General features: G+C 44.4%; 3 protein-coding genes across 4 annotated transcripts in view; 1 reads left to right on the forward strand and 2 right to left on the reverse strand.

Annotated features, from left to right (window-relative positions):
- Positions 1-7,219, reverse strand: part of LOC143294974 (WASH complex subunit 5-like) — a 48,960-nt gene extending 41,741 nt beyond the window's left edge. For both annotated transcript variants that reach the window (XR_013056981.1, XM_076606501.1), the window contains exons 1-5: positions 6,664-7,219; positions 5,684-5,790; positions 4,548-4,632; positions 3,413-3,513; positions 186-308 (exon numbers count right to left, since the gene is read on the reverse strand). Coding sequence is in view for 1 of the 2 variants with exons in the window: in XM_076606501.1 (XP_076462616.1) it covers positions 186-308; positions 3,413-3,513; positions 4,548-4,632; positions 5,684-5,790; positions 6,664-6,888 (641 nt within the window). In the remaining variant the exon portion in view is untranslated. The remainder of the gene's footprint in view (positions 1-185; positions 309-3,412; positions 3,514-4,547; positions 4,633-5,683; positions 5,791-6,663) is intronic.
- Positions 7,220-14,128: 6,909 nt separating this feature from the next.
- On the forward strand, positions 14,129-47,200 carry LOC143294784 (cell cycle checkpoint protein RAD17-like). Its single transcript, XM_076606259.1, has 18 exons — positions 14,129-14,256; positions 14,745-14,910; positions 15,782-16,129; positions 16,721-16,798; positions 18,627-18,792; positions 21,039-21,187; positions 21,724-21,776; positions 22,156-22,281; positions 23,270-23,339; positions 23,729-23,834; positions 29,860-30,063; positions 33,316-33,404; positions 34,404-34,550; positions 36,793-36,942; positions 37,272-37,311; positions 42,655-42,735; positions 43,158-43,215; positions 46,048-47,200. Exons 2-18 carry the CDS (start codon positions 14,863-14,865, stop codon positions 46,298-46,300), a joined length of 2,166 nt encoding a protein of 721 aa, XP_076462374.1. The 5' UTR covers positions 14,129-14,256; positions 14,745-14,862; the 3' UTR covers positions 46,301-47,200.
- Positions 47,201-60,013: 12,813 nt separating this feature from the next.
- The window catches only part of LOC143295231 (tyrosine-protein kinase transmembrane receptor Ror2-like), a 170,756-nt gene continuing 158,680 nt past the window's right edge, over positions 60,014-72,089 (reverse strand). Inside the window, exons 7-9 of the mRNA XM_076606809.1 lie at positions 67,819-68,021; positions 64,404-64,646; positions 60,014-62,919 (exon numbers count right to left, since the gene is read on the reverse strand). Of these exons, the coding sequence (XP_076462924.1) occupies positions 61,631-62,919; positions 64,404-64,646; positions 67,819-68,021 (1,735 nt within the window). The 3' untranslated portion in view covers positions 60,014-61,630. The remainder of the gene's footprint in view (positions 62,920-64,403; positions 64,647-67,818; positions 68,022-72,089) is intronic.

A 72,089-nucleotide genomic window follows, 5' to 3' on the forward strand; every position in this document is an offset into this window, starting at 1 on the left:
AGAGAAATAGAGGTGGGGAGGGAGGGAGGTGCAGGTGGGTGAAGAGGAGGGGTTGGGAGGTAGGGAGGTGGCGAGGACATTTGGGCCACGAAAAATGTGCAAAACGCAGCATTCAGACATACAAGAAATAAGACTGTGGGTAGTTGGGCCACAAAAAATGTGCAAAATGCAGCATTCAGACTTACGAGAAATAAGACTCTGGGTAGTTGGGCGGCCTCTTGGCATTGGGTGCAGTGGAGTACCCAGTGCTACGTAGTAACTTGCAGACATCGTCAATGTTGGAATCGCCCGCTGACGCCTTCTGTGCACTGTAACAAACAGCACCTTACAATAAAAAAAAAAGAAGTTTTTCCCTAAAATGACATGATGTAATCTAACATACTCACCAAAACCAACTGGTGCAGAGTTGAACAGGGGTCTAGTTTCGGTCATGTGCAAATTCTTTTTTTTTTTTTTTTGGGGGGGGGGGGGGTGGGGGGTTCTGCCCCATCATCTGCACCGTTTCAGTGGCATTACTCCCAAGCCGCTCATTCAAATTCCCCCATACACGGCCACACCCGGGTTCATCTGTCACAGTTCCAGCGTCGGCAGTGTGCAGGAAGCCATCGATGTTAGGTTGCCAGTTGGCCTAACACCAGAGGAGACCCTGCACTGCTGCTGAGTCACTTTGGTATTGTTCAGTGGTGCCTGTTCTAATTTAACGTACTTATGACACCACCTACTAAGCCTCCTACTAATGAAAATAATGGCTTAGTCGCAGAGCCAGACTTAGTGAGCGTCCCTCCCAGAGTGGAGACTGCCACCACGTCCCTCAAACAACAGCCCCCCATGAATCTGCCAACACTGAAGACACTGACAGGACTCACCCCAAGCATGGAAGTGAAGGGGCATCGAAACTGAGGTCACCATGAGAGCAGGGCATGAAAGGCCACAGACTTTGAGACTGTTTTGTTTATATTGATGATGATGAAGGACGAGGATGACGATGATGATGACGATGTTGCTATGGAGATCCATTTTGGTTTGGGACTGCGTGACAAGGCTGTACTCTACACTTCCTGTCATAATGATATCTCAGCATTAACCAGGCCCGAGAGATACAGACACTTGCAGTGTTGATCAGTTAATTAGAGTAACACACCCAAAGACGCATCCTTGAAGAGGATGACACTCGACTGTGTGGTCCCAGTCTCCCCATTTAAGCCCATAAAACACTCAGCTCTGGGTAGGAACTGGCCACGGGCTGAAAAACCCACCTCCACTGGGATTCGAACCCGTGTCCTCCCAGCCATCAGTCCACAACGCTAACCACTTCACCATGGCAGCTGATCTGTGCAAAATATTTTACTAGCCAAGAGGAGAAACTGAAAATAGCTGTGGCTAGCAGTAGTAGCCTCCTGTGGCATATGACTTCCCTTAATGTTTACATGCAGTGCCCTCTTTGACACAGTATTTTATTTAAAACACTGAAATATCATCACTTTTAAATATGTACATATCTTTACAGTATTTAAAGAAACTGTGCAAACATTTTTAGAATACCTTACATCTGATCAGCATATACTCATCAGCTAAAATGAGAGAGCTGTTTGATCAATGGGTTCTCCATTGCAATATTGCAATGGGAAGTCATTTACAGCTTAGTCTTTTGTGAAGGACTATGACTCTCATACTAGGAGGCAAGATTGAACTGGCTCTTAATGCTGCAGCCTTGGAAGCTAGATGGTCATTGGGAACCATCCCAACACCAACTGTCCTAAAACCCTCTTGCCCGAGAGAATGGGGATGTAACTTTGTTTTTCTTGCTTATAGTCCAGCCAGCTGCACAGGGCCATATCAGGACTGTCAAACCATGCAAATACTTAACCGCGTCAACACAAAACTGTCACAGCTACAAAAAACCCACTAAGACAAACCCACAAAACACAGTTCATGACACAGTATCCCAACCATTTAGGTCCTTTGGGCAAATAAGACTAGGCCATGCTGAGGATGCCGGCCGTTCCACTTAATTGATCATTCCCAGATTACAAAAAAATGTAAATAAGGAAAAAAAAACAATACTTCAAAGCCAAACACAATTTTTTTTTTTTTTTTAAAGGCCATATACTGATATAGGCAAATAACACTGCAGAATGGGCAGCTAGTACCCATCCAAGTGTTTATATCTCACTACCAAATCGCCAGAGCAAATCAGATAATACATCATAGACTGCGGAAAAAGTGTCAAGGCTTGCTTCAAAAAAGAAAGGGGAATGGACTGGGAAGGCAGAAAAAGGAGACAACAGAGAAGAAAAAAAAAAAGGCAGAAACAAAGAGAGTGATAGAAAAGAGGGAATTTCTAGCACAGAATTTCCAGAAGGTGGGGATGCTATTTATACCAAAACACCCCCACCACTGAACACCACCGAAGTGACTCAGCAGCAGTGCAGGGTCTCCTCTGGTGTGTGGCCTCCTGGCGACCTAACATCGATGGTTCCCTGTGGACTGCCGACGCTGGAACTGCGACGGACGAACCCGGGTGTGGCTGTGTATGGGGGAATCTAAATGAGCGGCGTGGGAGTAATGCCACTGAAACGGTGCAGATGATGGGGCAGCAAAAAAAAAAAAAAAAAAAAAAAAGCAGCATCCCCACAGGGGTGGGGGGTGGTTGTGACTTCACCTTCCCACTATAATCAAATTCTATCCCAGACAGTTGGGACAACAGTTGCCTCCTCTACTGTTCTGATGATCACAGTTGGACAATACTGACCATCACATATACTATCCTACATACTATCCTACATACACATCAGCTAAAAAACAACAAAAGAACTGGAGCAGATGCCTGACCCATGCAGAAACCCAATGCACTGGTCAGGGCTGGAAAGCCTCCCCTACATTTGTGTAATACATTAACATACAGTGAAATGAAATAAACAAATTTCTTCTTCTTCATCACTGTTTGTGGTCTGCAACTCCCACGTTAACTTGTATATATATGAGTGGGCTTTTACATGTATGACCATTTTTAACCCCGCCATGTAGGCAGCCATACTCCATTTTCAGGGGTGTGCATGCTGGGTACGTTCTTGTTTCCATAACCCACCAAACACTTGCATGGATTACAGAATCTTTATCATGCGTATTTGATCTTCTGCTTGCGCATACACATGAAAAGGGTTCAGGCACTAGCAGGTCTGCAAATACGTTGACCTGGAAGATAGAAAAATCTCCACCCCTTACCCACCAGGTGCCATTACTGAGATTCGAACCCGGGATCCTCAGATTGAAAGTCCAATGCTTTAATCTACTCAGCTATTGCACCCATCAAATAAAAAACAAAAAAAATACACACAAAAGCAAATACATTATCATGTAATCAAAAGAAAGGTACGTGGACGGGAGATAATTGCAACAATTCAGTACCAACCTGTATCTGTAGTAAGAGACCAGCATTCTTTCCCTGACCACCCCTTCCACTTTGTTGTCAATCACAATCAGCATCACACCGTACAGGTACAGAGCTTCACACTGTTAATACAAAGATGATAATAAACAATTTTTGAAAAAAACATTATGATTACGATCACAACGGTTTGGGAGTTTCGCTTTTAAAAAGTGAAGGCAAACAACCATCACCAGATACATTTGTAAATGTGTGTGTGTGAGTGTGTGAGTGTGTGTGTGTGTGTGTGTGTGTGTGTGTGTGTGTGTGTGTGTGTGTGTGTGTGTGTGTTGTCTCTAAATTGTTGTCTGTGACATGATGTCTCATCTTCACTAGATTCTGATCTGGCCAACTCAGTGACAAAGAAAGTCAAAACCTTCATCATCATCTTTGTGCTCCATGAAATATAATCTTGTTGCTGTTTTTCATCCTTACTGTCATTTTTGTTATCTATCCGTGTGTAAACTTAAGTAAATCATGTAAATGTGACTATAAATAAAATAGATATATAATAAAAGAGAAGGTCAAAACCTTTCATCCTCATTTTATTGTCTGCCATGATGGAGAACCATTTACAAATAACCCATACCTGTTACTAACACCTGAAAGAGTTGAAAAATTACATTATTTTAAAAACATGGTTATCACCAGCAAAACACCTCCCCACCCCCTTTTAACAAGAACAACAATACACAAAAAAGAGTCCTATTTCCTTATTAACTCATTCTACCCCACAGCTACATGCCTGCTACAACTCCCCTGGACCAGCACTACATGAGACCACTGCAGAAAAAACAGGGTACTTTACTAAAACAGCAGAATCTGGTGGATAATTGTAGATTCAATCGGTCAAACAAAACTTCATTTTCTTGCTTCCAGAATCCATATACAGTTCAGTTTAGAATGCCAACTGTACCAAGCAAGAATAAACAAAATTAGAACAGCGTGTTGGTACGAGAATACTCATACCTGGTCCACAGGGGAAGTAATCATGGTACGAGTTAACTCGTATCTGATGTAGAAGGAGTTAAGATATATTTCAAACAAACATACATGCCCATGTTAAATGAACTAATTAAAATGTTGGTTTTTTTTTGGGGGGGGGGTTGTAACATCTTACCATGAGCTGCTTTCCATCTTCGTTCAGCAGGACCGATTCCACTGTCTGCTGAATGTAGACACCTTCCTCTAGGTCTTCCAGAAACCTAGTGGACACCGCACAACACCAGTCTGCTGGTTATTATCATTATTATTATTAATGATACTTATATAACTCATAACATCTGTCTGTTGGTTGCCATCATTATTGTTATCATTGATACTTATAAATACAATATTTATACTGGTTATTACCATTATTGTTATCACTGATGCTCATACAACACCAGTGTGCTGGTTATTACCTTAACTGTTATCATTGATACTTATACAACACCTATCTGCTGGTTATTTACCATTATTGTTATCAATGATACTTATAAATTTATTCAACATCTTCTGGTTATTACCATTATTGTTATCAGTGATGCTCATACAACACCAGTGTGCTGGTTATTACCTTAACTGTTATCATTGATACTTATACAACACCTATCTGCTGGTTATTTACCATTATTGTTATCAGTGATACTTATAAGTTTATAACATGTATATCTGGTGAGAGACCAAACTCAAAACAGTCAAAGCATTTTACAAACACATGGTCATTTTTGCAACAGGTTGCCTACCTCAGTACCTGGGTAGAGCCAACTGACAGGTGCCTTTAGGTGCTAGTCATTTATTTTCTGTCATTCAGTCAGGCTATTACTACTGTTCACTCAATCATAAAAATGGGCCTCAGCTACTCAAAGTAGCTCAGTTGTCATGGGTAATGAAATCAAAGAAAATGCGCTGAGTTACATAGTAAAGTAGCCTGAAAAAGTGTATGGTTGGAAAATTTAATTGAAGTGAAAGTCATGTCAGTCTAAGCCTATAAAATGCGACTTGGTGATTTTTTTTTTCTTTGTGAGCATATTCATGTTGTAACTGTCAACAGAATATTGAGTCAAATTTATTCCCGAGTTTTATCATTTATAGGATCTGATACTGAGTGTGCCGACAGTATTATGAATACAAATCAATAACATGTGTGCATCTATCTTGTTTATTATATGCCATGTTTCTGAACATCAGGGAGTGCTGTTAAAACCGAAGACTGCACATGATAATAATCCTGTCAAAACCAATAAAGTGATTCTCAGTCTCATGCAAGGTTACCTGTTCAAATCTGTGACGTATTTGTGGACGCTGGCAAATGCTTGGTAGAAGCGGGTCAAGATGTCGATGTGGTTTTCTCTGAACTCCTCATCAAGGTCCTGGAGCTCCTAGTCAATCAGGCACCAAAAGAAAACAGAAAACTCAGTAATTTGTCTCCAGTTTTACTTTTGCCTTCGGGTCTTTTTTCCAACTTTAAATCTAAACACTCTAAGCATACTCAAATTCAGTCAACAAAACATTCAAGATATATGTAATCCTAATTAGACAGTACTAACTACTATTCAAAATAAGTACAACAGGTAACCAAATAGTTAGTGACTGAAGCAATCATGAATACAATCACCATCATCATTATCATAAAAATAACAATTAAGAGTACCAAAATCTATCTATCTAGCACTAAATCTAATGCAGAGACAAATCAAAGGGGCACTAAATCTATTGAAGAGACAAATCAACGTGCTTGAATACCAGTCATTCACATACACACATTTATAACTCTGAATCAGATAATCTAAAAATATACTTTCAGTTTTGTTTTCATTGATACAGAATGAGAAGTTCAGAAAAAAGGTGATAAGATTCTTAACAATGGTACAAAATTCTGTAAGTCTGAATAATGTTTAGTATAAAATGTAGAAATGGAGTGAGAGTCTGCATGCATGCTTGAGTGTGTGTGTGATGTACAATACACTAATGTGTCAAGTCACACAGAGGACTGGAGTGGAAGAAATGTTGATATTAATTACCTCTGTGTGTGTGTGTGTGTGTGTGTGTGCGCGCGCGCACGCACACATGTGTATGAGTAAAAGAGCAAAAAGAAGAGGTCATACAGCAGCTAGATAATACAGTTGCTACATGTATACACTGTTATTAAATAAAATACATACCTCTGATATATATCTTATAATCTAGGTTGGTTAGGAACATTAATTTTTAAATTACAACAAAATGAAGTGGAGGGGGGTACGCAAACTTACCATACGCGATTCTATTCTGTTGTCGAAGTATTCTGCACTTTTGAAGTAACTGAAATCTGCCAGGATTTCGCCGTACTTCATCTGATCCATCCTGGTTTCTAGGCGAAACACTGACGGGATGAAATCTGCCAGTCTCAACACTTCGGCTATGATAGCGTTGCCTCTTGAAGTCAGCCGGAGCAAATTCTGCCCACACTGGTTGTTCTCTGCGAGAAAATCTGCCATGATTGTGTCTCTACACCTGTAACTGCACAGATCTATGAGAAACTGACTAAGTTCGTGGAGTTATGAGCGTAGACCACTATCCAAATTATCAGTTGTCATGTGATGCTTGTCGTCTGCTACAAATACATTGGCGCGAGTCAACGGCAGACTCAGGCAGCACTGTGTTATAGTTTACGGTTATTCAAACTGTTAACGAGAGGGCAAAACGTAGTTCAACGAACTGAAATTTGTGCACCTCGTTGACACAGGCTCGAGCTCTGTGCTTTGTGGATTTTTTGCTGAAAATCATCTGGGGCTTTGGGAACCTCCTACCTGAACGCCATGTTGCCATTAAAAAGTACACCCACTTCCGGTTTTGAAAAGAATATCACCCTTGAATGGCATTGATAATGATTATGTCTCGCCTAAAGTTATTTTGATTTATATTACCCTTTGATTAAATCACCTTTTCTATTTCTAAAGATTTGACAAATACTTAAAAAAATGAAATTGATGACTGTCAAGAATGATTACAGTTATGCACACACAAGTTTTGCTTTTTCATTCTTTTGTTTGCATGTTGAAAGGATCAACTGTCAGCTAGACTGGGAGACATCAAAACAAATTGGATTTACATAGATGAAAGTAAAACACCAAATTCATAGCATGTGTAATACAGAATATGAACTTCCAAATTATGACATGTTTCTGAATAAGAATGCAAAGAGACGTGTACCCCTTTATTTCTACAAACCAGATGCCAAAGTTTGTGAGAAACTAAAGTTGGTAAAGTCTGTATTCAGTTTTCGGATGACTTCAGTTTTCCTGATGTGCAATGAAATTCACCTACATGTGATAGTGTGTGCAGCATGTGCCTATACTTCAGTTAACGCAAATAACTGCATGTGCCAATGTCCATAATCAGTCTGTGCGTGTGCAGACGGTGCTGGTGCCGGCCGGAGTGCATCACATGATGTCAGTGACCAGGAAGGCCGTGCGTTATTTGGAAAGAGAATTACACGTGCAGGATTCACTTGTGGTTAGATGTCTTAATTGTAACGTGAGTATTTGGAAACTGATGTTGTGAATGCAGTACGATTCAGTGTAAGATGAGATCTGGCCATGATTCGGAACACGGTAACTGAAGAGACAGAAAGAAGTGAATATGCCTCGATCCCGCTGCATCTCATTGTGTGAACGCGAGAGAAGAAAGAGAAAGAACCATCGGAAAAACTCCAGTGTACAAGACATGCTGGAGACCCTTCAGTGGTCCCCCCTCATAGAGCGAAGGAGAAGGGCGCGGCTGAAGAACTACAAATCAGGTTCCACAACGGAAGCCTGACTCAGTCCGTCGAACACCGCTGACGGACTGACGTGCCACAAACCCTCCCAAAACCTCTCTGTACCCGACTGAGGAACCCGACGGTCGCATCTAGCAACGTATCATCAGCCCCAACTGCAGGACTCTACAGTACAGACAGAATCCTTCTTCCCCAGCCGAGGACAATATCCGATTGGAACAGCCTTCCTGCTGAGGTTGCCCTCAGCCCCACCCTTGACTCGGAAGGCTTCAAGTCCCAAATCTGATCCCCTTCCCCCCCCCCCTCCCCGGCCGCCCCCCCCTCCCCATCCCCATCTACCCCCAGCATCCCCGGACCCAGCAAACGGTACCACAAGTAACTCAAACAAAACTCGGAGGCAAACCCCCTTATAATCTACAGAATCTTCACTATGATGAAGGCGGTAGAGAAAGGAAAGAAGAAGAAGAACTTCAAAAAACCTAAGCAACGCACCATCAGCACCATCACAGTCTGCCGTCGCCGACGGACAGGATTTCGCCGTCGTCACAAAAGTGTGACGTCGTTGTGAGAATTTATTTTCTCAGTTCCACTGGCACAAGACTGAAGAACACCGTACCAAAAGACTGTCAACTTCACTACCGTTTATTGCAGAAAAATAAATCGTCGGCAAAAGATCGTCAACGCCGATACTTCAGTCGTTCCCGTTGTCAGTTCTGTTCTCAGCAGCAGCATTACAACAGCACAGAAAATCAACACAATACCGTCGCCGGCTGACGTCGATCGACATCTTTACAGGAGCGTCTAGAAAAATTTACATGAAACCGATGAAGTTCGTCGTACATGATCGCCATACTCACACATTTGCCGTGAAATATCCTCCCTTCCTCTCTCCCAATTTGTCACCCTGAGCAGCCATCTACATCGGTATCGGAGCTCCAAGAAAATCACTTGTGGAGGCCGTTGTTGCTGATTTAGCCAAAAGTCTTAACAAAAATAATAATAATAATAATAAATCAACAAGATGGTAAGCAAAGAAGACCTCTTGGCAGAGATTGAGAGACTTAAAGAACAGTTGCAGCAAAGACTGAACCAGCAACAGAAGGAAGTGTACAAGGAGATCTATCTCCATGCCTCTCTCACCCCTCTCTTGTGTGTGTGTGTGCGTGTGTGTGTGTGTGTGTGGCCGTGTGTTTGTGTGTGAGGAAGGAATGGAGAAAGATATATATGTATTTATTTGGTGTGTGTGTGTGTTTGAAAATGTTGTAAATTTGGGACACTAGTTTACCGTGTACCTTAACATTCAGCTTTGTGTTCCTTCAAAACCAATATACACATTGTTGGTCCTTATATTCGTGAATAGATTATCAAGTGGAGAAAATGTGAGCAGAGAGAGAGTGACAGACAGACAGACAGACAGACAAACAAAGTGAGGGAGGTAGAGAGGAAGAGGGATGTAGAGTTTCAAATGAATTGTGTTGTTAAATATCATGTAAATCAATTGGGGAAGGAGAGACAGAGACATGGAGTTGAATATATCATTGGACTGATGCGGATTTTAGTGAAGAAAGAGTGAGGTGAGTTGAAAGAGAGAACTAACGAGCGAACGAAAATGTTTTAATAAACTTTGGCCATGGACCACAATTCAAAACCAGGGGACTGGGGGTGGCACGGGAGGGGGTATAATGACACTTGAACAGCATCACACAATATTATTCTGTTCATGGACGTGACATTTTACTAAATTTTGTCTGAGTAGATTGATTGTTTCTCCTTTTGATCACATGGAAACAAAACTTTGATACTTGACAATTTCTCTGCTTGTTGTTTGATCGGAGAAGTGTATTTAAACATAAATTCATTCGCAAATCAATATACACATAACAAACAATAAATGGTATTCAGTTTCAGTTCATCCTGGCAAAAAGGACGCGCGCGCGCACACACACACACACACACACACAGAGATGGATAAACAGGCAGACAGATGGTGATGCTGGCATAGAGTTTCTAGTAAATAGTGCGACTGCATATCATGTACATTGATTGTATTTCCATTTTATTGTGTTTAATTTACTATATTCTTGACACATCACTTTCAGATTCAAATATTCATAAATCACTTCAAACACCCAATAATCAAGCTTCTTGAGTGTACACATGTGTACCATTAGTCTGTGATATAGTCCAACAAATAAGATAAGATAAGAATAACTTTATTATCTCCAACTGGAGAAATTTGGTCAGGTGCATTATCACAACATAGACAAGTAAACAACATGGGGACCATAACTGTAAAAGTCAACAACAGCTTTTACGAATATTACGAAGATACAAATGTAAAAAATATCACATATACCGTTTCATACATACATCCACACACTGCAGGTAATAACTAGTATTCTTAATGTAAAAACAGAAAGAATTAAGAAACATTATTTGAATATAATTATAAACATAGCCTGCGAAACTGCACATTGATTAAAATAGACAGATGAGATAAGAATAAAGATAAATTGCGGAAAACCGCAACCAGATAATCAGCACGCACCCGCACCAACCCACCCCGCACACGCGGATTACTTGATTAAACAAGAGTAATAAACATATGTTCTCAAATAAAAGCATTTCACATATTCGCTTTTAAAAACATTGCAATTAATTATTACATCGTAATTATTAACAGAAATATATTTAGAATATGGACGTTAGCATTAGACATATTCCATTGTACATTCTTCCTGCATATTGCACATTATTCCTCCTACATATTGCACATTCATTATAACCAATTGTCACGTTTTTAAGCTCAAGAAACACACACACACACACACACACACACACACACACACACACACACACCACAACTAGAACAAGGTACAACCTATCATGCACGGACTTTCACACGTCTCACATGAGAGTGCGCGCGCGCGCGAGCGAGCGCGCGCACACACACACACACACACACACACACACACACACACACACACACACACACAGTTCTCAAGAATTTAAAAGGTGGATTGAACGTGGAATAAAAGTCTTCAGAGCTCTGGATTTCAACTTAAAAGTTCTGTAGCGTCGTCCTGATGGCAATAGCTCATAATACTTTGCTAAAATATGGGTGTCGTCAGTTGCTATCTGCCTGCTTTTTTAACCACTCGACTTTCATACAGCTCTTGCATACTAGCTTGTTTCACTCCCACAATTTTACTGCACACACTCATGACATCGTTCAAAACACGCTTACTCCTCACTCCCAAACTTCCATACCAGCACATAAATGAAACTGTGAGCACGGACTCGATACAACATCGATAATAACTTTGAAGAATATTTGATTTTATACCAACATTTCTAAGCTTCTGTAAACAAAAAATTCTAGACTGACATTTCTTATGAATGGAATCAACATTTCTGTCAAAAGTCAGCTTATTGTCTAAGATGGTCCCTAAATATCTTTTTTCATTGACCCTCTCCACTGTTTGACCATCAGTAACAAGGTTAGCTACAGGCAAGGGGTCTTTCCGAAAATCTATTAACATTTCTTTTGTTTTCAATACGTTGAGATCCAGATAGTTTTTCTCACACCAAGAACAGAACTTTTTAATTTCACTGAAATAAATAGCATCAGAGTTGGACAGATCTTCAATTGCTGAATCATCAGAATATTTTATGACAGGAGTTTCCTCCGTGCCTCTGCAGTCATTTGTGTACAGTGTAAAAAGAACAGGGGACAGCACTGTACCTTGGGGTGCACCAGTAGAAGTAGATTTTAGAGAAGAAAAGACAGGTATTCTAATTATGTGTATTTAATGTGGTATTGTGAAGTTAGAGAGTGCATTATCAAAATTACGTAATATATGCTCTTTGCATCATTACTAAACCTCATATGAATTTTGGGTAAGTTTGGGACACTTTGAAAATGTCCCCGTATGACACACACGCCCCCAAATCACTACATTTCCCCCAACAAATGCCCGAAAATAACCTCCCTCCTCCCACGCGCCCCACAACGCAAAACAAAGTGTTAAGTCATGAACTGTCAGTGAAGGAAATAACGACGACAAATCATAGGTTACTAAGTAAACGCTGAAATGTCGCCAGATCAACTGAAATATCGCCAATTCATTGATAGGTCGTTGACCGGCGACATTTTGACGGTTCTCTGACATGCTGAATTGCAACAATGCAGCAGTTAACTGAGGAGGTGACAATTCAGCGGTTAACACCCCCCTTGCATATAACAATTATTGTCGCCGGCGACATAACGTGCCGGAGAGCGACAATAATTGCAGTGAGGGTTTGCACATATTGTCGCCGGCGACAACATATGCCGCAATATCTCTCTTTGCCTGTGCCTCTGCATGTCTGCCCAATCTGTCTGTCTGCCTGTGTGTGTGTGTGTGTGTGTGTGTGTGTGTGTGTGTGTGTGTGTGTGTGTGTGTGTGTGTGCCTGTTTGTATCTTTATGTCTCTGTGTGTCGCTCTGTCTGTGTGTCAGTGTTTTGTTGTTGTTGTGGTTTAAAGCCAGCGTGTATCCAATGCGTGCCAGTGTGCATGTGTGTGCGTGCGCGCGCGCGCACGCGTGTGTGTGTGTGTGTGTGTGTGTGTGTGTGTGTGTGTGTGTGTGAAAACAATCAACAAAACTGAAGAATCGAAAACATGAAAAATCCACGGAAACTGACACCGTGACTGACGCATCAGTGTACTAACCCCACCCCTCAAAACCATATGCCTTGAATAACTGAATCATACAATTAATTTTTTCCCCTGTTTATACTGCTGATGTTGCTGATCACATTACATTATATTGCTTATTAACTGATGCTTCATCATACCGATACAAATCTTTCAGGTTGATTAGTTAAGTTCGCTTACTGTTATCATTAGCATTTCGTTCAGTTTAACTGAGCGGGTTGCTATATTGTAATCGAGTCATTTTTTAAAGGAAAATTTAACCAGTTATAATTATCACACACACACACACACACAAACTCACATGCGTGAACAGCCTACTTTTCCCCGGCTCACTAGTTGCCGTCTTTCCCCCCATCTTTGTCAAATAACACTTATGGCTAAAAGACGCTAAACTGAAGAAGAAGACAACAACAAGAACAAGAACAACAACAACAACAACAACACACACACACACACACACACACACTGACACACATACACACACGTGTCGTGCGGAGGAGTATCGACACGCTCCCGCATCGAGCAGCACTGACAAGCGTCACTGAGGAATTCCGTCATAGCAACGACCTAAGTCCTGCAAAGACGTGTAGGGCAAGACACATCAGTATTGATGAAGGTTAGGCAAATGTCCTGCAATGTCACACGTGTTTAAGTCTCCAAGTATAAACACGGCCTGATCCTAGGCTACTCAGCGCTGCGTTGTTACTGTCAGCCACACGTTGTGCTGCCTGTGCGTTGTCTGGGGCTGGAATGTAGGTCAGAATCACAGTCACCTGTCCAAATTCACGGGGGAGAAAAAGTGAGGACGGAAAGAAACCGTCAAAATTTCATACGATTTCTGCTGATGCGCTCACGCACACTGAAGTTTGTCATGGCCCATTTTTTGTTTACAAGCAATCACAAACCACCACCAACTTTATTCTCTGTTTTTGTTCTGTTTCTGTTTGGTCATTGACACCAGAATTCCCTAGTGTCTTTGGTTTGGTGGGTCTGGAATCTGGAACGATAAATTGAAGGAACCCGTTTGCGGAATATCGTCGCACGGGGTGATGGGAGCGCATGGCTTGATTAGTCTATGAATCTATCTATTTTTGTTTTCAGCTCAAGAGCTTTTTACAGGCAAACAATTATATTGATTCAATTGGAGAGAGAGAGAGAGAGAGAGTATAATCTCTCGCAACGAGACTGTCTGTGCATCTGTGAAAAACCGACCGGTTTCCAGGGTTTACTTTTGTATAATCTCGATTTTAGCAAGGGGCATAACTATCGTAACCTGTCATGAAAAAACAGAAAGAGAAAATTGTCGTGGCGTCTTGTTCGAACACTTTTGGAAACCCGTATTGTGATTTGTTTGAATTGTTTGTCAGTCAGCCACCTTGATGTAGTTGGAGGTACATTATACATTTTTATTTCCAGCTGTTGCGTTTTGAGCATGAACCAAAGTTACGGATTTGGATGAAAACTTAGAATTGAAAGTGAAACAGCAGCGAAAATCTATTTTTAAAAAAGATGATTGGTTTTGCAAGCATTTAACACAGTCAAAAAATGGAATATAGAAATTTGTTCCGTATACTCCGTTATCTGGATCATTCACTATTCCAGTACTCTGATGTAATGCGGGAGTGTGGGAAAAAGAGTCTGAATGAATGTTTAAAAGTTTGCAGACTGTGCACTCAAGCCACTGCCATTAATTTGTTCTACTACTACTACTAGTACTACTACTACTGTTGTTGTTGTTGTTGTTGCGTGTGTGCGTGGTCATGGCATATGTCTAATTATACAAGTGTGTGAAGTTTCGCTCTGTTTTTGTAAGTTTGTGGAATTGAAAAATACATAACTGGAAGTAAAAATAATGAAAAGGAACTTATGTATGTTCCAGGCTCACGGCAGTGCTGTACACTGTACTATCCAGGATATCCACTGGAAGCAGACATTTCTGATGGGCCTCTGCAGAAACTGAAACTCATCTTGTTATCTTGGAACCATTGTCAAATAAAATGGACTCTGACGATGATGTCTACATTGTGAAGGTTTCCTCTCTAAAGGTATCTAATGTTTTTTGCAATAATTACTATTTTCCCATCAAGATGGAATGAGTAGTGCTCACAACAAAATGTGGACTTTCACTCCGTCAGTCACACAGAGGCGTGGAGGGGAAAAAATGTGAATATTGCCATGTTTTCATGGTTCTAACTTTTATATATTCTAGATTTAACTAGAAAACTACTACCCCCCCCCCCTCCCAAAAAAACCCAAAACAAAACAAAAAAAAACAAACAAAAAAACAAACTCTAAAAAACCTCAGGTTGAAAGCAGAGAGAGATAGACTCACACAGAGAGAGTTAACAACTGGATACAGTATCAATTATCATGAACATGGACTGTCTACTAAAACATTGAAAACTGTATTTTTTCTTTATAGATTAATTACCATCCTCATGTAATAGACTTAGTGATACTGTTATGATTTGATGTAAGTTTTAGAGTCTTCCTTGAATATTTTAAATATTTTTAACTACGTAAACTGGAAATACAACATGAATGTTATTGTCTAATACTAATAGTATCAGTTCATTATTTTCTAAAAAGGAGGAAAGAAAGATATCTGGATGAAACACTGAAAAGGACTTAATTTGCCTAAGGGTGGCGTTACTTTATTATTTTTTTTATACTTGATTTCAATTTTTAAAAACATTGTAGCACAAGCAATGAAATCTTTCTTCTTTGCATAGAGGCCTTTGTTACCTTATGCACAGAATTAGAAATTACAGCTTGTTTTAACCTTACCTACCACAGAAACTGAAGGGGAAAAAATTAGAAGAAAACACATGGAAATAAAACCACTGAAAAGAACTGTGTTAGTGATGAATCATTTAAATCACATTTTCTTTAACTCTACTTGTTTTCTTTTTCCAGCCCCAGAAGAAAGCCTCCTCCTCCTGGGTGACCTCATCATTTGATGACTTTGGACCTTCCGTGCTGCCTCCATCTTCCTGTCCCTCCAGCACCAGTAAACCAGCCAAGCTGCAGTGCTCAGTGCAGACACATGGCAAGAGAATGGTGCAGAAAACACTCTCCACTTCAGTGTCTCGTGAACACACTGCTGCAGAGACCAGCTGGTCTGCCGCCAGAAAACGACAGCGAGAACTCAGCTTGCCTGCTCACAAGCTGGTTTCTGCTGTGAAGTCAGAGAGCCGTGGCAAGAAGCTGAGACCTGCCGTGAGCTTGGACCTCTGGTCTGACAAGCATCAGCCAAGGAAAAAGGTGAGTTAGAATGAGGTGTTTGCTGTAATGCAGTATATATGAAGAGTTTCCTACAGATAGTGAGCCTGTTTTAAAAGTTAGCACTTGATGGAATATTATTTTTGTTGTAATTGTATTTCATATTCATATGTGAAAACAAAGTCATGATATATTTTTGATTGTTTTTCTTGGAAACTATTATTATTTGAAAGATCAGAATTGTTTCATTATTTGATGATTACAGATTAGTGTTGTTTATAATCTTTGTAATTGTAGTTCTTAAGATTATATTTTTCTAGCTATTTGATGTTATTTTCTCTCTTGTTATTTATAGCTGAATGCTGAGTGTCACCCATTAAGTTACTGTCCTTTCTTTCTTTAAAAAACAAAACAAAAATGATGACTTGTATAGTTGTGACATTCTGTGTTCTGTTCTGTTCTGTTTTGTTTTTGTTTTTTTCCAAATTGATATTATTTATATATGAATTATTCATAATTTCCATTAACTGAAGGAGATTATGAAAAACAAAACAACAAAAACATGCAATAGAAAATCTATGATTTTAATGTTGAACAGTGTTGGTGTTCAAGTAAATGTTGTGTCTGTTTTAGGAAGAGCTTGCTGTGCATAAGAAAAAAGTTGAAGATATCAGCGGATGGCTGAGGGACAAGACAAACAAGTTCCCAAAGGTGTGTGTGTCACACTGTGTGTGTGTGAATGAGAGAGAGAGAGAGAGAGAATGTACACGTGTGTGTGAGTGTGTGTGTGTGTGTTGTGTAATCCTGTACAGGGTTCGTCATTAACATTTTTTCACATGAGCGCCTGCGCTCTAGTTTCAGAATTTTGATGAGCGCAAACTGAAAACTAAGAGCGCACACTAAAAACCGTCAGCCTTCCTTTTTGGGATCAAATATTTCAGCATTTTGATTTTGCACGGCCGCGAAATCGATCGTGCGCTCCACTTTTCTACTCTTCAAGTCTGAAGAGCGCTCTTTTGCATAGCCTCCCCTGATTCACTAGGCCTACTTCCGGTTGAACTAACAAAACATAAACAGACGGCTTTCAAACTTCGGTAAATGCAAAACGATCGCACTTTTGACTCTTGTTTGTGATGGACAATGGAATAACAATTTAGATACAGTAGTGTATGCTTATGTCTTTTCAAAATCAAGAGCGCAAGCGCTCTGAGTCCAGGAATTTTCCAGAGCGCAATTTGTTTTTTCAGAGCGTTCTGCTCAGCGCTCCCGTTAGTGACGAACCCTGCTGTATTTCATATTTTTTTAAAATACAGATCTGCATAAAAGAATGCAGTTTAGCTGAAATTGCTGTCTCTGATGGCAGATCATTTAATTATTTAAATTGTTTAGCTGAAATTGCTGTCTCTGATGGCAGATCATTCAATCATTAAAACTGCAATGTCATTACTGAAAATTAATATCTTAATCATTTTGGTGTAGTAATGGCATCTTTGATAATGAGTGCAGTTGTGATGCCATCTCTGATACAATACCATCTCAACACTACAGTCGATTGAAATTGTGCCATCTCTGACAGAAAGTCGGTTTATTTGCAATGCCATCTCTGATGCTACTGTCAATTGAAATTTTTGCCATCTGTGATAGAAAGTCATTTCAAATGTAATGCCATCTCTGACACTACAGACAATTGAAGTTGTCCCATCTCTAATAGAAAGTCAGTTCAATTGTAATGCCATCTCTGACACTACAGTCAACTGAAAGTGTGCCATCTCTGATATAAAGTCAAATTGTTATGCCATCTCTGACAATACAGTCAATTGTAACTGTGCCAGCTCTGACACTACAGTCAGTGACTCCCTGTAATGCCACCTATGACACCACAGTCAGTGACTCACTGTAACGCCACCTATGACACCACAGTCAGTGACTCACTGTAACGCCACCTATGGCACCACAGTCAGTGACTCACTGTAACGCCACCTATGACACCATAGTCATTGACTCACTGTAACGCCACCTATGACACCACAGTCAGTGACTTACTGTAATGCCACCTATGACACCACAGTCCGTGAATCACTGTAATGCCACCTATGACACCACAGTCAGTGAATCACTGTAATGCCACCTATGACACCACAGTCAGTGACTTACTGTAATGCCACCTATGACACCACAGTCAGTGACTTACTGTAATGCCACCTATGACACCACAGTCCGTGAATCACTGTAATGCCACCTATGACACCACAGTCAGTGAATCACTGTAATGCCACCTATGACACCACAGTCCGTGAATCACTGTAATGCCACCTATGACACCACAGTCAGTGACTCACTGTAATGCCACCTATGACACCACAGTCAGTGACTCACTGTAATGCCACCTATGACACCACAGTCAGTGACTCACTGTAATGTCACCTATGACACCACAGTCAGTGACTCAATGTAACGCCACCTATGACACCACAGTCAGCAACTCACTGTAATGTCACCTATGACACCACAGTCAGTGACTCAGTCTCACTGTGCACAGCATGCAGCCCCAGTGTTGCTGCTGACAGGCCCCCCTGGCTCCGGAAAGACAGCGGCTATCAGGACGCTGGCTGCAGAACAGAGGCTGGACGTCCAGGAATGGACCAACCCCACTGTGACTGTGGGACAGTCTGACTTCACCCCCGCCCACCAGCTGGACTGGACTGGTAGGTTTTCAGAGACAAGATATTAAAAAAACCCAGGAAAATCAGGAATAAATCATTGTCTCCAAAAGAAAAAATTGTTCACCTGATTGTTGATGGAAAGGTGACATATTAACCTGCCAGGAAAACAAGATTTAAGTGAAATCTATTTGCCAGGGATTTTTCACAAAAAATGTGTATAAATTTTCAAAAAATTCTGTGCTCTTTGTTATTGGAGAAAGACCCATAAAAATATACATTTTCTGAAAGGTAAATGAATAAAGAATACAAAACACATGCTGTTTTCCCATTATATATATATATATATATATATATATATATTAGTAACATGCTGTTGTTTTGAAATCAGTGGTTTGTTTTTTGTCACATTTTCAGCTTGTTCATTGCAAACATTAGTCAGGTAATTTGCACTAAAATATCATATTTTCTGGACAAATGGATAATACCTGCACACACAAATTGTACTAGAACAACTACAATAAAAAAAAAAAAAGAAAAAAAAGAGACATACACAATGCATTGTGACCTCTCCAAGTGATAATATGGCTGTGGGGCCATGCCCCCTCGGTCTCCACCCCACTCCTCTTCACCTCTCTCACACACAGTAACTTCATCCAGTTCTCATCAGACTGCATTGGCTGAGTGCCAAGAAAATCGCTCACACTGTGTCCTGCTAATAATTCGGTCACGTTCTGTCGTGTGCTAAATCTGTACAGCCGGCATCACTCACTGATAGTCGTATCTTAGCCAGTCTCTTGATTGCTCCCTTTATTTTTCATCAAATCGTCCTATAAATGTTCATCACTATTTTCTTCAAATTTACGCTTCAGTTCTTTCTGAGCATCAGCTAAAGAAAGCAATCTTGGTTGATTTAGTTCGCCATGATCGCATGTCTTGAGCACGGCGTCAGTCCGACATTTTGTTGAGCGAGTGAGGAGAGGAGGCAGGCAAACACTGGGACAGTAACCCAACCAAAATGTTCAAATAAAGGACTGCCTCATGACGTAGATGGTGTTTCTAGCTATGAATAGAATCTAGAAAGATTTCCCAGGTTAAAGTTACCACTATTTTTGTCAACGAACTGAATGCAAACCAGGGAAAAGTCAGAATATTTCTATGATGAGTTATCTCGTCATTGTGATAGCAAATCACACATGCTTGCGATGACGAGTTATCTCGTCATATAGGCAGCCTAGGGGTTAAAAAAACAGCATGTCCATTGCCTCTAGAAAATGATGCAAAGTTTGATTATGATTGCTCGTCTTGATCAGGAAACTTTTCATTTTGATACAGCATAATGAGTCTGTCTTTCTTGATGCCTGTGTTGTACCTGTGCTGTGCCCCCATGAGGTAAACAGGTACCTGTGCTTTGCCCTATGAGGTAAACAGGCCCTGTGTTTTTTGTATTGTGTGTACCTGTGCTGTGCCCCCATGAGGTAAACAGGTACCTGTGCTGTGCCCCCTATGAGGTAAACAGGTACCTGTGCTGTGCCCTATGAGGTAAACAGGTACCTGTGCTGTGCCCTATGAGGTAAACAGGTACCTGTGCTGTGCCCCATGAGGTAAACAGGTACCAACACTGTGCTCTGTGAGATAAACAGGTACCTGCACTGTGCCCCCCATGAGATAAACAGGTACCTGCGCTGCACCCCTCCATGAGGTAAACAGGTACCAACGCTGTGCTCTGTGAGATAAACAGGTACAGTGCTGTGCCCCCCATGAGATAAACAGGTATCTGTGCTGCGCCCCTCCATGAGGTAAACAGGTACCTGTGCTGTGCCCCCCATGAGGTAAACAGGTACCTGCGCTGTGCCCTATGAGGTAAACAGGTACCAACGCTGTGCTCTGTGAGGTAAACAGGTACCTGCGCTGTGCCCCCCCATGAGGTAAACAGGTACCTGCGCTGTGCCCCCATGAGGTAAACAGGTACCTGCACTGTGCCCTATGAGGTAAACAGGTGCCTGTGGTGTGCCATATGAGGTAAACAGGTACCTATGTTGTGCCCCATGAGGTAAACAGGTACCTGTGCTGTGCCCCCCCCCCCCCTGAGGTAAACAGGTACCTGTGCTGCGCCCCCCATGAGGTAAACAGGTACCTGCACTGTGCACCCCCATGAGGTAAACAGGTACCTGCGCTGTGCCCCCCCATGAGGTAAACAGGTACCTGCGCTGTGCCCCCCCATGAGGTAAACAGGTACCTGCGCTGTGCCCTATGAGGTAAACAGGCACCTGTGCTGTGTGTGTGCACAGAGCGATCCAGTGTGGACGTGTTCTCCAGTCAGTCCCAGTCGTCGCAGTTCAGCAACTTTGTGCTGAGGGCCAACAAGTACCAGGCCCTTCAGCTGCACTCCACCTCTTTACACACCTCTCAGGCCACTGGCACGCTTATTCTGGTGGAGGTGAGACTTTTTAGGGAGTGTGTGTGCGTGCATGCACGCATGTGTGCGTGCATGCACGCATATGTGTGCGTGCATTTGCGCATGTGTGTGTGTGTGTGTGTATGTGTGTGTGCATGTGTGTTTTTGTGTGATTGTGTGTGAGTGTGTGAGAGAGAGAGTGAGTGTTGTGTGTGTTTGTGATTGATTGTGTGTGTGTGTATGTGTGTGTGCATGCGTGTGTGCGTGCATGTGTGTGTGTGTGTGTGTTTGCGTGTGTGTGTGTGTGTGTATGTGCTTGTGTGTTTGTGTGTATTGTGTATGTGTGTGTGTGTGTGTGCACATGTGTATGATTTAGTGCATGCCTATGTAAATCTGTATGTGTAAATCTGTATTTTCAGTGGAATCGAGTGTTTATGAATATAAAGTTCTGGAGTCCTGTAACAAGCGCTGCAATTCCACTTACATAACTTCTATACAGTTGGGCATGAGTTGAAATTTAGTTTTCCTGATTGCTGTGAATATTAAATTGAAGTGCTGCTTTTGCCAATTTGTTACAGGATATTCCAAACGCATTCTATAGAGATCCCACTGAACTTCACAGTATTGTGAGGTGAGTATGGTGGATACTGTTCAGGAGACTGTTCTGTTTTTTTTTTGTTGTTGTTGCAGGTTTATATACGTGTTAGGAAAACATTCAGGAGACAGTTTTGTTTTTTCAGTTGCAGGTTTATAATCAATTGAGATTGCAGGAAATACCAGCATGTAACATGTAACCCATCATACCATGATCACTGCAGGAAGTACCAGCATATAACATCTATACCAATACACCATGACCATTGCAGGAAGTACCAGCATGTAACATGTAACCCATCATACCATGATCACTGCAGGAAGTCCCAGCATATAACATCTATACCAATACACCATGACCATTGCAGGAAGTACGAGCATGTAACATGTATCCCATCATACCATGACCATTGCAGGAAGTACCGGCGGTGTGGACACTGCCCCCTGGTGTTTGTGGTGAGTGACGCCGCCAGCGGCAATTCCAACGTCCAGCGATTGTTCCCACCCAGTCTGCAGGAAGAGCTGGCTTTGGAAACTATCAGGTAAGAATCCTGTGTCAATACTGTGACAGTGTGCAGTGTCAATCATGTGACTGCATGCAGTGTCAGTCCTATGACTGCAGTGTCAATCCTATGACTGACCGTGTGCAGTGTCAGTCCTGTGACTCTGTGCGTGTGTGTGTGTGTGTGTGAGTCCTATGACAGTGTGCAGTGTCAACCCTGTGACTGACAGCGTGCTGTGTCAATCCTGTGGCTGACTGCAGTGTCAATCTTGTGACTTGTGTGTAGTGTCAACCGTGTGTTTGACTGTGTGCAGTGTCAATCCAGTGACTGACTGTGTGCAGTGTCAGTTTCAGTTTCAGTAGCTCAAGGAGGCGTCACTGCGTTCGGACAAATCCATATACGCTACACCACATCTGCCAAGCAGATGCCTGACCAGCAGCGTAACCCAACGCGCTTAGTCAGGCCTTGAGAAAAGGTGAATAAATAATAGATAAGCTTACCTAAATAAGTAAATAAATAAATAAATAATAATTATAATATATTAAAAAAGGGGTAGTAGTAGTAATAATAATAATAATAATAATAATAATAATAATAATAATAATAATAATAATAAAAATAAATAAATAGATAAATAAATAAATAAGACAACAATGATGATAAATAAGCAAATAAATGTAAAACATGAAGACACACATTCACACATACACCCACACATGCATAACAGATATGCACCAAACATGCAGTTTCAGATATGAAAGCACAGTCAAATACACATAAACGTACATGAGCCCCAACACACACACACACACACACACACACACACCACACACACACATTACCCTGCACCTCCTCTACCCCCCTCCTTCACGCACTCATTTCTAGGCTACGTATTGCAGCTTCCACAGCACACACACACACACACACACACACACACACACACACAGTGTCAATCCTGTGACTGTGTGCAGTGTCAATCCTGTGACTGACTGTGTGCATTGTCAATCCTGTGACTGACTGTGTGCAGTGTCAATCCTGTAGCTCCAACGATGATGGTGAAGGTGCTGAACAGGATCGCCAGTATGGAGGCAACACAGGTATACAGATCTGTTCCAAATGTATGTTTTTTATGTGAAGTGGTTAAGTAACTTTGCACATGGTTCATAAATTTTCTTCTTCTGCTTCCTGTTCTTGTTCTTGTTCTTCTTCCTAGTGTTCTTTTGAGTGTTGAGTGTGGTGGTGGTTGTGTTGAATGTGGTGGTGGTGATGTTGAGTGTGGTGTTGGTGGTTGTGTCGAGTGTGGTGTATGGATGTATTGAGTGTGGTGATGGTTGAGTGTGGTGGTGGTTGTGTTGAGTGTGGTGGTGGTTGTGTTGAGAGTGGTGATTGTTGTGTTGAGTGTGGTGGTGATGGTTGTGTTGAGTGTGGTGGTGGTTGTGTTGAGTGTGGTGGTGGTTGTGTACAGTGCTGTGATGGTTTTGGTCAGGGCCACTTTGCTGTGCCCTCAGCCCGAGTGGTGGAGTCCATCGCTATGTCCAGTGCTGGTGATGTCCGCTCTGCCATCAATGCTCTGCAGTTTGCCTGTCGACATGGTAACTGGCTGCTCCTTCATCTTAGTATAGAATCTGTGTGTGTGTGTGTGTGTGTGTGTGTGTGTGTTTGCAAGTTTTTTATGTGCATGTGTGTGTTTGTGTGTGAATGTATATGTTTGTGTGTGTGTGTGTGTGTTTGTGTGTGTATGTGTGAGTGTGTATGTGTATGTGTGATCTCGTGTGCTTTTTGTCTATCATGTTATTGTAATGCACTTTAGTTTGAGAGGTTTGAAAGTGCTATATATTGTCATCTGTATTATTATTGTTGGTGTCGTATACTGTACCATATCAAACGAATGCAAACCAGGCCTATCTGTTTGCTCTTCTCGGCCAAAATTTATCCCGGCAATTCAGTGATATGACATCTCGCCATTAGACCGCCGTCTGCTAGCCTGTGAAATGCTGTTTCTGACAGGAGGTAAACAATCATTCTCAATGGCCGCCATTTTTCAGACAAGTGACATTATTGATGTGCTCTGTCTTTGCCAACCTTTTATGCATTAGAAATGTTATTTTCATGCATGTTTGTTGTTTGTTGCATCTTTCTGGGATGTTTTCATTTCAGGATTCATATATCTTACATCGTTTACGTTTATGACGTTTTATTCAATGTTGTGTTTTGTGAACTTTGTCTCACTCTCCTCTCTCTTTTGGGTTATTGTTGACCAGTGGATAGCAGCATCGATTGAGGAAAGAACCGTTGTCCTATGCCTCTGAGATTGGATGTCTGCACCTTTTAAACTTTCCATGGGACTGCCACAAGGGTCTCCGCTCTCTCCTGTCCTCTGCAACGTCTACACGAAAGGCCTTGCAGACTTAACCCTTTAGCTGCGAGGAAAATAAGATTTAAGTAAAAGTCTATTTGCCAGGGTTTTTAAAAAAAAAACGGGTATATATTTTAAAAACATTCTGTGCTCTTTGGTAATGGAGAAAGACCCATAAAAGTATATATTTTCTGCAAGGTCTCGGCCCAGCACATTTGGCCCCCAGTATTTTTCTCCACCAGGACTTGATCGCAACCCAGCATGGAAGTACCAAGCACTTGTGGGTCAGAGTTACCTCTACAGCTGCCAGCACCTCCCTTGTGGGCACCTGTACCATCATGGGAGGGAATACTACAGGCAGGACCCTTGCTTGTGCATCAGGCGACAGCGCACACGTGCGTCGGGTAGCTTCAACTCGTCCATGTCTCGGTTAGCCCATGGTCCCAACACCCAGTTTGGATGGGACCTCACTCCTACGGGGCCACAGTCTACCTGTTTGGAGGTCCCGGTGCCAGGGACCCTTGAGGAGGGTCTCATGGGGTCAGTCGCCCTCCATGGGTGATTTCTCCTTTTAAAACCTGATGCAGATGCACCAAAGGTGTATGCTTGGCTGCTACAAGGCCTGGGTAGAACCCCTCATTCTCTCCCTTCTGAACTCTGCCATGCATCTCTTACTAGGCACTGCTCACCAAAGGGTTTGGCTGTGAACACCCACTGTTTGGTCAGGGCAGTCTCCATGGTCACCTGCACCCCCCGTCAGGGACCCTTTCCCTTGGGGTCCCCTTACATGGGGTCCAGGGTCTCTCGCTCTTCCCTCTTGGGATTGACCGCTTCTGGGTCACCCAGACAAGGGTGGTGAAGCATGCAGCTTCTTTTTACCACTCGGCACTGGGGAGATTGAGGGGTGTTCGTGTCCTCTGTGCATGCATGGGTCCCTTCCTAACCATCTCAGGAGGCGCACAGTGTCGAGATTGGCACAACCCTGTTGAGCGTTGCTGGACCTGTGGTCCATGGGCTTTAGCCTTGCAGCAGGCATGAATGGGATAATCAGCAGGTAACTTTGATTGTCTCACTCTTCTTCCCACCAGGTTGCACACCCAAATCTGGAGATCCCCTTGGGTATATCCAGGTGTGAGGGGACCCTGCCTAATATAGTCTGGGAGGTCCATTTTGAACCGATGTTCTGAAGAGTGGGAGAATATTGATGATTTTTCCTACCCTCTCCTGGGTGACGGGTCAAGCCCATGTTCACCACCTGATCAGACTGAACCCAGTTCCTTCCTGGCAACAGTGGGGCTGACCCTGCCCATATGGGTCACTCTGCCATCAGCCTTCTGAATCTGCCCTTCACACCATACTATCATCATTAACCCTTCTTTGGCACCACAGCACCACCCCCAGGACCAATTATTGCCATTAGGTCCCACAGACGGCACTGGGGTGGCTGATTAAAGCCGCCCTCAGTGACAGGGGTAATTTTTCTCTACCCCTGCCCAGTAGGAATTCCTTGTCTGTCCCTGGGGTCTGGGGAAGTACCTCATTAGAGAAGACAAGACAAATGAAAAGGACTCTTCCATGGGTGAAGTTGGGTCCTTGTTCACCCCTGTTCACACAACCTCTATAGTTTGATGATTGTCCCACAAAGCCTTCCCTCCCCTACCTCGGCCATCCTTTCTGACATGACGGCTGGCTGAGGGGGACAAATAGGCTGATCAGTGCCTGCAGCATGTTTCCTCGGTGTTATGCCTTTGCCGCTTCCCCCTCGCAGGGCCAGTCACGGGTGGGATGAGCGTGGACTCCTGCAAGGTTAGGAGTTATCTTCTCTTGAACCTCATTACCTCATCAGCCATCCATGTCTGACTGCTTTGGGTGATAGAGTGGCTGCGCACCTGACAGTTAAGGCAGAGGCTACTACCAGCCTGCACATCAACTCCGTGCTTGCCAGAAGGGGTGCCATCATCTATCTCTGTAAAACCCAGGAGAAGAAAAGGCTGCCTTATGGTTAATTCCCACCCAGCAGCACTCCCTCTGGGGTCTTTGTCCCCAGCACAGAGAGGGGGCCTATTTACACCCCCGATGACTCAGACACATTTCAGACCCTCCAGTTGCTCAGCCCTGGCAAGTTGGGCTTCTCTCCCACACACAACAGTTGCGCGAAGTGGGACTCGATGACTGCGTTATGTTGGGGCTAGATTTGGGGTGCATGCTGTTTCGGGCAGAAGATTCCCCCTCCTCTGTGACCCACTCCTCTTTCTTATGTACCCAAGTTAGAGGAGCATGACAGCATTTTGATGACAGGGATATCTCATGGCTTATTGAAGGCATGAGATCAGACCCCAAACTGGCGCCCCGGGGTTTTAGGGACGCCTGCTGGTGATTCCAAAGGTCCCAAGAGGGTGGCGACCATTCCTGGATTTGTCCCCTTCAACAGGGCCACATACTTGTGGACTCTCAGGCACGCATTTGAGAGACTGTTCATCAATGCAATGTGCCACTGCTTTAAACCTGCAGGTTGTGCGCGTCCTCATTCATCCGGCATCCTACCGGTACCTGAGGAGATTCATGTGGAGGGACAGGGTAACCCAGTTCTCTACCCTCCCATGCAGCCATTCATGTGCACCCCATCCTCTGCTGACAATGGGGCTGTCAGGGGTTTCCAGGTTCAGTCCAGAGTTCAGTTCCTCTTGGTAGGTACCTACTCACCTGACTTCACTTGGCACAGTCGCAGGCCCTGTGTACAATTCACCACAGACTATTTTTCTTGTTGACACAATGCAGACACCACGGACTATTTTCCTTGTTGACACAATGCAGACACCACAGACTGTTTTCCATGTTAACACAATGCAGACACCACAGGCTGTTTTCCTTGTTCTGTTGACACAATGTCAAACACCACAGACTGTTTTCCATGTTAACACAATGCAGACACCACAGACTGTTTTCCATGTTGACACAGTGCAGACACCACAGACTGTTTTCCATGTTCTGTTGACACAATGCAGACATTACAGACTGTTTTCCATGTTGACACAATGCAGACATTACAGACTGTTTTCCATGTTGACACAGTGCAGACACCACAGACTGTTTTCCATGTTCTGTTGACACAATGCAGACATCACAGACTGTTTTCCATGTTCTGTTGACACAATGCAGACACCACAGACTGTTTTCCTTGTTCTGTTGACACAATGCAGACACCACAGACTGTTTTCCATGTTGACACAGTGCAGACACCACAGACTGTTTTCCATGTTCTGTTGACACAATGCAGACACCACAGACTGTTTTCCATGTTCTGTTGACACAATGCAGACACCACAGACTGTTTTCCATGTTGACACAATGCAGACACCACAGACTGTTTTCCTTGTTCTGTTGACACAATGCAGACACCACAGACTGTTTTCCATGTTGACACAATGCAGACACCACAGACTGTTTTCCATGTTGACACAGTGCAGACACCACAGATTGTTTTCCTTGTTCTGTTGACACAATGCAGACAGCACAGACTGTTTTCCATGTTCTGTTGACACAATGCAGACACCACAGACTGTTTTCCTTGTTCTGTTGACACAATGCAGACACCACAGACTGTTTTCCATGTTGACACAATGCAGACACCACAGACTGTTTTCCATGTTGACACAATGCAGACACCACAGACTGTTTTCCTTGTTCTGTTGACACAATGCAGACACCACAGACTGTTTTCCTTGTTCTGTTGACACAATGTCAGACACCACAGACTGTTTTCCATGTTGACACAATGCAGACACCACAGACTGTTTTCCATGTTGACATAGTGTCAGACACCACAGACTGTTTTCCTTGTTCTGTTGACACAGTGCAGACACCACAGACTGTTTTCCTTGTTATGTTGACACAATGTCAGACACCACAGACTGTTTTCCTTGTTCTGTTGACACAGTGTCAGACACCACAGACTGTTTTCCATGTTCTGTTGACACAATGTCAGACACCACAGACTGTTTTCCTTGTTCTGTTGACACAATGTCAGACACCACAGACTGTTTTCCTTGTTGACACAGTGTCAGACACCACAGACTGTTTTCCTTGTTGACACAGTGTCAGACACCATAGACTGTTTTCCATGTTCTGTTGACACAGTGCAGACACCACAGCCTGTTTTCCATGTTGACACAATGCAGACACCACAGACTGTTTTCCATGTTGACACAGTGCAGACACCACAGACTGTTTTCCTTGTTCTGTTGACACAGTGCAGACACCACAGACTGTTTTCCATGTTGACACAGTGTCAGACACCACAGACTGTTTTCCTTGTTCTGTTGACACAATGTCAGACACCACAGACTGTTTTCCTTGTTCTGTTGACACAGTGTCAGGCATCACAGACTGTTTTCCATGTTGACACAATGCAGACACCACAGACTGTTTTCCATGTTGACACAATGCAGACACCACAGACTGTTTTCCATGTTCTGTTGACACAATGTCAGACACCACAGACTGTTTTCCATGTTCTGTTGACACAATGTCAGACACCACAGACTGTTTTCCCTGTTCTGTTGACACAGTGTCAGGCATCACAGACTGTTTTCCATGTTGACACAGTGCAGACACCACAGACTGTTTTCCATGTTGACACAGTGCAGACACCACAGACTGTTTTCCTTGTTCTGTTGACACAGTGCAGACACCACAGACTGTTTTCCATGTTCTGTTGACACAATGCAGACATTACAGACTGTTTTCCATGTTGACACAAAGCAGACACCACAGACTGTTTTCCATGTTGACACAATGCAGACACCACAGACTGTTTTCCATGTTCTTTTGACACAATGTCAGACACCACAGACTGTTTTCCTTGTTCTGTTGACACAATGTCAGACACCACAGACTGTTTTCCTTGTTCTGTTGACACAGTGCAGACACCACAGACTGTTTTCCTTGTTCTGTTGACACAGTGCAGACACCACAGACTGTTTTCCATGTTGACACAATGCAGACACCACAGACTGTTTTCCATGTTGACACAATGCAGACACCACAGACTGTTTTCCTTGTTGACACAATGCAGACACCACAGACTGTTTTCCTTGTTAACACAATGCAGACAGCACAGACTGTTTTCCATGTTGACACAATGTCAGACACCACAGACTGTTTTCCATGTTGACACAATGCAGACACCACAGACTGTTTTCCTTGTTCTGTTGACACAATGTCAGACACCACAGACTGTTTTCCATGTTGACACAATGCAGACACCACAGACCTGAGCAGGCTGAGGCCAGCTGACAGGAGCTTGAAGAAAGAAAGCTGCAGGTCAGGACGGCGTCTGAAGTACGGCGGTCTGGCCAAGCAGGACAGTGGCAGCGCAGGGTCTCCTCAGACAGAGGTGGTCATCGGCGCCAAGGACACCACCTGTTTCCTCTTCCATGCTCTGGGCAAGATTCTGCATTTCAAGAGTGAGTGGGGGAAGTTTCTGAAATTTTGGTTTGTATTTTCTCTTGATCTGGATCATGAAAAGTGACATAATATATTCATTTATTCAGTTACTTATTTATCTATTTATTTTTTTCCCCCAGTAAACACAGTTGAATACAGTGGAACATAGTATGTTTTCCGTTTTGTTTCTCAGCTGTCTGTTCATTTTTATTTAGTCTTTAGATTCCTTTTTTTTTATATTCTCTCATTTATTTAGTAAATTTACGATCTGGGAATTACTGCTGACAGTTAGCAATGACTAGTTTTGAGTTTTGTTACAAAAAAGCTGCTTTGGGTGTTTGGTAAAGATAATTCATTTTGTTTGATTTTGTTTTCATTTGTTTGAGTATTTGACATAGCAGACAGCGGTACCATAATCTGTGTCTGACTTTTTCTTGGAACATTGGTGGCTGCCTCCACGAAAAAGATTAAAAGATGATTTTATTTCAGAGGCACAGCAGATTGTGATGTTTAACCCGGAGAGCGCGATGAGCCACGATCGTGGCTTTCCCGGTAAAGTGCGATGGGCCACGATCGTGGCTCTGTTTACATAAGGTCCGACATCGTACGGCTATGCTCGGCAGCCTTCGTAAAACTGCCTCGTTCTGGTGTTACTGCCTCCCTGCTTGTGTTTGCACAAACTTTGACCGAGTTTATAAGTCCAGATCTTCGTATTTTTTGTAAACAATGAGTGACACTGAAGTTGAAAAAGCTCAGGAAGTGAGTGACCTTGTCACTAGTGATGATTCATTTGCTGACAGGGATTCTGGTGAAAACGGCTTTGTTATTTTGACACTTGGGCATGCTGGTTTGCTTGTTGTTCATTCAGTTTTGTGTCTCCAGCCACAAAAACTGGGGGGTGGGTGATGGGGGTGGGGAGGGGTGGTAAAGTGGGTTAGGCATGGGTCTATTGTGATTTCTTGACCAAATCAAGCTAGAAAACTGGAAATTATTTTGATTTAAAGCATTCTTGCTGCTTTTGAAAGCAACATGAGCTAAAAGAAAACATTTATTTCTGTTTTTGCCTGTGATTGCATAAAGTATTGTAGATGTGCGCGTGCGTGGCGTCGGTGGGTGTGTCTCAAACAAATAATACAGTGCTTATAATTTCATTGTTTCAGTTATATTCATTTCATGATTCTGCAGCCAGAACATTTTCTGCACAGTTTAATGCCAATTTTGAGATTTTGACTCTATAAAAGATGTGAAAATACCTATAAACATTGTGGTTGACGTTTTTGGAAAACAAGTTTGCAAAATTTGTTGTTTATATCCTGTGGAATATCTCCAACTACTTACAAGGTACAGCCTTTTTCTTACTTTTATCTGATTCTTCATTCACTCTACTTTCCAAAAATGTATAGGTTTACCTATTTATTCTTACTGATAAGCATACAAATGCCCCAAATCAGAGCACAGGTAGCGGAGGCAAACTATCCCTTTGTTTTAAGCATGATTTCTGTAAGTATGTTTTATTATATCCAGCACTTTGAGGGTTAACTGACTTTATTTACTGTTTTGATGGTATGCTTGTATGTGTGTATCATTCTGTTTTGTGTAAATGTGTGTACACAGTCAGCTGTGTGCATCTTGTGTGTATAATTATGTGACATTGATTCAATGTGTTATGTTGAATATTGTGTGTTTGTAATGCACCTGGACCGGCGTCCTGGTTGGAATGCTGTATTTATTTATTTCACAGAGAGCGATCATTATTATCGTCATTGCTGTGTGACACAGGGGGCGATCATTATTATCATCATTGCTGTGTGACACGGGGTGATCATTATTATCATCCTTGCTGTGTGACACGGGGTGATCATTATTATCGTCATTGCTGTGTGACACAGAAAGCGATCATTATTATCGTCATTGCTGTGTGACACAGAGAGCGATCATTATTATCGTCATTGCTGTGTGACACAGGGGGCGATCATTATTATCATCATTGTGTCACAGTAGGCGATCATTATTATCATCATTGTGACACAAATGGCGATTATTATTATAATCCTTGCTGTGTGACACGGGGTGATCATTATTATTATCATTGTGACAAGGGGCAATCATTATTATCATCATTGCTGTGTGACACAGGAGGGGATCATTATTATCATCATTGTGTCACAGGGGGCGATCATTATTATCATCATTGTGTCACGGGGGGTGATCATTATTATCATCATTGTGACACAGGAGGGGATCATTATTATCATCATTGTTTTATGTCACAGGGGGTGATCATTATTATCATCATTGCTGTGTGACACAGGGGGCAATCATTATTATCATTGTGACACAGGGGGGGATCATTATTATCATCATTGTGTCACAGGGGGCGATCATTATTATCATCATTACTGCATGACACAGGGGGTGATCATTATTATCATCATTGTGTCACAGGGGGGATCATTATTATCATCATTACTGCATGACACAGGGGGTGATCATTATTATCATCATTACTGCATGACACAGGGGGTGATCATTATTATCATCATTGTGTCACAGGGGGTGATCATTATTATCATCATTACTGCATGACACAGGGGGTGATCATTATTATCTTCATTACTGCATGGCACAGGGGGTGATCGTCATTATCATCATTGTGACACAGAGGGGATCATTATTATCATCATTGCTGCATGACACAGGGGGTGATCATTATTATCATCATTGCTTTATGACACAGGGGGTGATCATTATTATCATCATTGCTTTATGACACAGGGGGTGATCGTTATTATCATCATTGCTGTGTGACACAGGGAGTGATCATTATTATCATCATTGTGACACAGGGGGCGATCATTATTATCTTCATTACTGCATGACACAGGGAGTGATCATTATTATCATCTTTGTGACACAGGGGGTGATCATTATTATCATCATTGTGACACAGGGGGTGATCATTATTATCATCATTGCTGTGTGACACAGGGAGTGATCATTATTATCATCATTGTGACACAGGGGGCGATCATTATTATCATCATTGCTGTGTGACACAGGGAGTGATCATTATTATCATCTTTGTGACACAGGGGGTGATCATTATTATCATCATTGTGACACAGGGGGTGATCATTATTATCATCATTGCTTTATGACACAGGGGGTGATCATTATTATCATCATTGCTTTATGACACAGGGGGTGATCATTATTATCATCATTGTGACACAGGGGGTGATCATTATTATCATCATTGCTGTGTGACACAGGGGGCGATCCTGCTGCAAACAGTGGACATCCCTCGTTACCGTCACACCTGAGTCAGCATGACAGGGATCCTCTGCTGTTGACACCTGAGGTAGGTGACAGAGATCCTCTGCTGTTGACACCTGAGGTAGGTGAGGGATCTGTTGACACCTGAGGTAGGTGAGAGATCTGTTGACACCTGAGGTAGGTGACAGAGATCCTCTGCTGTTGACACCTGAGGTAGGTGAGAGATCTGTTGACACCTGAGGTAGGTGATCTGGGCTGTGGATCAGCAGGTGGCAATGAAGGCTGACTGGGAGACTTGATGCACTTGCCCACATTATTTTGGGGGTTGGAGTTTGCTGTGTGTGTAATGGCTCCTGTGTGGGTTGTATGTTTTTTGTTTGTTTGTGTGTGTGTGTGTGTGTGTGTGTGTGTGTGTGTGTTAGTGCATGAGTCTGTGTGTGTGTGTGTGTGTGTGTGTGTGTGCATGTGTGTGTGTGTGTGTGTGTGCATGAGTGTGTGTGCGTGTGTGTGTATGTGTGTGTGCGTGCATGTGTGTGTGTGTGTGTGTGCATATGTGTGTGTGTTTGTGCATGAGTGTGTGTGTGTGCATATGTGTGTGTGTGTGTGTGTGTTTGTGCATGAGTGTGTATGTGTGCGTGTGTGTGTGTGTATGTTTGTGCATGAGTGTGTGTGCATGTGTGTGTGTGTGTTTGCGTGCACGCGTGTGCGTGCATATGTGTGTGTGTGTGTGTGTGTGTCCATGTGTGTGTGTGTGTGTTTGTGTGCGCATGAGTGTGTGCGTGCGTGCGTGTGTGTTGTGTGTGTGTGTGTGTGTGCATGTGTGTGTTTGTGTGTGTGTCAGTAATTGAATTGGAGAGGGTGGTGATGTTCTTTGGCCTGCTATTTTGTCCTGTCTGCATAGATAAGGATTAGTTTTCATGGATGTTTCAGTGTTCACCAAAAGGTGCGTTAGATAGTTCATACTGTGTATATCGACAAGTCTGTGTGGCAATTTCTATGTCTGCACAGGCACTGCACAGTTGGTATTATGTACATGCATGTGAAAGTGAAGTAGAGTGTTGCATGTGGTGTGTGTGTTGTTCAGGAGGTGGTGGAGAAGACCCAGCTGAGTGGAGATTACTTCAACACATTCCTTCACCAGAACTATGTGGACTTCCTGCAGAGCGTGGAGGACGTGGAGCGAGTGGCACAGTACCTGAGTGATGCCGACCTGCTGACAGCACACTTCACCGTGAGTGGGACAGCCCTTGTTGGCGTCAGTAGGGGGGCGTAGCAGCTGCTGGCCTTAGTACCTTCAGTCACAACAGGCACTACTCAGTTTGTTGCAGTTTCTCAAGGAGGCATAATTGCCTAAAGCATGTACAGACCCTAATTTGATGGCCTGCCCAGGCTTACAGCCAAAAGGAAAGATCCCGAGAATAGGCAGCAAAACTTTAAAGCAATTCTTCTCAAAATGGCTGCCGCACTACCGGGATACTTTGAACAACCACAACTTCTACATATTTTAACCTAGGAACATGTTTTATACGTCGTTGGAAAGGTCTTTTTCTTTTCTTTCCAATGGTATATATATATATATATATATATATATATGTATGTATGTATGTATGTGTATATATATCAGTAAAGATAGACTTGTCTATCATTTTGTAGAAGCTGGTCACATTTGTGTACTGAACGCTGAACACCTGTACTGAACCCACACTGACACAGGCACTGAACACCTGTACTGAACCCACACTGACACAGGCACTGAACACCTGTACTGAACCCACACTGACACAGGCACTGAACACCTGTACTGAACCCACACTGACACAGGCACTGAACACCTGTACTGAACCCACACTGACACAGGCACTGAACACCTGTACTGAACCCACACTGACACAGGCACTGAACACCTGTACTGACACAGACATGATCTTGCCAGCAGAATCACATGCCAGAGAGGGTGAGCACGGGACAGTCAAAATGCGGTTTGACTGTTCGGAGCTTTTGAAACGTTTACATTTTATTTATACTAAATACCAGTTTAATATTGCCGTGCCATTTTGTGCTTTGCTTTTTTCAAGTGGAAAAAAAAAAGGCCAGTAAGCACCAAACTTTGCTTTGTTGATTGCCATTCCACTATCAAAGCAGAGGATCAGTGGAATGATTGCCATTCCAGTATCAAAGCAGAGGATCAATGGAATGATTGCCATTCCACTATCAAAGCAGAGGATCAATGGAATGATTGCCATTCCAGTATCAAAGCAGAGGATCAGTGGAATGATTGCCATTCCAGTATCAAAGCAGAGGATCAGTGGAATGATTGCCATTCCAGTATTAAAGCAAAGGATCAGTGGAATGAAGGCAGCGCATGCAGGGAGTAGCTTCCTGAGGAGTCTTGCACGCCCGGCAAAAAGTGGCGACCAGAAATAGGACAGGGTTGAGGGAGTAAAGCATTTAAACTTGAGAAATGAAATATTTGAGAACACGGCCAGGTGTTTGTCCACACTCTTGATCATGCTGTGTCTGGGGTCACCCAGTCATGCATGGGTTGTGGACACATACTCATCGGGAGTAACAGGCCGAGTGGTTAAAGTGTTGGGACTTTCAATCTGAGGGTACTGGGTTCGAATCTTGGCAACGGTACCTGGTGGGTAAAGGATGGAGAGTTTTCTGATCTCTCAGGTCAACATAGGTGCAGACCTGCTAGTGCCTGAACCTCCTTCATGTGTATACACACGCAGAAGATCAAATATGCATGTGGGTTATGGAAACAAGAACATACCCAGCATGCACACCCCTGAAAACAGAGTATGGCTGCCTTCATGGTGGGGTAAATAAGAAAACAAACAAAAAAAAAAAAAAAGATCATGCACGAAAAATGTTACGTCTGTATGAGTATATGTGTGCACGACTGAAACCAGATTGAATGACACAGGAAACAAATGATGAGCACCCAATGACAGCTGTTAGTCAGCTCAACCCAGGTAGGCAGCCTGTTGTGCAAATGACTCTGTGTTTGTAAAGCGCTTAGAGCTTGGTCTTTGACTGAGGATATGCGTTATATAAGTATCTACGTCATCATTGTTGTCACCTGTTGTTTGTTGTATCCACATGATCATGGTTGTCACCTGTTGTTGTTGTGTTGCTGTGGTGTGACCTGTTGTTGATGTGTTGTTGTGGTGTTACCTACAGAGGATACGCGCTACATAAGTATCCACGTTCATGGTTGTAACCTGTTGTTTGTTGTGTTGTGGTGTGACCTGTTGTTGATGTGTTGTTGTGGTGTCACTGGCAGAGGATATGCGCTACCTATGTATCCACATGATCATGGTTGTAACCTGTTGTTTGTTGTGTTGTGGTGTGACCTGTTGTTGATGTGTTGTTGTGGTGTCACTGGCAGAGGATATGCGCTACCTATGTATCCACATGATCATGGTTGTAACCTGTTGTTTGTTGTGTTGTTGTGGTGTGACGGGCAGAGCGGAGGCCAGCTGCAGGATTACTCTGTCTCCGTGGCGACGCGTGGCTTTATCCACAGCCAGTCGGCCGTCAGTCGCCACACAGACAGCCGCCCTGGCCACGGCTGGAGACCCCTGCACAAGTCACAATGGTTCTCCGTCCAAAGACAGGTGGGGGTGGGGGTTGGGGGGGGACTGGAGGGGTGGGGGGGCGGGGGGGAGGGGGGGTCTCTTCCTGTGATGAATCATTTGTTGTTGGAAAGGGTAGAGGCTTATTTGGGTGTGGGATGTGGCTGTGTGAGTGTGTGTGTGTGTGTGTGTCCGTGTGAGTGGGTGTGTGTGTGTGTGTGTGTCCGTGTGAGTGTGAGCTGAATAACAGGTTAAAATAAGATCACAGTTGTTATCACAAGACAGAAAGTCTTACGCGACTGACTTTTCATGTATGTCAGCTTGTTTGTCTGTCATACTTATTTATTGTTGATGTTATATTGTTTTTACAGAGTCAAGAAAGTAAAGCGTCAGCCATGCGTTTGTTCCGAGGTAAGTGCTGTCATTTGAAATGTGTTTAAACTGATGACATAATTGGTGGTAATGATTCTGAAAAAGGAAATGCAAACATGATGATGTTGATATTGTTTGTTTACTATTGAGCCTTATATACTGAAAACATAAACAGGAATTATCTTTTTTTTTTTTGATCTGATACTTATGATTGAAGGTAAGTTGAATACGTGCCTGTTGATCACACATACATACACACAATATTGAGATGGATACACATGTGCACGGACACACACTCTCTCACACATTCTGTCAAATGACTTCAGTATCTGAGCATTTCCAATTTATTTACAGGACATAAATGTTTCAGTTTCAGTTTCAGTTGCTCAAGGAGGCGTCACTGCGCTCGGACAAACCATATACGCTACACCACATCTGCCAAGCAGATGCCTGACCAGCAGCGTAACCCAACGCGCTTAGTCAGGCCTTGAGAAAAAAAACCAAAAAACCAAAAAAAACAAAAAAACAAAAACAAAAAAAAACAAAAAAAAAACAAAACAAAAAAAAACAGGGGAATAAATAATAGATAAGCTTACATAAATAAATAAATAAATGAATAATAATTATGATATAGAAAAAGGTAGTAGTAATAATAATAGTAATACTACTAAAAAAAAAAAAAAAAAAAAAAAAAAAATGTCACTGCATACAGTGCATCACTGATCAGGTACTGTCTGGACACCACACTGCATGCAGTAATCAGGTACTGTCTGGACACAACACTGCATACAGTGCATCACTAATCAGGTACTGTCTGGACACCACACTGCATGCAGTGCATCACTAATCAGGTACTGTCTGGAAAAAACACTGCATACAGTGCATCAATAATCAGGTACTGTCTGGACACAACACTGCATACAGTGCATCACTAATCAGGTACTGTCTGGACACAACACTGCATACAGTGCATCACTAATCAGGTACTGTCTGGACACCACAACACTGCATGCAGTGCATCACTAATCAGGTACTGTCTGGACACAACACTGCATACAGTGCATCACTAATCAGACACTGTCTGGACACAACACTGCATACAGTGCATCACTAATCAGGTACTGTCTGGACACAACACTGCATACAGTGCATCACTAATCAGGTACTGTCTGGACACCACAACACTGCATGCAGTGCATCACTAATCACGTACTGTCTGGACACAACACTGCATGCAGTGCATCACTAATCAGGTACTGTCTGGACACCACAACACTGCATGCAGTGCATCACTAATCAGGTACTGTCTGGACACAACACTGCATACAGTGCATCACTAATCACGTACTGTCTGGACACAACACTGCATGCAGTGCATCACTAATCAGGTACTGTCTGGACACAACACTGCATGCAGTGCATCACTAATCAGGTACTGTCTGGACACAACACTGCATACAGTGCATCACTAATCATGTACTGTCTGGACACAACACTGCATGCAGTGCATCACTGATCAGGTACTGTCTGGACACAACACTGCATGCAGTAATCAGGTACTGTCTGGACACAACACTGCATACAGTGCATCACTAATCAGGTACTGTCAGGACACAACACTGCAAGCAGTGCATCACTAATCAGGTACTGTCTGGACACAACACTGCATGCAGTGCATCACTAATCAGGTACTGTCTGGACACAACACTGCATGCAGTGCATCACTAATCAGGTACTGTCTGGACACAACACTGCATGCAGTGCATCACTAATCAGACACTGTCTGGACACAACACTGCATACAGTGCATCACTAATCAGACACTGTCTGGACACAACACTGCATACAGTGCATCACTAATCAGGTACTGTCTGGACACAACACTGCATACAGTGCATCACTAATCAGGTACTGTCTGGACACCACAACACTGCATGCAGTGCATCACTAATCACGTACTGTCTGGACACAACACTGCATGCAGTGCATCACTAATCAGGTACTGTCTGGACACCACAACACTGCATGCAGTGCATCACTAATCAGGTACTGTCTGGACACAACACTGCATACAGTGCATCACTAATCACGTACTGTCTGGACACAACACTGCATGCAGTGCATCACTAATCAGGTACTGTCTGGACACAACACTGCATGCAGTGCATCACTAATCAGGTACTGTCTGGACACAACACTGCATACAGTGCATCACTAATCATGTACTGTCTGGACACAACACTGCATGCAGTGCATCACTGATCAGGTACTGTCTGGACACAACACTGCATGCAGTAATCAGGTACTGTCTGGACACAACACTGCATACAGTGCATCACTAATCAGGTACTGTCAGGACACAACACTGCAAGCAGTGCATCACTAATCAGGTACTGTCTGGACACAACACTGCATGCAGTGCATCACTAATCAGGTACTGTCTGGACACAACACTGCATGCAGTGCATCACTAATCAGGTACTGTCTGGACACAACACTGCATGCAGTGCATCACTAATCAGACACTGTCTGGACACAACACTGCATACAGTGCATCACTAATCAGGTACTGTCTGGACACCACAACACTGCATACAGTGCATCACTAATCAGGTACTGTCTGGACACAACACTGCATGCAGTGCATCACTAATCAGGTACTGTCTGGACACAACACTGCATACAGTGCATCACTAATCAGGTACTGTCTGGACACAACACTGCATGCAGTGCATCACTGATCAGGTACTGTCTGGACACAACACTGCATGCAGTAATCAGGTACTGTCTGGACACAACACTGCATACAGTGCATCACTAATCAGGTACTGTCAGGACACAACACTGCATGCAGTGCATCACTAATCAGGTACTGTCAGGACACAACACTGCAAGCAGTGCATCACTAATCAGGTACTGTCTGGACACAACACTGCATGCAGTGCATCACTAATCAGGTACTGTCTGGACACAACACTGCATGCAGTGCATCACTAATCAGGTACTGTCTGGACACAACACTGCATGCAGTGCATCACTAATCAGGTACTGTCTGGACACAACACTGCATGCAGTGCATCACTAATCAGGTACTGTCTGGACACAACACTGCATACAGTGCATCACTAATCAGACACTGTCTGGACACAGCACTGCATACAGTGCATCACTAATCAGGTACTGTCTGGATACCACACTGCATACAGTGCATCACTAATCAGGTACTGTCTGGACACAACACTGCATACAGTGCATCACTAATCAGGTACTGTCTGGACACAACACTGCATGCAGTGCATCACTAATCAGGTACTGTCTGGACACAACACTGCATACAGTGCATCACTAATCAGGTACTGTCTGGACACCACAACACTGCATACAGTGCATCACTGATCAGGTACTGTCTGGACACAACACTGCATGCAGTGCATGGAGTAATCAGGTACTGTCTGGACACAACACTGCATGCAGTGCATCACTAATCAGGTACTGTCTGGACAACACAACACTGCATACAGTGCATCACTAATCAGACACTGTCTGGACACAACACTGCATACAGTGCATCACTAATCAGACACTGTCTGGACACAACACTGCATGCAGTGCATCACTAATCAGGTACTGTCTGGACACAACACTGCATGCAGTGCATCACTAATCAGGTACTGTCTGGACACAACACTGCATACAGTGCATCACTAATCAGGTACTGTCTGGACACCACAACACTGCATACAGTGCATCACTAATCAGGTACTGTCTGGACACAACACTGCATGCAGTGCATGGAGTAATCAGGTACTGTCTGGACACAACACTGCATGCAGTGCATCACTAATCAGGTACTGTCTGGACAACACAACACTGCATACAGTGCATCACTAATCAGACACTGTCTGGACACAACACTGCATACAGTGCATCACTAATCAGGTACTGTCTGGACAACACACTGCATACAGTGCATCACTAATCAGGTACTGTCTGGACAATGCCTGTGGACACCAGCCAGCCTTGCAGGCAGCAGTGGTCAGTGACAGCACTGCACTGCTTCATTCATCAACATGGCCGGGTTTCACTGTTTCCTCAGTGATACACCACGAAATGTAAAAAAGACCATTAATGAATACAATCAGTGCAGGATATTTGACATTTTTCTGTTCATTTTACATGAATATGTTTGTCATGTTCAGATGCGTACTGATGAAAGGCCATGCATACTATGTCTAACGGTAAAGCACTACATATGTGTCAATAGATGTGTAGTCCTTAAATGAGATAGATGGCAACTCAACAGTCATTAAGTCTCTATGTTAGTGTGCATGCTCAATGTGCCATCTAAGCCAATTGGGAATGGAATATTGAAATGTGGGCATGCTTTTACATTCTTTATTGCACATGCTCAAACGCTTGATCAAGTTATCTGCGTGTGTGGGGTGGGGTGGGGGGGGGGGTGCGGTGCGGGGGGGTGCTGATTATCTGGTTGTGGTTTTCCGCAATTCATCTTTATTCTTATCTTATCTATTATAATCAATGTGCAGTATAGTAGGCTATGTTTATAATTATATTCAAATAATGTTTCTTAATTCTTTCTGTTTTTACATTAAGAATACTAGTTATTACCTGCAGTGTGTGGATGTATGTATGAAACGATGTATGTGATATTTTTTACATTTGTATCTTCGTAATATTTGTTGGGGCTGTTGTTGGCTTTTACAGTTATGGTCCCCATGTTGTTTACTTGTCTATGTTGTGATAATGCACCTGACCAAATTTCTCCAGGTGGAGATAATAAAGTTATTCTTATCTTATCTTATCTTATCTTAGCTAAGCCATATGGGAAGGGAGTAATCATTTGTGGGCATACTTTCTCATTCACTATTGCACATGCTCAGGACGCTAGCTAAGCCATTTTGGAAGGGAGTAATGAAGTGTGGGCATACCTTCACATTCACTACTACAGGTAGTTGAGTTGTGACCCAGTGGTAAAGCGTATGCCTAGGAAGTGAGAGAATGTGAGTGCACAGGTTCCAGTCCCACACTCACCAGTATTTTCAGTACAGTACATACTGTACAATGGAATGCTTGGCCAGTATTTTCAATACAGTACATACTGTACAATGGAATGCTTGGCCAGTATTTTCAATACAGTACATACTGTACAATAGAATGCTTGGCCAGTATTTTCAATACAGTACATACTGTACAATAGAATGCTTGGCCAGTATTTTCAATACAGTACATACTGTACAATAGAATGCTTGACCAGTATTTTCAATACAGTACATACTGTACAATAGAATGCTTGACCAGTATTTTCAGTACAGTACATACGGTACAATAGATTGCTGGAATGACATACACCCCAATGTGCAGGCTACCACTGGGAACCTGAGGTGTTGCTGACGGAGCTGGTTCCCTACATCAACCTGGTCAACCCCACTCTACATGACCCAGGTATATGTCACACCTGTCATTATTTCTGTCCCTATTTGTAGTGTCAACAGTATCCACCTGTCAACCCCACCCTGCACCACCCAGGTATATGTCACACCTGTCATTATTTCTGTCCCTATTTGTAGTGTCAACAATATCCACCTGTCAACCCCACCCTGCACCACCCAGGTATATGTCACACCTGTCGTTATTTCTGTCATAATTTGTAGTGTCAGTGTGATTATGTGAATCGTAGAGAGTCATGAAGTCTAGAAAAGTCTACTTTGTTGAACGCTGTCAATGTTTCAAGCATTTTATGGCAGAAAAATTCAAGAAAAACAGAACATCCAACGTATTTTTTATGTGTTGTGATGGAATCATGAGGATGTAAATGTGATGAAGGAAGAGGGTTTTAATACAGATATGTCTGTTTCTGTTTGCAGGTCAATTTTCTTGTGTCCAGAACCTCTGTCAGTTCTCCAGGTCTTCTTATACCTTCAGGTATTTATGTCTTCCTATACCTTCAGTTATGAATATATTCTTCCTATACCTTCAGGTATTTATCTTCCTATACCTTCAGGTATTTATGCCTCTTCATAGTTTCTGTATAATGACACTCCAGCTTCAAAATTGAAATTTATTTTACATCTGTATGCTGATCCTCACTGGCATTTGGCATTTGATTTTGATGTCAGCAGGTAGCAAAAACATTGATGCTGTGTCCGTTCTGTGTCTGACTGTTACACCTGTTGGTGTTTAGGCGTGCATTCACAAGACAGACCAGTAGTTATGGTGTTAAACATGGTGTCTGACTACAAAACCTGATGGCATTCAGGTGTGCATTCATAAGACAAACCAACTGTTAGGGTTTCAAACATTTAATCAGTCCCATAAGTCTTTGTCTTCCAATCTGCATTCCTGGTGAAACAATGTCTTACCTAAACATATAACACGGGACACGACAAAAGTTTTTACGATTTGACAGAAACATGAGAAAGGACTGGCGCTGATAAGATAACCATGGGGTCTGCTCAGAGACCGTGATGTCCAGATAATGTCAGTGTCTGTTCAGAGGCCCTGATGTCCAGATAATGTCAGTGTCTGCTCAGAGGCCCTGATGTCCAGATAATGTCAGTGTCTGTTCCTGATGTCCAGATAATGTCAGTGTCTGTTCAGAGGCCCTCAATGATGTCCAGATAATGTCAGTGTCTGTTCAGAGACCCTGATGTCCAGATAATGTCAGTGTCTGTTCAGAGGCCCTGATGTCCAGATAATGTCAGTGTCTGTTCAGAGGCCCTGATGTCCAGATAATGTCAGTGTCTGCTCAGAGGCCCTGATGTCCAGATAATGTCAGTGTCTGTTCAGAGGCCCTGATGTCCAGATAATGTCAGTGTCTGTTCAGAGGCCCTGATGTCCAGATAATGTCAGTGTCTGCTCAGAGGCCCTGATGTCCAGATAATGTCAGTGTCTGCTCAGAGGCCCTGATGTCCACATAATGTCAGTGTCTGTTCAGAGGCCCTGATGTCCACATAATGTCAGTGTCTGTCATGATAGTGGTGAAGACGATGGCTTTGGATGGTGTGACATTGTGATGTTTTATCTTTCATAAATCACTGATCTCCCCTGCTGCACTGTGATGTTTTTTTCTTTCATAAATCACTGATCGCCCATGCGGCATTGTGATGTGTTTTTCTTTCATAAATCACTGATCTCCCATGCGGCATTGTGATGTGTTTAGTGTTGAGGGTGATCAGAACACAACTCTACTGATGCTGTGTTCATTCACTCATGATAGTGCTGAGAACACTGCTGACATTGTGTGTTCTGTTATTTGATGACAGTGGTGCTGAGACATCCTCTGCTGCCTGTGTCTTTTGGGGAAATTTCTTTGGGCCTGTTTCAGTGGTGGCCCAGAATTGGGGACGTTTATCTTCTTCTTTTTCTTCTTCTTCTTCATTTGTGGGCTGCAACTCCCACGTTCACTCTTATGTACATGAGTGGGCTTTCACGTGCATGACTGTTTTTACCCCACCATGTAGGCAGCCATACTCCCTTTTCGGGGTATGCATGCTGGGTATGTTTTTGTTTTCATAACCCACTGAACGCTGACATGGATTACAGGATCTTTAACGTGCGTATTTGATCTTCTGCATGCCTGTACATGCGGAGGGGGTCCAGGCATGTGCAGGTCTGCACATATGTTGACTTGGGAGATTGGAAAAATCTCCATCCTTTACCCACCAGGCGCCATCACCGAGATTCGAACCCGGGACCTTCAGATTGAAAGTCCAGCACTTTAATCACTCAGCTGTTGTGCCCATTGGACATTTTTAACTCACTCAGTACGGCCAGTCCTCTCTTCTCCTCTACATAGACCCATCAGATGTCCAGTGGGTGTCTGAATGACCCAACCTTTAGCTTCCGTTGTCAGAATTGTGGTATTCTTTGTCAACATTCACCTCTTCAGTATAAGAGCCTTCCGCTTGCAATATTTTGATGATGGTAATTGGGGTGAAACACTGTTAACGTCGTCTCTTTTGCCGTTCGTATAGAGAGAGTTAATAGTAGTGAATGATGATGAGGTGAGGAGGATGCTGATGTGGTGGTCTGCTTGGGTCTGGGACTGCTTGACAGGGCTGAACTCTTCATCTGGTGTCAACCAGGCTGAGAGAGATACACACCCGCCCTGGTGCTCAGGAAAACTGGCCAGCACTCTCAAGGACGCTTCTGTGAAGTGGATGACCATCGACCGTGTGGTTCCAGCCTTCCCATTTGAGTGCCTAGTACACTGACTGCTTGGCAGGAGCTAGCCACTGGCTGAAAAACAACAGCAGCTCTGATGGGGATCAAACCTGTGTTCTTTCAGTCATCAGTCCATGACGCTAACCTCTGCAGCCTGTGTGATTGTTGTCCAGGTCAGGCCACCTGTGTGATTGTTGTTCAGGTCAGGCCACCTGTGTGATTGTTGTTCAGGTCAGACCAGGAGAAGGTTGAGGAGAAAGGGGGACAACGCTAACCTCTGATGTCTGTGTGATTGTTGTTCAGGTCAGGTCAGGAGAAGGTTGAGGAGAAAGGGGGACAACGCTAACCTCTGATGTCTGTGTGATTGTTGTTCAGGTCAGGCCAGGAGAAGGTTGAGGAGAAAGGGGGACAACGCTAACCTCTGCTGTCTGTGTGATTGTTGTTCAGGTCAGGTCAGGAGAAGGTTTAGGAGAAAGGGGGACAACGCTAACCTGTGCTGTCTGTGTGATTGTTGTTCAGGTCAGGCCAGGAGAAGGTTGAGGAGAAAGGGGGACAACGCTAACCTCTGCTGTCTGTGTGATTGTTGTTCAGGTCAGGCCTGGAGAAGATTGAGGAGAAGGGTGCAGTGGATGATGACGATGACGCTATGGACGTGGAATCCATGTCCCAGAGACCCCCCTTGTCCCTGACCTCTAACCCAAAGTGGACAGGTCCGCCCTCCTGCTCCCAAAACGTAGAGGATGTGGGCGAGGAGGAGAACCTTCCCAGCAGTCAGTCCACCTTGAAAACTGCTCCCTTGGACATCGAAGACGATGACTTTGTCATTGAAGAGTTTGACGACTGAATGATGTGTCTTGAGACTGAGAGGTTTAGATTGTGTTGTTTTGGCATCAAAGGATTCGAGGACTGAACGAATGAATGGCATCAGATGAAATATGCATGTTGTTTTGGCTTCAAAGGATTTGAAGACTGAATGAATGAATGGGCTGAGTGGCAACACTAAGAAATTGGTCAGGTGAGCTGATGAATGGGTTGTTCAGCTTATTGCCTCGAGTGCATGAGGGAGACTTTCAGTGGAAGAACTTGAGGATTGCAGCCTCTGACATCTCTGTTTGTGTGTGTGATTGTAAGCTGCAGCTCACGCATTCTCTCACAGGTATCTGATCAGTGATGTTTACTTTGTTGTTAAGGCAACAGTGCTTGGTGTCAGGAGTGTGCATGCTGGGTTTGTTCAGGTTTCCTTAACCCACTGAACACTGACATGGATCATGGGACTTCCTGAACCTGCGTATTGGATCTGCATGAATGTACACTTAAAGGGGTTTAACCCTTTGAGCCCTGAGTTCCTGAGCAATTTTAACCCTTCTGCCTGAGCTCCTGAGCCAAAATTTGCAAATAAGTGGTATTAAACCCTTTGAGCCCTGACCACCACTTTACCGGTGGCAGAGAAAAATGACATAATGCCCAGCCACCGGTTGAGCGGTGCGTAAACACTTGAAGCGTGCAGTCTCGACCTGGCCCGTCAGTGTTCCATTTCTTCTTCAGGTCTCTCTGTTCCATTTTCTCCACAGGTCTGTTCCATTTCCTCTACAGGTCTGTTCTGTTTCCTCCACAGGTCAGTCTGTTCCATTTCCTCTGCCACTGCTGAGGCTGGCCAAGAAATTCTGGCTTTAGATCAGGATAAACATTGGGTATTTGATTGTTAATAAATAAATGTTGTTTTGATCAATTTGATTATGAAGTTGTTTGAAATCCAGAGTCTGTGAAATCATGTGTCTCTGTGTGCATATTTATGTTTGCTCGTTTCCCCCCCCTTTATTGTCTTAATGTCTTTTCACATTGAGTGTGTGTGTGTGTGTGTGTGTGTGTGTGTGAATCCTTTTGAAAAGTTGTGGCTAATCATTTTCTCCAAAGGAAAGGAAAATGCATTGCATTTTAATAGGTAATAAGCCTTCATTGCTGTGACTGTTACTACCACACATCATTTAATGCTGGTTATGTTGGGTGCTTCATTAACTCTATGTTCAGCAAAAAGGAATTCTCCTGTATCGGATGTTAAGGGTCTTTCAGTATAAATAGCATCCCGGCCTTCTGGAAGATCTGTGCAAGAAAGTTCCTCTTTAATATTGCTCTCTTTATTTCCGCCTTTTTTCTTCCTTCACTGTTGTCTGCTTTTTCTGCCTTCCCAGTCCATTCCCCTTTCTTTTTTTAAACAAGCCTTTATACTTTTTGACTCACTTGTGTAAACAAAGTGAGTCTATGTTTTAACCCAGTGTTTGGTTGTCTGTGTGTGCGTGTGTGTGTGTCCGTGGTAAACTTTAACATTGACATTTTCTCTGCAAATACTTTGTCAGTTGACACCAAATTAGGCATAAAAATAGGAAAAATTCAGTTCTTTCCAGTCATCTTGTTTAAAACAATATTGCACCTCTGGGATGGGTACAAAAAAATAAAAAATGAAGCCTAATTATATGCAAAGTGCATTTACTGTTATATTTATATTTTTTGTATTCTCTAAACTTGGTACTTTTGATCTGATATTCTGACCCAGCAACAAGAGCAGTCATTATTATCATTTTTTGTTCAAACAGGAACTTCTTTTGCTAAGCATGGAAGTTTTATTTATTTTGCAAACGTTTTGGTGCAGATAGTAAAGAAGGGAAATTACTCTGTAATTAATGCTAGGGGACTTAATTTGCTTTAAACTGATCTTTCACATCTTAAACATTACATTTTGAAATTATACTCAAGACATAAAAAGCTTGGATTTTTTTAAAAAGTGTATCACAAGTGAGTCTTGAAGGCTTTGCCTCTCTTGTTTCTGTTTACTGCTGTCTTTGATGTACTGTCTGTGCTGTTTTGCACTAGCGATTACATTGTGAGATGTAAACACGGGGATGGGCACAAGCTGTTGCTGCATCAGTGTCATTTGCCTGTATGGCCTTTTATGTATTTTTTGTTTAGCTTTGATTTTTTTTTTTTTTTTTTAATGAGATTTTATTATAAAATCTGAGGATGATAAATTATGTGGAATGGCTGATGTCCTCAGCACAGTGTAGTCTTTGTTTTGCCTCTGGTTCAGATAATGTCTCATGAACTGTTGTTTTCTGGGTTTGTCTTAATGATTTTTTAATTTTTTTTTTATTTTATAGATGTGACAGTTTTGTGTTTGCACACTCACATTTATTATAAAAAAAATAAAAATCAAGAAAACAGCATACATTCACATCCATCCCTACACACACATACACACACACTCACACACACACACACACACATACAACACACACTCACACACACACACAATGCAACACACACTCACACATGCACACTCTCACACACATATCATTTTTACCAAACCTCACCGACAGTTCTTGTGATTTTTTTTAACTGATTTTTTTAATTTTTAATTTTTTTTTTTTTTAACAATTTCAAGATGGTATTTGTCATTGCAGAAGGTTTGCTGCATAGTCCAATAGGACATTTGTTGTAGTTGTTTGATGTTAGCGTTTCCTTCCATTTTTTCCCAGAGTTGTCTCTCCCTATCCCCTCCTCCATCCCCCCCTACAGCCCCCCCCCTCCCCTCCCCTCCCCTTTTTTTTCTTCCTTCTGATATCACTTAAAGTAGACCTTAAACTGAAGACTACTGCTACTACTAGTTCCACACACACACACTCACATTTTTTTTTTCCATTCACAGTACAAAGCAACAGAGACCAAAGTAACATCCTGTGTTATTTATTGGCCTTGCTTCCCACTCCTTTTCACCACTGTTGCCTGTGAGGTGATGCAGTGTTCAAAATCACCATTCAGTGTCAGTGCTGTACACTTCACACACATTACACTTTGTATAACTGGAACGTGATGCAGTGTTCAAAATCACCATTCAGTGTCAGTGCTGTACACTTCACACACATTACACTCTGTATAACTGGAACGTGATGCAGTGTTCACAGTCACCATTCAGTGTCAGTGCTGTACACTTCACACACATTACACTCTGTATAACTGTGACGTGATGCAGTGTTCACAGTCACCATTCAGTGTCAGTGCTGTACACTTCACACACATTACACACTGTATAACTGGAACGTGATGCAGTGTTCAAAATCACCATTCAGTGTCAGTGCTGTACACTTGACACACATTACACTCTGTATAACTGGAATGTGATGCAGTGTTCACAGTCACCATTCAGTGTCAGTGCTGTACACTTCACACACATTACACTCTGTATAACTGTGACGTGATGCAGTGTTCACAGTCACCATTCAGTGTCAGTGCTGTACACTTGATGCAGTATTCACAGTCACCGTTCAGTGTCAGTGCTGTACACTTCACACACATTACACTCTGTACAACTGTGATGTGATGCAGTGTTCACAGTCACCATTCAGTGTCAGTGCTGTACACTTCACACACATTACACTCTGTACAACTGTGACGTGATGCAGTGTTCACAGTCACCATTCAGTGTCAGTGCTGTACACTTCACACACACTACACTTTGTATAACTGGAACGTGATGCAGTGTTCACAGTCACCATTCAGTGTCAGTGCTGTACACTTCACACACATTACACTCTGTATAACTGGAACGTGATGCAGTGTTCACAGTCACCATTCAGTGTCAGTGCTGTACACTTCACACACATTACACTCTGTACAACTGTGACGTGATGTGTTCACAGTCACCATTCAGTGTCAGTGCTGTACACTTGACACACATTACACTCTGTATAACTGGAACGTGATGCAGTGTTCACAGTCACCATTCAGTGTCAGTGCTGTACACTTTACACACATTACACTCTGTATAACTGGAACGTGATGCAGTGTTCACAGTCACCATTCAGTGTCAGTGCTGTACACATCACACACATTACACTCTGTATAACTGGAACGTGATGCAGTGTTCACAGTCACCATTCAGTGTCAGTGCTGTACACTTCACACACATTACACTCTGTATAACTGGAATGTGATGCAGTGGTCACAGTCACCGTTCAGTGTCAGTGCTGTACACTTCACACACATTACACTCTGTATAACTGGAACGTGATGCAGTGTTCACAGTCACCATTCAGTGTCAGTGCTGTACACTTCACACACATTACACTCTGTATAACTGGAACGTGATGCAGTGTTCAAAATCACCATTCAGTGTCAGTGCTGTACACTTCACACACATTACACTCTGTATAACTGGAACGTGATGCAGTGTTCACAGTCACCATTCAGTGTCAGTGCTGTACACTTCACACACATTACACTCTGTATAACTGGAACGTGATGCAGTGTTCACAGTCACCATTCAGTGTCAGTGCTCTACACTTCACACACATTACACACTGTACAACTGTGACGTGATGCAGTGTTCACAGTCACCATTCAGTGTCAGTGCTGTACACATCACACACATTACACTCTGTATAACTGGAACGTGATGCAGTGTTCACAGTCACCATTCAGTGTCAGTGCTGTACACTTCACACACATTACACTCTGTGCAACTTGATGCCTGTCACCCTGAACACACACACAACACATACACGCACTCTGGTGCACACGCACACTCTCTCTCTCTCTCTCTCACTCACACACACACACACAAAAACACACATGCAGATACACTTCATATGATTTGAAGAGGTACCCAACAAATCCTATATTACATAAAAAAAGGAAGAAAAAAAATAAAACAAACGCAAGAGGGAGAAAGAGCAGAATGAAGCAATCCCTGTCTCAGTATGGTCCACATAATATCAATAATCACACACACACACACACACACTCCCTGTCTCAGTATGGTCCACATAATATCAATAATCACACACACACAAACACACACACACACACACAATCCCTGTCGCAGTATGGTCCACATAATAACAATAATCACACACACACACACACAATCCCGGTCTCAGTACGGTCTACATAATATCAATAATCTCACACACACACACACACACAGAAAGGCAATGCATTTTGAACACAGCAAAAACTTCTGAAAAGCCGAAAAATGGAAAACACTAAAAGTTGGTGGCTGGTGAGGAAGAAATGGGAGCAACACCCTTCACAACAAAAATTAATGCTTCAAACAATGACAGCTCTGTGACAGTGGGTCAGGAAGAAATGGGAGCAACACCCTTCACAACAAAAATTAATGCTTCAAACAATGACGGCTCTGTAACACTGGGTCTGGTAGAAACGGGAGCAACACCCTTCACAACAAAAATTAATGCTTCAAACAATGACAGCTCTGTGACAGTGGGTCAGGAAGAAACGGAAGCAACACCCTTCACAACAAAAATTAATGCTTCAAACAATGACAGCTCTGTGACAGTGGGTCAGGAAGAAACGGGAGCAACACCCTTCACAATAAAATTAATGCTTCAAACAATGACAGCTCTGTGACAGTGGGTCAGGTAGAAACGGGAGCAACACCCTTCACAATAAAATTAATGCTTCAAACAATGACAGCTCTGTGACAGTGGGTCAGGAAGAAACGGGAGCAACACCCTTCACAATAAAATTAATGCTTCAAACAATGACAGCTCTGTGACAGTGGGTCAGGAAGAAATGGGAGCAACACCCTTCACAACAAAAATTAATGCTTCAAACAATGACAGCTCTGTGACAGTGGGTCAGGTAGAAACGGGAGCAACACCCTTCACAACAAAAATTAATGCTTCAAACAATGACAGCTCTGTGACAGTGGGTCAGGTAGAAACGGGAGCAACACCCTTCACAATAAAAAATTAATGCTTCAAACAATGACAGCTCTGTGACAGTGGGTCAGGAAGAAATGGGAGCAACACCCTTCACAACAAAAATGAATGCTTCAAACAATGACAGCTCTGTGACAGTGGGTCAGGAAGAAATGGGAGCAACACCCTTCACAACAAAAATTAATGCTTCAAACAATGACAGCTCTGTGACAGTGGGTCAGGAAGAAATGGGAGCAACACCCTTCACAACAAAAATTAATGCTTCAAACAATGACAGCTCTGTGACAGTGGGTCAGGAAGAAATGGGAGCAACACCCTTCACAACAAAAATTAATGCTTCAAACAATGACAGCTCTGTGACAGTGGGTCAGGAAGAAATGGGAGCAACACCCTTCACAATAAAATTAATGCTTCAAACAATGACAGCTCTGTGACAGTGGGTCAGGTAGAAATGGGAGCAACACCCTTCACAATAAAATTAATGCTTCAAACAATGACAGCTCTGTGACAGTGGGTCAGGAAGAAACGGGAGCAACACCCTTCACAATAAAATTAATGCTTCAAACAATGACAGCTCTGTGACAGTGGGTCAGGTAGAAACGGGAGCAACACCCTTCACAACAAAAATTAATGCTTCAAACAATGACAGCTCTGTGACAGTGGGTCAGGTAGAAACGGGAGCAACACCCTTCACAACAAAAATTAATGCTTCAAACAATGACAGCTCTGTGACAGTGGGTCAGTTCTGTTTGATGTACATTTTTCTGACGTGTGGATTAATGACTCTGGATTTGTACACAGGGCTGACTGAATAGGTGTGTATACGTGCATGTGTATACATGTTTATAGTTTCAGTTAAATATGTGTGCCCTTACCATTTGATTAATTTCAAATGATTTTCTCAAAATCTCAGATAATGGTTGGTTTGTTTTGAAAACTGATATACAAAAGAAGCAACAAGAAAATAGTGTACACTGTCCAAAATTTATTGGCCAATAGATGTCTTGAAGCCATGTATGTGACTGTTTGACATTGGTCTGGCCTGCTCAAACCTTGCTTGTGATAGACTGAAGACAACTACAGACACAGCCATAGAACCGAAATCATCTAGTCACACAGAACTGAAATAAACTTTAGTCACAGGCATAGAACTGAAATAAACTATAGTCACAGGCATAGAAGTGAAATAAACTATAGTCACAGGCATAGAAGTGAAATAAACTATAGTCACAGGCATAGAAGTGAAATAAACTATAGTCACAGGCATAGAACTGAAATAAACTTTAGTCACAGGCATAGAAGTGAAATAAACTATAGTAAGGCATAGAACTGAAATAAACTATAGTCACAGGCACAGAATTGAAATAAACTATAGTCACAGGCATAGAACTGAAATAACTTTAGTCACAGGCACAGAACTGAAATAAACTATAGTCACAGGCACAGAACTGAAATAAACTTTTGTCACATGCATAGAACTGAAAACAATTATAGTCACAGAAATAGAACTGAAACTATTGTCATGGGCATTGAACTGTAGCAAAATTCACAGTAATAGAACTGAAATAAACTATTAGTAATGGGCATAGAACTGAAACTGTATTCACAGGCATTGAACTGTAACAAAAGTCACAGTAATAGAACTGAAATAAACTATTAGTAATGGGCATAGAACTGAAACTGTATTCACAGGCACTGAACTGTAGCAAAAGTCACAGTAATAGAACTGAAATAAACTATTAGTAATGGGCATAGAACTCAAACTGTATTCACGGGCATTGAACTGTAGCAAAAGTCACAGTAATAGAACTGAAATAAACTATTAGTAATGGGCATAGAACTCAAACTGTATTCACGGGCATTGAACTGTAGTAATAGTCACAGGCACAGAACTGAAAACAATTTTAGTTACAGGCACAGAAAGGATAATAGCTTTTTTTCACTGGCATAGAACTGAAGTAAACTATAGTTGCATGCATAGTACTGAAATAAAGTATAGTCATAGGCATAGAACTGAAATAAACTACAGACATATAGAACTGAAATAAACTATAGACACAGACATAGAACTGAAATAAACTATTGTCACCAGCAAAGAACTGAAAACAGCTATAAACACAGGCACAGAACATCTTCATGAAATGACAGTGACCTTGACTGGGATGGGGAGGGGTGGAGTGGATCTATTTTGTAACAAATGTCAGGTATTTTTTGTTCTGTTCAGGTAAATGATTTTGCTGGACAACACATGCATGAAGACACACACACACACACACACACACACACACACACACACACACACACTGTTTATCTTCATACACACTTACAAATGCATTTAAAGGATAATATACAAAAAAGGATAAAGGATTTCAGTGTAGTATGAAATCTGCCATGCAACTTTGACAGAACACAGAATGTCAAAACCGGATCACCTGCAGAGGTAGAAAATCATGATTCAGGCACATATTTTAGATTCCTATGCATGCACATGATTATGTATACAGTTGCAGAAACAATTACTTGGAGGGGGAAATGAAATACACAAACTAAGCTGTTTTACATGTAAAACATCTACACAGCAAACACAGTTATTGGTCAACAAATAAAGTTACAATTAATGGTCCCCGAGTTGAAATGATGATGGAGAGAGGGTGGCTATGGGGATAACTAACAGACCTCACCTGACAATTGATAATTATGATTACTGGGGAAGTAAGGGTGGTGAGGTATGGGGGAATAGATCTCACCTGACAATGGATAATTATGGGTGGTGAGGTGTGGGGGAATAGACCTCACCTGACAATGGATAATTATGATTATTGGGGAAGTATGGGTGGTGAGGTATGGGGGAATAGATCTCACCTGACAATGGATAATTAAGATTATTGGGGAAGTATGGGTGGTGAGGTGTGGGGATAACTAACAGACCTCACTTAATAATGGATAATTATAATAAGTTGTTATTAATCATAATTAGGAGGAATTATTGAGGAAGTATGGGGTTGGGTGTGTGACAGGGTTTGACAAGAAAAAAGATTTGGTACAAGAGGTGAAAGTATGAAGAAACATTCAGAGAAAGGGCAACAACAAACAGAAACTAACAAATAAAATCAAGAACAATTCTTTTCAATGCCTTCAGTACAATAATGTGTGACAGGACTAAATGAATACGATGGTGAAAGCAAGAACGAAAGAAAACTGTTACAGGCTTACAACAAACATAACAGCCCAAGATAAATAAAACCAAAGTAAATATACTTGTGAGATTCAGAACAAAACAGGGCAGCAGTTATGTTATAATAATAATAATAATGGTATTCATATAGCGCTGAATCTTGTGCAGAGACAAATCAAAGCGCTTTCGCGCCAGTCATTCACACGCATGCATAACTCTAAAACTGTGGAAACTAAAGACAAGGAAGGGCAGGCCAGGGAGGCTAGTTTGGGAAGAGGTGGGTTTTAAGGCCAGACTTGAAAGAGCTGAGTGTGGAGACTTGACGAAGCGAAAGAGGAAGTTCATTCCAATCGCAAGGTCCAGAGACAGAGAAAGAATGGCGGCCAACAGTCGAGTGTTTGAATCTGGGTATGCGTAAACAGAGTGGATCAGAAGCCGATCGTAGTGAGCGAGATGGAGTGTAGAGGTGAAGGCAGCCGCAGAGATAGGAAGGGGCAGTTTTGTGAATGCATCTATAACATAGAGTGCTGATCTTGTACTTTATTCGGTGTGAGACAGGGAGCCAGTGGAGATGTTGCAAAAGAGGAGTGATGTGCTTAATTTTAGCCTCATCACAATGTCACCATGAAAATTCCATTAGTAATGCAGTTCTTTTTCATGCATTCATTTTATAAAAAAAAAAAAAGAAAAATAAAAAAAAGAAAGTTTTATTGACAGACATTGGCATGTTAAGGAAAATAACAGCAGAAAAAGAGAATGGATGGACATGCGCCTGAACACATCTTTAGATGTGTGTGTGCATGTGTGCACATGTGTGTGTATGATGCGTATAATATGTAGTACATTTTCCCCACAAATGTTTTAAAAAAAGAAGTGATTTCTGCAACGGTAGTCTGTGTTTCAAGCAGTTTTATGCAGACCATGTGGTATGGGATGAAACTGCTGATCATACATAATTATAGGCTTGATCAAAGTTAAAAAAAAATTGTTGTTTTTGATGTTGGGGGTCAGTGTGATAAATAAACTCCACTTCTCTTGAGTGTGTAAAATAACAAATTATCAAGTAATTTTCTTGAATGAAATAATGGGTTGTCATCTAAAAAGTGCACACACACACACAACACACACAACCAACCCCCCCCCCCCATCCCCTCACCCCCTTTCCCCTGACTCCCCCCTACCCTCCCCCACCCCCACACACAACACACACACACACACACACACAACGTCTCTCATGACTGTGTCTAACATACCTTGACAAAATGGGAAAAGCTGTGCCAGAAAAAGCAACGACGACAAAGTTTAGAGAGATAATCTGATCGTCACCCTGAGCATGGCTTCAGGAAGAAACCATTGTGTGAGACACAACTCCTCCACTTTGCAGATGAGCTTTTTGAGAGCATAGAGAGAGGTCAGCAGACAGACATCCTTGTGATGGACTTTGACAAGGCCTTTGACAAGATCAACCATAATCTCCTACTGCATATGCTCCACAATTATGGGATTTGAGGAGAAATCAATAGGTGGATCACTGACTTCCTGAGTGGCAGAACGCAGGCCATAGTTGTGAATGGAGAGCACTATGACTTTGTCAGCGTGACGAAGTCCCTCAAGGTTCAGTTTGGGGCCCATGTCTGTTTCTGGTCTACATAAATGACCTGCCAGCAACCCTAATGTCTAGCGCACAACTGTTTGTGGATGACACTGCTGTGTACAACACGACCACTTCCCAGGACGATCAGTTCTATCTACATGAAGACCTCAACCAGTTTGCTGAGTGGGAGAGGAGATGGGACATGACCTTCCTTCCTGGGAAGTGCTCCACACTAACAGTAACCCGCAGCAGAATAGGTCCTAACTCATGACTATAAACTGCATGGGCATACTCTGGAAACCGTCACCAGTGTCAAGTACCAAGGAGTTATCAAGCTCACACATTTTGTGCAAAAAAGCCAACAAGACCCTGGCTGTCCTGAAAAGAAATCTGAAGATGGGCTACAGAAACATCAAAGAGATGGCCTACAAATCCTGTGTATGTCCCATCTGAGAGTATGTATGCTCAGTCTGGGATCCTCATACTCAACAGAACATTGACAGACTTCAGGCCATCCAACCCACTTCGTAACGAGTTGCAACAGACACACCTCCAGCCCCTCAGACATGATAGAGATCTCGAGTGGCCTAGCCTTCAGGACAGGAAATGGACAGCACACCTTGCAGTGTTCTACAAAATCCACCACAACCTGGTCCACACTGACCACATGAAGAGCTAGATAGTTCTCGCTCCACCACAATAGTGACGTGGTCATAGCCAGCAATTCAAGCTCCCAGTGTTGAACCCAGTACCTGCAGATCTCGTTCCCCCCAAGGACCATCAGGGATTGGGGCTGTCTACCTCAAAATGCAGTGGAGACCAAGACCATCGACACTTTCGAGCCAAGGGCCTCCAAGCTTCAACAGGGCAACAAGCTTTTCTGTTTTTCCCTCTGGCTGAACTGGGAATGCGTAACGGCATGGTGGCATTTGTTTGATTTGTTCTTGTTGTTTTCTGCCAGACTCCACCGTTTTGGGTGACAGAATAATCAGAATGATGACTGTGGTCGCCAAAGAGGAGGAAGAAGAAAAAGAGGGAGGTAATCATTTTTTGTCCAGGTTTTGCTTTCATTTATCAGTTCCCTCCCTTCTATCCCTTGACACTTGCCTGAGGAGCCATGACGCCCATCATAATAATGAGTGTGTAATTCTCCCCTCCCCCACTCATGGAGGCATCATTACACTGGAATATGTGCCAAATGTAACCGTACAATGATCTCAATTTAATTCATTATTTTTGTGTGTGTGAAAGCACAGGATACACATCCACTATTCAGAATAAATGAATATACTTTGCTATAAACTGGCTGATGTAAAACATCGTAGAACACTGGCATGAGCATGCGCACGCGTGCACACACACATATATCATATTCTGCTTTTACATGCACATTTATGTACAGAAAAACTCTATGAAAAGCCAGCAAACAATAACCCTCTAAAAGAATTTGTACAAATTTTATCTAACACTTGCAGAGAAAAACAAACACCAAAACAACACCCCTCCACCCCTACCCCCCACTAAACTCCCCCCCCCCAAAAAAAAACCAAACACAACCTCCCAAAAACAACAACCACAACCACCTTCAAATCAACAAACAATAACCATCAAACCACATGCGCTGTGCTGAACGTCAGAGAACTACCTTCTTTTGGTGATATTGCTTCATAAAACATAGAAAAATAACTTTCTGTAAGTAACCGAACAATAATACTTTACTTTTCAGAATAGACTGAACCCTAAATAAGATGAATGAACAAATGAAAAAAAAAAAAAAAAAATCCAATGGAATAAATCAAAATCCAGCAATAAAAATAGCTCAGGGATGCAATGTACTAATGGCAAGAAACAACAGCACTGAAGGTTTTGCCCCCCTACCTGTCTTCCTCACACCTGAGTGTACTTCTGTACACACACACACACACACACAATTGAAACATGGACATATCGATTTTGGGGGTAAAAATTCCAAACCACAGAATGAAAGCAGGCACACACACACACACACACACACAGAGCAATAGTAAAAATGAATGGTTTGTGAAGAATCAATAGCATCTAAGCATTTTGAAACAACAAAGATAAATTTATAAAAGATGCAGCTGAAATACAATGAATGACCTCGAAACACAAAGAATGTTATACAAATAAAAGAGTTGGGGGGGGGGGGGGGGGGGACAGAGAAAAGTACAGGGACAGGACAGTGTATGCTGCATAGTATAAAAAAAAAAAGAAATAAAGTCAAAAGGTCCCACAGCCTTGTAACGCCACCGGGGAAATGAATTCACATTCACTGTTTTAACCTTACCTGACTGAAGTCAGGAACCCATTCACACCTGGGTGCAGTGAGGAAAATGGGAGTAAAGAGCCTTTCCCAAGGACACAGCACCATGCTGGAGTAAAGAGCCTTTCCCAAGGACACAGCACCATGCCGGAGTAAAGAGCCTTTCCCAAGGACACAGCACCATGCTGGAGTAAAGAGCCTTTCCCAAGGACATGGCACCATGCCAGAGTAAAGAGCCTTTCCCAAGGACACAGCACCATGCTGGAGTAAAGAGCCTTTCCCAAGGACATGGCACCATGCCAGAGTAAAGAGCCTTTCCCAAGGACACAGCACCACGCCAGAGTAAAGAGCCTTTCCCAAGGACACGGCACCACGCCAGAGTAAAGGGCCTTTCCCAAGGACACGGCACCACGCCAGAGTAAAGAGCCTTTCCCAAGGACACGGCACCATGCCAGAGTAAAGAGCCTTTCCCAAGGACACGGCACCATGCTGGAGTAAAGAGCCTTTCCCAAGGACACGGCACTATGCCAGAGTAAAGGGCCTTTCCCAAGGACACGGCACCATGCCAGAGTAAAGAACCTTTCTCAAGGACACGGCACCATGCCGGAGTAAAGAACCTTTCCCAAGGACACAGCACCATGCCAGAGCAAAGAGCCTTTCCCAAGGACACGGCACCACGCCGGAGTAAAGAGCCTTTCCCAAGGACACGGCACCATGACGGAGTAAAGAGCCTTTCCCAAGGACACGGCACCATGCTGGAGTAAAGAGCCTTTCCCAAGGACACGGCACCATGCCGGAGTAAAGAGCCTTTCCCAAGGACACGGCACCATGCCGGAGTAAAGAGCCTTTCCCAAGGACACGGCACCATGCTGAGTTAAGGAGCCTTTCCCAAGGACACGGCACCATGCTGAGTTAAAGAGCCTTTCCCAAGGACACGGCACCATGCTGAGTTAAGGAGCCTTTCCCAAGGACACGGCACCATGCTGAGTTAAAGAGCCTTTCCCAAGGACACGGCACCATGCTGAGTTAAAGAGCCTTTCCCAAGGACACGGCACCATGCTGAGTTAAGGAGCCTTTCCCAAGGACACGGCACCATGCTGAGTTAAAGAGCCTTTCCCAAAGATACATCACCATGCGGAAGTGGGGCCTCGAACACTGATCACTGGTGAACACGTGTCACAAGTCTGACCGATCCTGCCATGGCACTTCCATAATGCATGAGAGGGGGAGATGACAAGGCAGACTCACTAATACAGTTAAAACACAGAAACAAACATGCACAATCCTTAGTCATTTTGGTCTTTCGGTCAGATTTTTTTTTACATGTTAAAGAACAGACTTTATCTGGGCAGGGAAGAAGTTGACTTCTTCTTAATCCTTCCCCATTCCTCTAAGACACTTCCTTCTCAGCAGGTGTGATGGTGGTGAGGTAAAAGAAAAGATTCCTGAAGATGTGAGAAATATTTACTGAAGTATACTCGTCAACATTTCATATAAAACAGGTCATAATGACACTGGAAAATATACAAAAAACAACCTTACGCTATCTGGACTTATTATACAAATGATCTACAAATCAAACTTGGTAAAAAATGACATACACGTACGCAAGATATGTGCATTTTTGTCAAGAGAATGAAAGTCATGTGGAAGGAAAAGGTAATGTGCATTCACCACAACACAAAGATCCGACTAAAACAAATCATCCCACCAGATTTGACAGGAAAAGAATTCGGAATTGTTCACCTATGCACTCAAGCTTGCCCATTGCACCTCACACCTCCAACACTCACAACATTTTCACACACATCCTGCATGGTGTATTTTCTGTCACACCACTTCTTATGACTTGACCTCATTTCTCTCAAACTTGGCTAACATGGTCTGTGGAGTCTTCTGGTCACACACCTTTTGACCGACACCATTTCATTGAGGACCGGGCCCTGCCTTTCTGCACCAGCCCCGGACACAGTGACAATGAAATCACTGCCCTGATGGCCATCAGAGGCTATGGGACCTCAAACTTTTTTAACGTTCTTTTCAAACGTGGCGTACGTGTTCCCTAAACGTCTTGTCACACCACATTTAACTTGGCCTCATTCTTCTCTAACATGGGGTACATGTTGTCTAATGTCTTGGCACACCACTTCTTTTAACATTGACCTAGTTGTTTTCAAACGTGGGGTACGTCTGATGTCACACAACTTCCTTTAACTTGACCTGGTTCTTTTCAAACGTGGGGTATGTCTGATGTCACACCACTTCCTTTAACTTGACCTAGTTCTTTTCAAATGTGGTGTACATGTTGTCTAGGGTCTTGTCACACCACTTAATTTAATGTGGCCTAGTTCTTTTCAAACGTGTGGTATATGTAGTCTAATGTCTTGTCACACCACTTCCTTTAACTTGACCTCGTTGTTCTCGAGCTTGGCGTACAAGTTCTCCAGCGTGTTGTGCAGGGTGTGGAAGGCGGGGCGGGAGGTAGGGCGGCGGTGCCAGCACTGCTTCATCAGGTCGTACACCTGCTGTGGAGTCCTGTCTGGCTGGGCCAGCACCTTGCCCTCCTTGAGGTACCGCACCACCTCCTCGTGAGTCAGTCCGTAGTAGGGCTGCAGGGCGAAGGCGAAGATCTCCCAAAGCACCACCCCGAAGGACCAGACGTCGGACTGCGTGGAGAACTTGTTGTAGAGGATGGCCTCCAGCGGCATCCAGCGGATGGGCACGGCGTCCTGCTCACTGCCCCGGTAGTAGTCCACGCTGTGCACGCTGCGTGCCAGGCCAAAGTCGGAGATCTTGACCACCAGGTGGTGCCCCACTAGACAGTTGCGCGTGGCCAGGTCGCGGTGCACGTAGCCCCTGTGGGCCAGGTAGGCCATGCCACCCGCCACCTGCCCCGCGATGTACACCTGTTCGCTCGTGCTCAGTCTGGCTGGGGACTCCTCCCCTCCCCCCTCCTCCCTCCCTGCCTCTTCCTCCTCCTCCTCCTCCACCTCCACCCGCAGTCCGTCCTCCAGGTCCACAGTATGGTCACGTGACCGGGGAATTCGCAGGCTAAACTGCTCGGGGCTGCACAGCCTGAGGAACTCGTTGAGGTCTCCTTTGCTCATGAACTCGAACAGCAGACACATGGGCTTGCCCACAGCACACACCCCTAACAAGCGCACGATGTTGGGGTGGTCAAAGTCGGCCATGAGGGACGCTTCCCGCTCAAAGTCCAGCTGCAGGTCCTCTGAAGCGTCCTCCTTCAGCATCTTGACAGCGATCAGTGTGGACTCCCCAGCCTTGATCCGCCCGCTGCCCGAGTTGGAGCCCGCCACCTTGGCTTTGAAGACACGGCCGAAGGCCCCCTGGCCGATATCACGCAGAAACACGATGTTATTTCTGGGGAACTCGTAGCCTTCCAGTTTGGGGTTCAGCTTCCCCGTCCTGACCTGGTGGTAGGCAGCATTGTCTGGCAGCTGAGCTATGGCGGCATCCACGTCGTCCTTGGCAGCAGCTTTGTAACCATGGTGACTGCCGCGACGCCGACGGAGGATGTTGAGGAGGAGAGCGATGGAGAGGCTGATGATGATGATACCCACAGCAGACACCACGGATATGATGATGATGGCCACCAGTGTGACTTTGGGCGACTCCTCCAGCTGAGTGGAGTCAGCCAGTGTGCTGTTGTCTGCCCCTGAAACACGCCACAACTTGCTTTGATAATCACCAAAAGGTGGTGCAGATTTCCCCCTAAAAATGTTAGTTCCTGAGTAGCACTGATTCTACAGTTTCGGAAATTATCGGAAAATCCTTAGATGGATCATGAAAATTCAGAAATGGAAGCATCAGCAGAACTTAATCAGTATGAACATCAGGACTATTGGATTTTGTTTGTAACGACCACATCCTTTCAACAACGTGCTTTACATACAGAACTGTCTCCTGCAAAACAGATATGAACTCCTTTGTGGGCAATGTATGAAATGGTCTGAATGTGTTTGTCTTCAAACTGAAATACAAGAGACAAACGAGGTCTGCAAAACAACATCCCCCCTCTTGCGATGTGGTTGGAAAACACGTGGTGACCTGTGAAGAATAGGAAGGGATCCGTTTTGACCCTAGACACTGAGGAATGGTGAGTGATGTCACACTGTGTAAAATGGGTCACAGACCAACACTCACCACACTTGGGCACGTCACACCACACTTGGGCACGTCACAGACTGACACTCACCACACTTGGGCACGTCACAGACCGACACTCACCACACTTGGGCACGTCACAGACTGACACTCACCACACCAAAGCACGTCACAGACTGACACTCACCACACCAAAGCATGTCACAGACTGACACTCACCACACTTGGGCACGTCACAGACTGACACTCACCACACTAAAGCATGTCACAGACTGACACTCACCACACTTGGGCACGTCACAGACTGACACTCACCACACTTGGGCACGTCACAGACCGACACTCACCACACTTGGGCACGTCGCAGACTGACACTCACCACACCTGGGCACGTCACAGACTGACACTCATCACACTTGGGCACGTCACAGACTGACACTCATCACACTTGGGCACGTCACAGACTGACACCACACCTGGGCATGTCACAGAGTGACACTCACCACACCTGGGCACGTCACAGACCGACACTCACCACACTTGGGCATGTCACATACCAACACTCACCACACTTGGGCATGTCACAGACTGACACTCACCACACTTGGACACGTCACAGACCGACACTCACCACACATGGGCATGCCACAGACTGACACTCACCACACCTGGGCACGCTGCAGACTGACACTCACCACACTTGGGCACGTCACACCACACTTGGGTATGTCACAGAGTGACACTCACCACACTTGGGCACGTCACAGACCGACACTCACCACACTTGGGCACGTCGCAGACTGACACTCACCACACTTGGGCACGTCGCAGACTGACACTCACCACACTTGGGCACGTCGCAGACCGACACTCACCACACTTGGGCACGTCACAGACCGACACTCACCACACTTGGGCACGTCACAGACCGACACTCACCACACTTGGGCACGTCGCAGACCGACACTCACCACACTTGGGCACGTCACAGACCGACACTCACCACACTTGGGCACGTCGCAGACCGACACTCACCACACTTGGGCACGTCGCAGAACTCCCATCGTTTCTCCAGCAGGGTTGTGTAGCACCAGGGCCTGTCCTCCTCAGAGCCCGGGTTGCGGCAGAAGTTCTCGGCGCCCCTCAGCTCAGGGAAGACCAAGGGCGACCGCTCGTGCTGCTGGGGGTAGTTGGCCGTCCACGCCTGACAGGCCAGGCCGGAGCTGGTCACGTTGACCGTGCCGTTGTACCACTGACCAGTCCCCACGTAGCACTTGTCTGTGTTGGGGGAACAGTATGGTCAGGTTTGGGGAGGTGGGGGGTGGCGGGTGGGGAGGGGTGAAAGTGGGGGGGGGGGGGACACAATGGCATGGTCAGTTTGGTGAGTGTGGGTGGGCGGGCGGGGGGTGAGGGTTAACAGTATGGTGTGTGTGGGAATAACGGCATGGTCTGGTTGGTGTGTGTGTGTGTGTGTGGGGGGGGGGGGATCAACAGTATGGTGTGTGCGAGAATAACGGCATGGTCTGGTTGATGTGTGTGTGTGTGGGGGGAGGGGGTAGGAGGGGGGGGGGTCAACATTTTGGTGATGGTGTGTGTGGGAACAACGACATGGTCAGGTTGGTGTGTGTGTGTGTGTGTGTGTTTGGGGGGGGGGGGGGGTACAACAGTATGGTGATGGTGTGTGTGGGAACAACGACATGGTCAGGTTGGTGTGTGTGTGTGTGTGTGTGGGGGGGGGGGGGGTACAACAGTATGGTGATGGTGTGTGTGGGAACAACGACATGGTCAGGTTGGTGTGTGTGTGTGTGTGTGGGGGGGGGGGGGGGGGGTACAACAGTATGGTGATGGTGTGTGTGGGAACAACGACATGGTCAGGTTGGTGTGTGTGTGTGTGTGGGGGGGGGGGGGGGGGGGGGGACAACAGTATGGTCATGGTGTGTGTGGGAACAACGACATGGTCAGGTTGGTGTGTGTGTGTGTGTGTGTGTGGGGGGGGGGGGGGACAACAGTATGGTGATGGTGTGTGTGGGAACAACGACATGGTCAGGTTGGTGTGTGTGTGTGTGTGTGTGTTTGGGGGGGGGGAGGTACAACAGTATGGTGATGGTGTGTGTGGGAACAACGACATGGTCAGGTTGGTGTGTGTGTGGGGGGGGGGGGGGTACAACAGTATGGTGATGGTGTGTGTGGGAACAACGACATGGTCAGGTTGGTGTGTGTGTGTGGGGGGGGGAGGGGGGCGGGGGGGGGGGGGGGTACAACAGTATGGTGATGGTGTGTGTGGGAACAACGACATGGTCAGGTTGGTGTGTGTGTGGGGGGGGGGGGGAGGGGGGCGGGGGGGGGGGGGTACAACAGTATGGTGATGGTGTGTGTGGGAACAACGACATGGTCAGGTTGGTGTGTGTGTGTGTGTGTGTGGGTGGGGAGGGGGGGGTACAACAGTATGGTGATGGTGTGTGTGGGAACAACGACATGGTCAGGTTGGTGTGTGTGTGTGTGTGTGTTTGGGGGGGGGGGGGACAACAGTATGGTCATGGTGTGTGTGGGAACAATGACATAGTCAGGTTGGTGTGTGTGTGTGTGTGTGGGGGGGGGGGGTACAACAGTATGGTGATGGTGTGTGTGGGAACAACGACATGGTCAGGTTGGTGTGTGTGTGTGTGTGTGGGGGGGGGGGGGACAACAGTATGGTCATGGTGTGTGTGGGAACAACGACATGGTCAGGTTGGTGTGTGTGTGTGTGTGTGTGTGTGTGGGTGGGGGGGGGGGGGTACAACAGTATGGTGATGGTGTGTGTGGGAACAACGACATGGTCAGGTTGGTGTGTGTGTGTGTGTGTGTGTGTGGGTGGGAGGGGGGGGGTACAACAGTATGGTGATGGTGTGTGTGGGAACAACGACATGGTCAGGTTGGTGTGTGTGTGTGTGTGGGGGGGGGGGGGGGTACAACAGTATGGTGATGGTGTGTGTGGGAACAACGACATGGTCAGGTTGGTGTGTGTGTGTGTGTGTGGGGGGGGGGGGGGGGTACAACAGTATGGTGATGGTGTGTGTGGGAACAACGACATGGTCAGGTTGGTGTGTGTGTGTGTGGGGGGGGGGGGGGGGTACAACAGTATGGTGATGGTGTGTGTGGGAACAACGACATGGTCAGGTTGGTGTGTGTGTGTGTGTGTGGGGGGGGGGTACAACAGTATGGTGATGGTGTGTGTGGGAACAACGACATGGTCAGGTTGGTGTGTGTGTGTGTGTGTGTGGGGGGGGGGGGTACAACAGTATGGTGATGGTGTGTGTGGGAACAACGACATGGTGAGGTTGGTGTGTGTGTGTGTGTGTGTGTGGGGGGGGGGGGGGGTACAACAGTATGGTGATGGTGTGTGTCGGAACAACGACATGGTCAGGTTGGTGTGTGTGTGTGTGTGTGTGTGGGGGGGGGGGTACAACAGTATGGTGATGGTGTGTGTGGGAACAACGACATGGTCAGGTTGGTGTGTGTGTGTGGGGGGGGGGGGGGGGGTACAACAGTATGGTGATGGTGTGTGTCGGAACAACGACATGGTCAGGTTGGTGTGTGTGTGGAGGGGGGGGGGACAACAATATGGTGTGTGTGAGAACAACGGCATGGGCTGGTTGGTGTGTGTGTGTGTGGGGGGGGGGTGGGGGTGGGGATGGGGGGGGGGTTCAACAGTATGGTGTGTGTGAGAATAACGGTATGGTCAGTTTGTGTGTGCGCGTAAAAATGGAAAAAAAAGATGTACTTTGTGATTGGGTGATAGCACATTCGCTGAAAACAATGTTTTCATACAGAAGAGAAAATTATGAACGTTCCTTTTAAACACTCACACACGCGCAGACACACACACACACACACACACACACACACACACACACACACATACGCACGCGCGTGCACATACATGTACACATAAATAAACAAAAACAGATCTGACAAGTATTCAGTCAATAATGTGTTGAAGAGTTTCTCACACAGACACAAGATAAAGGAAGACAACAGCTCAAAACGGACAGGCCTGAGATAGTCAAAGAGATGCCCTGCTAAATACCAGGAACAGGGAGTCATGGAGAGAACTGGTTGCCACGTCATCAGTGTTGCCCCTTCCGTCCTGAGAATACGGGACAGAAGAAGAAGAAGAAGAAGGAGGAAGAGGAGGAGGAGGATGAAGAGGAGGAGGAGGAGTTGAAAGAATTTTTTAAATGTCCGTGATTCCGACAAACCTGTGATGTCCTTAAGAAGGAGGAGGAGGAGGAGGAAGAGGAGGAGTAGAGAAAATTTCTCAAATGTCCGTGGTTCCAACAAAGGAGGAGAAGTAGGGGAGAAGGAGGAGGAGCAGAAGGAGGAGGAGCAGAAGGAGGGGGAGGAGGAGGAGGAGGAGGAGGAGGAGGAGGAGAAAGAATTTCTCAAATGAACGTCCGTGCTTCCTACCGACCTGTGACGTCCTGTGGGGTGGCCTCAGCGTGCACGTCAGCCTGTGTGCAGATGTGTCCCGGCTCCCACACACTGGGCAGGGCCTCGCAGTCAGGCAGCCTGAAGTGGCCCCGCTTCTTGAAGAACACCTTTTGCTTCTTCTTCTCCTCCACCTCCACCCACTGCCGGAAACAGAAGAGGTCCTGCACGGCCAGACAGCTCTCCCTGCAGAGAGCACCACACGTCAGGACATTCAGTGGAGAGAGCACCACACGTCAGGACATTCAGTGGAGAAAGCACCACACGTCAGGACATTCAGTAGAGAGCACCACACGTCAGGACATTCAGTGGAGAGAGCACCACACGTCAGGACATTCAGTAGAGAGCACCACACGTCAGGACATTCAGTGGAGAGAGCATCACACGTCAGGACATTCAGTGGAGAGAGCACCACACGTCAGGACATTCAGTGGAGAGAGCATCACACGTCAGGACATTCAGTAGAGAGAGCATCACAAGTCAGGACATTCAGTGGAGAGAGCATCACACGTCAGGACATTCAGTAGAGAGCACCACACGTCAGGACATTCAGTAGAGAGCACCATACGTCAGGACATTCAGTGGAGAGAGCACCACACGTCAGGACATTCAGTAGAAAGCACCACACGTCAGGACATTCAGTAGAAAGCACCATACGTCAGGACATTCAGTAGAAAGCACCATACGTCAGGACATTCAGTGGAGAGAGCACCACACGTCAGGACATTCAGTAGAAAGCACCATACGTCAGGACATTCAGTAGAGAGCACCACACGTCAGGACATTCATTAGAGAGAGCATCACACGTCAGGACATTCAGTGGAGAGAGCATCACAAGTCAGGACATTCAGTGGAGAGAGCACCACACGTCAGGACATTCAGTAGAGAGCACCATACGTCAGGACATTCAGTAGAAAGCACCATACGTCAGGACATTCAGTGGAGAAAACACCACACGTTAGGACATTCAGTAGAAAGCACCGCACGTCAGGACATTCAGTGGAGAGAGCACCACACGTCAGGACATTCAGTGGAGAGAGCACCACACGTCAGGACATTCAGTAGAGAACAACACACGTCATGACATTCAGTGGAGAGAGCACCACCCGTCAGGACATTCAGTAGAAAGCACCACACGTCAGGACATTCAGTGGAGAAAGCACCACACGTCAGGACATTCAGTGGAGAGAGCACCATACGTCAGGACATTCAGTAGAGAGCACCACACGTCAGGACATTCAGTAGAGAGCACCATACGTCAGGACATTCAGTAGAGAGCACCACACGTGAGGACATTCAGTGGAGAGAGCACCACACGTCAGGACATTCAGTAGAGAAAGCACCAGACGTCAGGACATTCAGTTGAGAAAGCACCACACGTCAGGACATTCAGTGGAGAGAGCACCACACGTCAGGACATTCAGTGGAGGTGCACCACACGTCAGGACATTCAGTGAAGAGAGCACCACACGTCAGGACATTCAGTGGAGAGAGCAACACATGTCAGGACATTCAGTGGAGAGAGCACCACACGTCAGGACATTCAGTGGAGAGAGCACCACACGTCAGGACATTCAGTAGAGAAAGCACCAGACGTCAGGACATTCAGTTGAGAAAGCACCACACGTCAGGACATTCAGTGGAGAGAGCACCACACGTCAGGACATTCAGTGGAGAGAGCACCACACGTCAGGACATTCAGTGGAGAGAGCACCACACGTCAGGACATTCAGTGGAGGTGCACCACACGTCAGGACATTCAGTGAAGAGAGCACCACACGTCAGGATATTCAGTGGAGAGAGCAACACATGTCAGGACATTCAGTGGAGAGAGCACCACACGTCAGGACATTCAGTGGAGGTGCACCACACGTCAGGACACGTGGAGAGAGCACCACACGTCAGGACATTCAGTGGAGAGAGCACCACACGTCGGGACATTCAGTGGAGAGAGCAACACACGTCAGGACATTCAGTGGAGAGAGCACCATACGTCAGGACATTCAGGAGAGAGCACCACACGTCAGGACATTCAGTGGAGGTGCACCACACGTGAGGACATTCAGTGGAGAGAGCACCACACGTCAGGACATTCAGTGGAGAGAGCACCACACGTCAGGACATTCAGTGGAGAGAGCACCACACGTCAGGACATTCAGTGGAGGTGCACCACACGTCAGGACATTCAGTAGAGAGCACCATACGTCAGGACATTCAGTAGAGAGCACCACACGTGAGGACATTCAGTGGAGAGAGCACCACACGTCAGGACATTCAGTAGAGAAAGCACCAGACGTCAGGACATTCAGTTGAGAAAGCACCACACGTCAGGACATTCAGTGGAGAGAGCACCACACGTCAGGACATTCAGTGGAGGTGCACCACACGTCAGGACATTCAGTGAAGAGAGCACCACACGTCAGGACATTCAGTGGAGAGAGCAACACACGTCAGGACATTCAGTGGAGAGAGCACCATACGTCAGGACATTCAGTAGAGAACAACACACGTCATGACATTCAGTGGAGAGAGCACCACCCGTCAGGACATTCAGTAGAAAGCACCACACGTCAGGACATTCAGTGGAGAAAGCACCACACGTCAGGACATTCAGTGGAGAGAGCACCATACGTCAGGACATTCAGTAGAGAGCACCACACGTCAGGACATTCAGTAGAGAGCACCATACGTCAGGACATTCAGTAGAGAGCACCACACGTGAGGACATTCAGTGGAGAGAGCACCACACGTCAGGACATTCAGTAGAGAAAGCACCAGACGTCAGGACATTCAGTTGAGAAAGCACCACACGTCAGGACATTCAGTGGAGAGAGCACCACACGTCAGGACATTCAGTGGAGGTGCACCACACGTCAGGACATTCAGTGAAGAGAGCACCACACGTCAGGACATTCAGTGGAGAGAGCAACACATGTCAGGACATTCAGTGGAGAGAGCACCACACGTCAGGACATTCAGTGGAGAGAGCACCACACGTCAGGACATTCAGTAGAGAAAGCACCAGACGTCAGGACATTCAGTTGAGAAAGCACCACACGTCAGGACATTCAGTGGAGAGAGCACCACACGTCAGGACATTCAGTGGAGAGAGCACCACACGTCAGGACATTCAGTGGAGAGAGCACCACACGTCAGGACATTCAGTGGAGGTGCACCACACGTCAGGACATTCAGTGAAGAGAGCACCACACGTCAGGATATTCAGTGGAGAGAGCAACACATGTCAGGACATTCAGTGGAGAGAGCACCACACGTCAGGACATTCAGTGGAGGTGCACCACACGTCAGGACACGTGGAGAGAGCACCACACGTCAGGACATTCAGTGGAGAGAGCACCACACGTCGGGACATTCAGTGGAGAGAGCAACACACGTCAGGACATTCAGTGGAGAGAGCACCATACGTCAGGACATTCAGTAGAGAGCATCACACGTCAGGACATTCAGTGGAGAGCACCACACGTCAGGACATTCAGTGGAGAGAGCACCACACGTCAGGACATTCAGTGGAGAGAGCACCACACGTCAGGACATTCAGTGGAGAGAGCACCACACGTCAGGACATTCAGTGGAGGTGCACCACACGTCAGGACACGTGGTAAGAGCAACACACGTCAGGACATCTATTATCGGACCAATGGGAGCACTCACAGTCTGTCAGTCTATTACCTGACCAATGGGAGCACTCACAGTTCTGTCAGTCTATTACCTGACCAATGGGAGCACTCACAGTTCTGTCAGTCTATCATCGGACCAATGGGAGCACTCACAGTTCTGTCAGTCTATTATCGGACCAATGGGAGTGCAATGGTCACACAGTTCTGTGTTGTACACCTAAGCGACACACCTTCAACGCTGCACTTCTATTTCCTGATCTACCGTACACGTGCAGTATACACTATGACATACTGCGTCAAACCAAAATGGACGTGGATGCCATCACCACAGCCACACTGATCAAATATCAAACAAAAAACACACAACAAGTGACAACAAGCACAAAGAAAACAGTGGTGTGATTCTTCAGAAGGTTGTTTCGGAAACAAGGCATAGAACAGAAAATGTAAAAGATATCTTTACCACATGGCATGTTGAAGTAAATCACACAAACAAATTATGACCAGACGAAACATAACAACCACTGTGTTAAGGTTTAACTCTCTCCATACGAACGGAGAAAGAGACGACTTTAACAGCGTTTCACCCCAATTACCATCATCAAAATATTGCATG

Source organism: Babylonia areolata, chromosome 20, assembly GCF_041734735.1.
Source record: "Babylonia areolata isolate BAREFJ2019XMU chromosome 20, ASM4173473v1, whole genome shotgun sequence".
NCBI lineage: Eukaryota > Metazoa > Mollusca > Gastropoda > Neogastropoda > Buccinidae > Babylonia > Babylonia areolata.

Bases quoted from the DNA above. Each gene is read 5' to 3' on its own strand.
- LOC143294784 (XM_076606259.1), top strand. From the start codon at position 14,863: ATGGACTCTGACGATGATGTCTACATTGTGAAGGTTTCCTCTCTAAAG. The intron at 14,911-15,781 runs GTATCTAATGTT...TTCTTTTTCCAG, and splicing joins TGAAGGTTTCCTCTCTAAAG to CCCCAGAAGAAAGCCTCCTC. The intron at 21,777-22,155 runs GTGAGTATGGTG...TGACCATTGCAG, and splicing joins GAACTTCACAGTATTGTGAG to GAAGTACCGGCGGTGTGGAC.